At 36.8% G+C, this 72,089-nt stretch overlaps 1 long non-coding RNA gene across 2 annotated transcripts; it reads right to left on the bottom strand.

The window, feature by feature from the left end:
• Positions 1 to 52,778: 52,778 nt before the first annotated feature.
• Positions 52,779 to 71,819, bottom strand: LOC146445497 (uncharacterized). 2 transcript variants are annotated; one of them, XR_014852265.1, is made up of 4 exons: positions 71,711 to 71,819; positions 70,978 to 71,149; positions 59,086 to 59,202; positions 52,779 to 52,894 (listed from the first exon to the last, which is right to left on the bottom strand). It is a non-coding gene; the product is annotated as an uncharacterized LOC146445497 (long non-coding RNA). The 2 variants fall into 2 exon arrangements; XR_014852261.1 differs by lacking the exon at positions 52,779 to 52,894 and adding an exon at positions 55,541 to 55,666.
• Positions 71,820 to 72,089: the final 270 nt, after the last annotated feature.

The raw sequence follows: 72,089 nt of genomic DNA, 5'->3' as shown, positions 1-72,089 counted from the left end.
CAGATAATTTAGAAAAGTGCACAATGCCTGAGGATTACAGGCATAATGTAACCCAATATTTGTTCTGTGGCATCTCCATAGCACTCCAGATAGACTGTAATGACCTGGCTGAGGGCATGGCAGATAGTTCACATGTATATGGACCAATTTTTCACCCCAGAGTCTCATCTTTTCTTCATAAAAACAAGGACTGCCATTGCCCTGTAGTCACTATTGAACTTCTTTCCTAACATGCATTGAAAGAAAAAAAAAGAGAAAAAAAAAATCACCAAAATGTAGCCTAGTACAAAAATTATGAACTGTAAAAGAAACTGAAAAAATGCCACTAATAAGAAACCATATAATGTCTGAATTTCAGTGTCTGTAGCACTTACAAGCTTAAATGTCATTGACTTCTAGAAAGAGGGTTCAAGTGCTCAAGTCTCTTTTGAAAATGATGTGTGACCTCCTGTGTCACATGGGTGACACACAATGTATTTATTATTGCTCATTCTGAATCAAACTATGCACAATGATGTTGTATTGTCACTGCCACTAAAAATAGCTCAATTCTTATCCTTTCTCCCCTAGATCCCTCTTTTGTGGAATAGCACCTCTTTCCACATAAATACATTTCCATCAGAAACATCACAGAGCATTTAATCTCTACAGATGCTGGAAACATTACATTCAATCTGAGTTGTTTATGGATCTGTGGGAAATTAGCATTAAAAGGGGAGAGCAGAGTCAAAAAGAAAATTTACCCTAGTCAGGTTAAAATGCAGAATGTTTGCGAAGATTGATATTTTTCCAGCTCTATTTGATGTCTACGTCAAATTTTCTTCATGTGAAATATTTTCGATATCATTACAATAACTCTCTTGCCAAGACTTCCTTTAAAAATAAAACCCTATTTTAAAAAGCTTTACAGATGTTTAGTTGTTTTGTTTTCCTTTTCCTGTTGCTTCCCTGCGCTCACTCCTTAGACATTCTTTCATTTAGCTGAGCTGGAGTAATCAATTTTGCTTATAAATCTAAAGAATTAAATTAAAATTTTGCAATAAGGTTAATGCTGAGGAAGGAGAAAGAAAACTAAAACTCCTAAAATAAGTGCTTATAGCCCTGGTTTATCAGACACGTGAAAATTAGCTCCATGACAGTAAAAGTGTAATTTTCTTATGGTCAGGGAATCTGATTTCATCACATGGAAGAAACTCTAGTGAAAGCAAGAGAAATACATAAGTGTAAGTGAGATGTCACATCCATGGCCTCCACGTGCTAAAGTAAATTTAGATCTGAATCTTGTTTCTAAGAAGCACTGGCAATTTTAGCCTAGATTGGCTATTATTGTTAATATTTCACTGTTCATTTGTATTGGAGGATTCTGGGGTTTGGGATCATGGATCTTCAGCTTCCATATTCCAAGGTACAGCAATATTCAAAGCAATTGAATATTGACAAGATTTCACTAGGCTGGTGGCTGTTGTCTTTGCATAATTATTTTGGAATTTTAGTTGTTTCTGAAACTGCATTGTGACAACATGGTTAATTTTTTTTTTCAGGTTTGTGGCATACTTTCTACATTCATCTTAATGAAACTTTGGAAATGTTAATAGAGGCTAATGCATTTATAAATGTTCCCAAGTTGCCATTTAAGTGCTAACAATGAGATATTGACTGTGCTGGTTTATTCCTACCCATAGAGTACATATTCATCACAGCAAAATACTTGCACTATATCAAAGACATTATTTGACATAAAATTCTTGCTGTTAGCATGACTGTAGTGACTTGCAATGCAGCCTGCAGTGAGGTGTATTGTGTTCTGTTCTACTTGCCTCCTCTGAATTAGAAAAAAATTATTTCTTATGATATCACAGATGTAATTTATCAAGCCACTGTAACTATTATAGCTATTATATAATAGATATAATTTAATATTATAACTATTATGCTATAAAATAGCATATTGTGTATTTTTCACCCAATGAAAAAAAAAGTAATATCCCACACCCAGAAAAAAAGAAAAAACTCATTTTGTTTAGGGAGGGAAATACAGCATCATATTTCAAGTACTTATTTCAAAATAAGTAACTTTTAGCTTCATAATTTTGCATTTTTCTGATGTATTCTTTGTATTTTTATATTTTGCATTTGTTCAATTTCTGTAAAAGACAAGACTCACTAAATGAAAAGAACAAGGACATTCTTTTTGAAAAATAAAAATTTATAACTATTGTGAAATGCATCTGTATGTTTTGCAATTTAACATCACCTATTTTCAAATGGGTTTTTTTTTAATATTTAAAATATATCTTTATGGTGTTTTTTTTCCTTCTTGCTGTATTTGTCTAAGAAAACAGATGATAACATATTCCCTTTTCTCCTGCACATCAATTTAGTTTTTCTTTCTTTTCCTTTGATGGCCTAAAGCCATACACTATTGAAAAAATAATTTTTGAACTGTCATCAGCTCATTTCCCTTCTCTCCTGTTAAGAGATTTTAATCAATACATGCAATTCCTTGTGCAACAATAGCACTTGCAGTTATAAAGGGAATCTCATGCCGGATTACCTATTTTTGCTTTAGAATCTGACCAGGGAGGAGTAATTCCAGCCAAACAACGTCGGCTGTGGAATGCTTTATTAACGTTGTGTGGTGTCACTCTGCTCAGGAGAGTCACCAAGTCCAATCCACCATTCAGCTGAGCCTTGTGCAGCACAAAGAGAGGAGAAACACCCTTGCCCCACCTCGGCTCAGCCTCCAAAACCCACAGCAGCTCCCAAAAGGGGCAGAGCCCAAGGTGAGGAGCTTTTATCCACAGTTCCTCTCTAGCAACGGGGGTGAAGAGGGTTCTAAATGTTGGCCCTGCTCCATGAAAGCAGCTGCAGGTCAAACTGGCAATTTTCCCTGGCTTTGACCTGCCAAGACACCTGTTTCTCCCAAAAGCAAAGCACTCTTGGAAGAGGACAGAGCCCCAGAGATTTCCCCCAGCCCATTATTTCTCAGTAGCACTGAATCCAAAGCTCAGATCCCAGTCTGACCTTCTGACTGTGGAGATTAGAGAGTTGGAGGTCAATGCCAGAGTGCAGTGTTGGTTGGATTTGTAGAGGCTCTTTTAACATCCTACTGTCTTCAAAAGGAAGCAGTGACCCCGAAAATCAGATCCACTAGAATGTCACTACTTTAAGAAGAATGTAGATATGAGATAGAAAAACATCTTGGAATATACGTCAAGCCTTCTGATAAAGTCCACCCTGGAGCAGCTGTAAATGGACTGGATAAGATATATATATAAGATGTCCATTCAGATACAGTTCCTGAGAGTGTTCCACAATCAATCCTTTTTCAAAAGTAAGATTAATACCAGTTTTGAGTGCGGATTTATGAAAATATAGGTTGATCCTTCCCCTGAGGAATGTTTGCCTAAGAAAGCTGATTTAAAGACCATGTGGCAACACTTCAATCATTGTCTTATGCAAAGTACCTTGAGTTCAGAAAGCTAATTCCCCCATTGTTGGGGTTACTTTTTAAAACGCCTTGTTACTGTTATAAACACAAAAACTTGGATTCAATCCAATTTACACCTTCTGGGCCTTGAATTACAAAGCATAAACCACTAGCTTCCCTCAGAGGTCAATTTATAACTCTGGTTTTCAAGCAATGCAAAAGAGCACAGTACACTTCAAAAACATGAAATAAAAACAAAAAAAAAAAAGGGAAAAAAAGAACCACCAAAAAGCAACAAAATAGAACACAGAAAAAACCCCACAACAAACAAACAACCAACACAACCCTTTGATTGATATCAGCAGAAAAAAACTTTTTAATATTCTGCTATACAACATAACGTTGAGAGAATAGCAGTGTATTTTGGATTTTATTTTTCTCTTGCCTCTTTTCTAAGCTGCTTTATCTGTATGTTACAGTAGCAGACAGAGAGCTCTTACAAGTGTCATCCCATCACTCGCAGGGAAGCAAAACCCTGGAAAAAAGATTTCTGAAAGTTTTGTTGTCTCAGATGTAGGAAACACAAATCCATCAGCTATAATGTGATTTGAGCAGCACACAGTAGGATAATACTTGGTGTGCTTGTGGTAAGATCTGTGAATGACTGTAATACATTCCTGTGTCTGCTTGTAATGTATATATGAACATGTTATCTCAAAAACATAAGAAATGGAAGGGGAAAGCCATTCATGACAAGAACAACTCCTTCCTTTTTTTTTTCCCCCAGAAGGCTTTCAGCAATATCTCAAATCTGTTTAGATAAAGTAATTAATTAATGACATTTTTAAACTTCAAAGTAAAACTGAGAATTAAATCGGTTTCAAGAGAAGTGCAGTAATTATCATTACAACCACAAGGAGTGCTAAAATGAGCACTTACTATTCTGTGCACCTACACAACTTCTTTCTTTGTACAACACATTTTATTAAATCCTTGATTCAACCTTCTGATCTTTAGCATTATAAATCTTGCAACAAGATACAGAAGAAACTCAGGCAGAATTTAATTAGCCAAGATGTTTAAGTACAAAATTCAGCCACAGAGCTCAGAATTTGTGGCAGCTTCAAGCTGAAAGGGTAGAGCTCAGCAAAGACTGATTCTCTGTTTTCATCCCATAACACAGGTTTTGTTTTTTGAGATGATGAGGAAAGTAGGAACTGCTGAGCACCATATCTACCACCCCTCCCCCACCAATAATAAACCAGATTTTATGATATGCTGCCTTATCAAATGAGTTCTTTTTTCTTTTTCTTTTTTTCTTTCTTTTCAGAGGGGGTATAAACAAAAATATAAGGAAAGAAAAAAACCAGAGATCATGACAATAGAAACAGAGGCAGATATAAAACTAGAATCTTAGACACACACATACTAGACCCCATGGAGCTCTGTAATAGCAATTTTCTCATTTCTGATTGTTCCCCTTTCCCTTGGTATTCAATCTGAAAGTCCAATTTGCCAGAATAATGTATCTGGTGTGAGAGACAATTTCTACGACTGAAGTAACTGTTCCTTAGCAACCAGAAATGCTCTAGGAACAGGTTTCATTTCCCCCCATACCCACTGAGATGCAGAATAATTGTTGAGATAATTATATCACATTTGTGAGGATTTACATAGCTTCTATACAATTATTTACAGTAGCAGTCAATAAAATGAAAGGGTTAATTGAATAGAACCAAGACCCACACTTAATTTATAAATAGCCACTAGAAATCAGAATGAATCACAGTTGGCCAGGTTTACAGATTTCAATCCCAATAAACAGATTGCTGATTTTCATTTGTATCACTGAAACAGTGAGAGATATTCCTGACTGTTGCCTCCCCCCTGCTCCCCTGTGGTCACAGTGCTGTTGCACCTGGAGCTGCAGCCAGACCTGCAGGACATCACTCATGGGAAGGGAAGGGAAGAGGAAGGCAGGCAGGTCCACCCCTTTGCATATCATCCCAATTTCATCATTTAGGCAGCTTATGGAGCTGTAGCTTTATAAAGGAGACCTTGCACCACTGGTGCTGCAATGACAAACATGTAAAACCTCCTGAGCAAATTCACAGAATTTCCAAGACACATCAACAGCCGTTAGCAATTGCCACAGTGAAGCTGCCATTAACAGATGGGGGAAAAATACATTTCCTACTATCAAAACAATGAAGAGATGTATTGCATTGCTCCACGCTAGTGAAGAGTTTTTAAAATCCAGAAGTATCTACACAAAGCTGTTTTGTTGTCAAAGCTCATAGAGTGGGAAGTCCTTAGTCTGACAGGAATTGCTGATGCCAATGTTTGCCTTCTTTTTTTAGCCAGTGCAAATCTCCAGGCTTGAACCAACACAAAGAATACTCACCCTCATTCTGCAGGATATTTACTTTTTGAGTAGATATGACAGTCTGTCATTCCACTGTCTGTGGAAGAGAAAAAACCTCTGGTGGTGTCATTCCATCAGTATTATTTACTTAAAATTAGTTGACTTTCACATGTTGACCATTTTTTCCACCTTCTGCCTCCCGAGCACTTTTGTTATGATTGGATCCCGAAACAGTGCATTTCTGCATTACAGTTCCCCTAGTCTGTGTGCCAGAATGGCCCTAGGCTCTGGTCTCCCAGGTAGCTGTAATATCCTTTTGTAAACCTTCCATGAATGATTATGGTAAATCTTGCTTGCAGCGATTTCTGTTCCCTCTAGCATTTTTTCCACCCACCTGTCTGTGCTGGTTTTTTTTTTCTTTTCTCTTCTTTCTGATTTTCAATTCCCTATTTTACCCTATACCCTACAGCCTAACAGGCTGTCATAATACACTTCTTTTTCTCCTGCTGTCTCTGTCTCTATGTCAGTAAAGCAGTGTGATTTTCAAACCTCTCAAGATAAGTAATTTTCTTGCTAAAAATACCAATACTAAGCATCTACAAAATTCAAAATTGCATAAGTAAAATCATTTTAGAAACACCTCAGGTGTTGCTATTCATCTGAACTGCACTTACAAAATGTCACTATTGTTCTTTCTTTCTTTGAACTGCTACAACAAAGCTGGCATCTCAAATGCTGAAATAAAATTGATGCCCAAGTTAATACCAAGCTTTAAAGACATTGAGGCTTTAAGTACATTATAAGTCTAACAGTGTGAACTTATAATTGCTTATTCTAAATTGACAAAATCTAAATTATTTCACTCAGTATAAATAGACACAAGCCTAATACAATTTTGCCAGCTGAAAACTGCCATTCAACTTCAGTTTTAACAACTCTTTAACACCATGCCTGGTGTTGCTCCAAAGCACTTTTCATTGCAAAAGTGAAAATTATCATCCACTCTAAAAAATTATATGGGTTTTTTGGGTGGGTAGTGACTGGATTTTAGCTGGGAGTCCCAGATTACATTTTCTTTTCTGAAACCACACATTGGAAAACAAGAATGATTCTCAAACTAAAACTGAGAATTTAAGCAGTAAATAGTAGTAAATAAATTATCTATAAAGTACATACCTTAGAAATCCAAAATTATATTGACAGTGGATTTTTGACCTTTGAAATTAGGACAATCTGATTTACCCTCCATTTCAAAACCTAGCTCTGTAATACATGTATGAAATTGTAACTTAAGTAGCTGGAATTGTTGCTTTTTGGGCTTCTGTCTGAGGCTTATTTAAGTCAAATTGACTGCTGACTTCTCTTAATTTCCTCTGGTAAGAAGTACTGCATGCTCTTATTATAAGCAAGGGAATCATCATTGAAAACCTCATCTAAGCAAAACTCCACTTTAAACTAACCATATTTTTGCTTCCTAGAATAATTTTTTCCCTATGGAACTTGTTCTGCCAACTTGCCAATTCTTCCAAATACTGAATTGCTGAAGATTTTCTGTGGTCTTTTAAAATGTGAGTGATATGGTAAGCAGTTAACTAAGTTCACTTTACTGGAAATTTCACCTATGTTTAGATTCCAGAACTGGATTCTTTTTTCCTCCATCAGGAAAATACCCACTTGTCTTTCAAGAAAAGGCAATTTGAATTCTGGATTATCAGTAGAAAACTGTGGATTTCTCTTCCTTGGGCTTTCTATGGAAACAAGAAGAGCATCATTTTAACTCCTGTACAATTAGGTAATAAGGTTTGTAAAACCTATTCCTGAACTCCTTGCCCCCGTGCCATCTCTGTAATACATTTACTGTGCTAACCACTGGTTTAGTAGCAGACTGGTGAAATATTATCAGGCAAAATTTTTTCCATCAAGTTTTTACTCCAGAGGCTTGATCACGTGAATGGAAAGTAGTCTTCATTTCCTGAACATTATTGAGAAGTTGGTTTGTTTGCTTTGGTGTTTCTCCCTCTCCCTAAAAAAAATAGATTTAGTATGATTTCTGCTTCAGTGTTTATTACCAGAGCACAGAAAAAGTTCTATCACATGAAACTAATTGTTAAAATATGAGATAATAGTAGGTTCAGTGTAGCATGAAACATGCCATTCAGCACTGCTAACTCACAGGCATTAACCAGCCTATATAAAACTGACCTTAATAGAAGTGAGACATAAAATGCTAATTTTTTTCTCCTTTCAACTTTTTTTTTTTAAGCAGTACAAGATCCAGTCTTATGAGCATACAAGTTTATCCTCCCTGGGGAAAAAAATAAAAACAACCAACAAGACTAAAAATACAAAGTCAAACACCTGCAAAATTAGTGCATTAAAGTTCTCACAGTTCAGCTGGAACTGATAGGTCATAACAACAAGAATTTAAACACAAGTGCTTGATTGTTTTCCATTCTGCTGCAAGCAATGTGGTTTCTCCTAGCGTGTGCTTCTTGTGTTTCACTGGAATCACAACTAGAGCTGGAAGCACACAAAGGAAATAGGGAAAGATAGCAAGTCCCAGCTGTTTCATATTTCATGATCATCAATACCAGCTACACCAGGTAAATTACCAAAGTGCTACTGCAACTTACCTTGATGAGATGATATTTGGCTCTTGCAATATTCAAAATGCATTATTTCAAGAAATTAGCGTGAAATTGAAATCACAATATTCCTAAAGCTGTAGTAAAATTGGCTATTTGTACAGTTTATTTTTCTGATACTAATAAAAGCATTCTTGATCTTCTAAGGTAATTTATTCATGACTTTATGTAAACTCCAGTTTCCTTCTGTAAGTCCTTCGTGGTGGTAGTCTGAGCTCAAAAGGATCATTACATAGACCCAACTTGTAAAGCTTAAACTGAGATAATCCTGTGCAGTTTAGCCCCTTGTGCATCTCCAAGGAAAAAAAAAAAAACAAGCTGCAAAGTATCCACAGGTATGAAAAAATGAGCAGACGGATGTTACAGAAAGCTGTCATAAGATTACTGTCAAGAAAAGATGTATTTCTGAAAAGACAAAATTCTGAACAGATACCTCATCTTCCAGAACAGTAGGAGCAGAAATAAGAGGTTATGAAAGGGTTAGACCTAGTTACTTCAAAGAAGGTGAAAATTTCCAGTCTCTAGAGGTCAACCACTGCTTGTGAGTATCAGTGGTATGAAAAAGAACATGAATCCATGGTTCAATTTCTTTTTTTCTCCCTGATAAAATATACTGTATTTTTCTACCTGCTGGAAATGCCCTGAAGGATCTGTGCCCATGAAGAGCCCACGCAGGAGCAGGTTTATCCTGGAGGATTGCAGCCCACGAAGTCCAGTCCACTCTGGAGCAGGGGAAAACTCTGAGGAAGAAGGAGCAGTATTGCCATGATATAATGGATCAATCACAGCCTCCATTATCCACTCATAATGGGGGAAGAGAAAGGAAGAGGGATGAAGGAATGAAATAGACCCCAGAAACAAAGGGAAGTCAGAGTAGGTGTTGGCTTAATCTTCCTTTGTTTCACACTATCTAATTCTCTTTTCACTGGCAACAAATTAATTTTTCCCAAGTAGGGTCTGTTTTGCCCGTGACAACGATAAGGGGGTAAGTGACCTCCCTGCCTTTATCTTGACCTGAACATTTTCTTCTTATTTTCTTGCCCTGACTGCGTGCAAGTCAGAGCTTTGGACAACTGAGTTTCCTCCTCATTTCCACACTGCATGCTATTACCATAAGCAAAGTCTGGGACTTTGTGTGCTTCTCAAAAGGCATGCAGAAGATTGATGTCTAAATGAGAGCAGCAGTTCAACAGAATTATTGAATCATAAGCTAGATTTAATAAAATGACAATTTCTTTTAGCTGCAGTATTGGTTTCAAATGTTTCACTTATAAAGGCAGAAGGAAAGCCATCAATTTATGTGATGGAGACTTAATTTAACACTTCTTCCGTAAAGCTGCAGTTTATAAAGTTAGCGACATAAATCATTAGTGCTGGAAATCTGCTGAAATATCACACTGAAAATTGTCAGTACCTTAAAAAGTCTGTATCATGTACTCCTATCCATGATAATACCAAATTGGATGGGATATAAATTTCTCTTCCATGCAGTCAAACTTAAGCCTGAAAACATCAACCATATATTCTACAGGTGCAATCTGTTCCCAACAGTGTGCATTAAGGAAATAATTAAGGAAATGTCTCATAGCACTGAGATGCCAAAGCCAGGGGAGTGGGTTTTATACAATGAAGACTCAGGGAACTCAGTAGAGACAAAATCTAAAATCTTTGGGAATGCTTTCCAAGTTACCAAACTTGGCTACTCAGACTATTCCTAAACATTGGCACTTCATATGATTTAATGTCTACATTAATTGGTCTAAGTGCATTCTCCCCTGCCAAAGATAAGCCACTTCTCTTTTACACACAGCTTTGATTTTCCTCTGTTGCCACTCTGCCAACAGCCATCCATTTTCTATAAACATTGAGGCAGTCACCCGCAAGCTATGGCAATTTTTAGTTTTCACTCAATAATTTCCAGTGACATAAATATTCAGCTGGGGTTTCTTTCATTCAGCCCAGCATTTGTAATGAGGTTTTTATTATTCTTTCAGCCACTAATTAAAAGAAACAAAAGGAAACACTCACTTCTTATCCATGATAGAATATTTTTTAAAACAGAAAAGACATAATTTAACTTTAATTTCATCTAATTCAATTATACTGACTACTGATATGCTATCCTGGTGCTGGCTGACTCCTTTTAAGAACTCAGACAGATGTGTGATTCATGGCTTCCCTTTACAGAAGCTGTGTTGACTCAAGCAATATTACTCACCCTCACTGGCCTCTTCTCAAGGTCTGAGCCAGCACTGTAAAAGCTCTGACTCCTTTCTAACAAGCCCCTCCACACTGCCTCAGCCTGGCTAATTTCTTTCTCCCCAGCAGTATTTGTGTTCCATTCTAGAAATGGAGTTCTCTGCTGATTTTCTGGTCAGGCTGCTGCAATCAGAGTGCCCTAGGAACATCTCGAAGAGGTTTGTATTCCCATCCTCTCCAAGATGGAGCTCCCAGGCTCCCTGTTTGGTCCTGCAGCATTCATTCTGCAGACATTGCCTTCCCCTTTCCAATTCACCAAACAAGAGTTCAAGAATGTGTAATTATATTTGAAGCAATAACAGCAAAAATCTTTTACAGCAGAAATAAAGGTAAGATGATGCTTGTTGCTGTTTTAAAGACACCAAGGGTGAATGTGAGTGACACAAAATCTCATGTCCCAGGGCTGCAAGGACATTCAAGCAGGCTTAGAGCTCCAAAAATCCCACTTGGCATTCAGAAAATACTGATTATTTCTAATATATTTCAAATCATATTGGATGTTACTGGATTTCCCTGGTTTATAAATACCTGTCTGCTATATGAAACAAGGTGAGGTGCCCATGAAATCAAAGAAATTTAAATAGCAAGAAGAAAACCAGACTATCTTTCTTTTTATAAAATTCAAAACACTATAGGAAAATTAGTGGTGTAGACCCATTCAAGGAAAGCATTTGAGTTATTACAAAATTCTGTTCCTAAAATTGAGACCAGTTTTTTCACCTACAGCATTGTCTTGTATTCTGTCCTTGTTTTCTTTATAAACTAACTTTTATTATTTTAATGTCTTTAGTTAGCAAATGCCTCCTAAGACTTGTGCTCCGTTTGATTCTGAGGTACTCTGGTTGTCTTTTATTCATAAACATGCATAAGGCTATGTGCAATTAGCAGAACTATTAGCATTGAATCTATTTTATGCCTCTGTGAATAATCAGCAGAAAATAACATTGATTTTGTTTCATAAGTACATTTGCATATAATTATCTCTATATTCCTCTTAGAATGCTCATCAATAAATATTGCATATTCCACAATTATACCATTACACGCTTCTGAAAACTGTAGGCTTTGAATTTATGTCAGAACAGAAGATATTAATTGATTCACACCACGCCCTGGAAGCAATTTGGAAGTGATGCTCATCAGATTTCAAATGCACTACGGTTTCCAAATGTCATTAGTGGTAAGAAAGAACTCAAGCGTGAGAAATGCTCACAGAAAACTCTACATGAAACATGAAGCTCTAATTATATGTGCTGCATTTTCAACAAGCTCCTGCCTATCCAAACATCACATATTGCCCTAATATTTTCAAATTATTCTTGTAATTTTCTTAGTACTTGCACACCGGTTTTGTATCAGCCTAGCTGTATGTAAATGATGATGCTTCAAATCTGTTCTTAGGTCCTAAGCAAACTCAGTTTATTTTCTGATTTCAATTCCAGGTTAGTGTCTTTGCAAGAAGTGATATAAAGACCTAAATTTTGTATTTTGCTCAATGGCTGCTACAAGTTTATTGTGGTTACTAAAGATCTGTTGGAGAATATGATTGATAAAAAAATAAAATAAATTCCTATGCCTGTTGGTTTTTTTTTTTTTCATCTTTTTGATCAACGCTTTGCTCTATTCCAGGTAAGTTCACTAAAGTTTCCTTAGCAAAAAGAGCTGCAGATGGACTGGACTGTGATAGACCAAGAAGGACCTCCAGATATCCTTCAGTTATCCTTAGTCTAAAAGAAATATATAGATTTCTCAACTCCTGCTTTGGTTGAGACAAGATAATTAATTCCAGGTAGATATAACTGAAAAAATAGGTGTGGGGTTTGTTTGTTTGCTCGTTTTTTTGTTTTAATGCAGTGCAGAAGAAGGAAGGATCACTTTTTTTCCCTGTGCATGAATTCTTAAGCACAGGAACTCATATAAGCCAGGGTTTCATTTTCCTGATTTTCCCTAGGCTTAGAGCATTCATCAGAGTTCATTAACAGCTCTCAACCCTGGTATCAGTATTTTGGTGGATTAGAGTTTTTCTTTCTCCCTTATTAGCAGCAGTGTTGTTATTCCTCTTCACTTCCTCCCATCTTTATGCAGTTATTCACAGATCCCAAGGTCACAAGGTGGCATACAATATGTTGCAATTAAATTATTCTAAATTTGCTACTGTTATGTCACAGGAGTGGATTGCTCTTTATTCTTTATATTCCAAATGAGGTGCCACATAGCAGATTTCCAGCTGGACCCAAAACAGTAACATGATTTGACAATTTTTTTAGGGTCTTTCTGCTCAGCAACTGCATTCACATTGGAAAATGGGGCAATTTAAATAAAGGAGATAATCAAAGTCCTTTCCCTCATCATAGCCAAAACTCCAACTATGCTGATTAAATTAAGTCCATGGTTAAAAATAGGCCACTTTCATTGTATTGAAAGAGATGGCAGCCAGTCAACACATTTCTGGAGTCAACTGCACAGAATTTAGATTCAGCCTGCTGTGGAGCTGCAAAGTCCCAACACCATTATCTTGAGGTTCAAGATATCAAGAATTTCCAATACTAGTATTTTCCAATGATTGCTTGTAGGGAACAGCAACATTCTGAAGCTGACCTTTTTCAGAGCTGTGAAGGACAACATATCTGCTTAATAAATCCCAAAGGTGGGAACCATCATTTTATGAAGTCCATCTAGGATGAGATAAAGCCTGGGGTTATAACAAAGGCACCTTAATAGCTGTAGATGTGAATCCCACAGTCCACTTGCTATGGTCATAAAGATATAATTGAAAGATGTATCACTACCATAACCCTCCTTCGAATCATAAAGTGTTGTGAATTTATAATTGTTTAAAATGAGACAGTTTAAGTATGCATTAAAAAAAGCCTAACAACCATTTAGCTTCTTGGTTTTGTTGTGCACCATGGATCTGATGGTGACTCTGTGTAGGAATCAGAATAGCTTGTTGCATTTGAGGTCTTTAAAATACCAACTAATTTTTGAACAAGTTTTTAAATCATGTGGTCATACATGCCTTCAATAAATGTGCTGAGTTTAATATTTCTGCTCATTTTTGTGAATAAGATTCAGCAAAGAGCCTGTTGAAAACTTATTTTTGTATTATTTAGCACTGACATAAGAACACATCTGCAGTTTATGATTTATAGGAGTTATCAGGTGCTGGGTCATACTGACCTAAGAAAGACAAAATTGTGCTTCTTCCCACTGATGAAGTGACAGCAGAAATAACCTTCTGTGCTACAGGGTACTTTAAACTCTATTTGTTGACACTGGAGGAATTAGTCAGTCATGAATGAGTAACCCTGCTGCATCTGATGGGATTTTTATTATATTTTTGGCCACAGCATAGTGTTATTAGTATCAAATAAAAGAAACATTTAGGTGATAAGAGATGGCGTGATGCATCCCCAGAACATTCTGCAACGTCTGCTCTTGTCCTCTGAGCTCCCAAGTCAGTGTCTGGAAGAACAGCTGCCATCAGCATCCATTTCCCTCCCCTCATCTCTTTAAGGCAGTTATTTTATTTTCTTCCTTTTAACATCCTTGGAAACGTTACAGCAATTCTGCTAGTGAAGATGCTAAAGAGTGAAGTATGAATGATGAATCTCACCTTTTGTGTTGCTATCAGCACATTCCCTTATATTTCATCAATATATTCAGAGAATAAAAAACTACAAGGAGACTTTTGAATAGTAAATTAAATCTAAAGAAGGGTCATTGTGGAAAAAAACTACACCTGAAAAATGAGTTCTTAAATACAGGGAGGACAGGCAAGGTAGTGAGAAAGTCAGGAGACAAACAACCTCATTCTGCTTCTGCCTTTTCTTATAACCAAATTCCAAGCCAAACTGCAATGCCTGGAAACTTCAGGAAAAGCAGTGGCAATTTAATGCACAGCAGATCAGATGCAGAAGATAAATATAAGTCAGACACTATCTAAAAGAGAAGGGGGGAAACAGGCAGGGGGGAAAACCCAACTAGCTCATGTTTCAAAATCTTATGGAAATTTCCAAGTCAGTGTTTAAGATATTTTCTGTTAAGTGCTGGCCTTCCCCTCATACTTTATTTTCTTATAACACAAGCAGGAAGAGAGGATGGGGGGAAATTGAGATATCTGTTTGAACAAGTTATCTCTTGACTCTTTCACTCCTGTTTCTGCTACTTTCATGTGCATAAATTCTTGACTACATTGCACAGACAAAAGCGAATGCTGTAGAAGTGGCTTGCTGCATTCTTCATCTAATTTTTAAATTGTTTTAATTACTTTTCTCTTTTGTACAGTGAAAATTTCAGGAGCTAGCATGGGATCCATCAAAACAAGGAGAATTAGGTTTCGTTAATGTGTTCATGGGAAACTGAGTTAGCCACTTCATCTTTCCTCAGCAGGTAAAAACTGCTATATAAGTCACGATTCCTTACACCTCTGAGTAAGCAACAAGCTTAATGTGGTCTAAAATTGTTTGTTTCTCCCCTGAGTATGAAGAAAGCCTGACATGACAAGACCAGGTGTAGATGCTGAATTGTAATTATCTAAACTATCCTTCCAAAGAAAACAAATTTTTCTATGATCAGGTCCTTCACCCTGAAAATTATTTGTTGGGGTTTTTTTGTTTGGTTGGTTGGTTTTTGGGTTTTTTGTTTTGTTTGTGTTTTGGTGTGGTTTTTGGGGGGTTTTTTTGTTTGTTTTTTAATAGGTTTTACCTTGTATTAGATAGGCCTATATATTGCCTGTTCTTCTCTTGGTTTTGTTGGAGCTGCAATAATTCATGCACTTCATTAAACACAATCTTCATCCACAGGTACTCCTACAAGCTTTGGAAAAATTACTCTAGAAATACATGACTTTAGAGTGTGAGAAAAATTAGCAAGACCAGGTCATAGTTAAGGAATGGATTGTTTACACACTTCATTCAGCTGAACTTAATATTGCATCCATGTATTTTGCAGCTGTCAATATGAATAGCCATATTAATTAAGAATTAGAACAAGTAAAGATGTAAAAATTTTAAAAATTAATTGTTTACTTTCTACATTCACAGGGTTAAGAAAACACTGTACATTGGGAGGACCTTCCGACATTTAAACAAATACACTTAAGAGTCTTTCTAAATATGGGGAGATATTTTTTGACCTGGTGTTGCACCACTCTCTAATTACCTCCATTAAGAAAAGAATAATTAGAGCAGGAAAAAGCACAAAAAACGGAAGCCAGAATTTATCTACTAAATAATGAATGCAAGCTCTTAATTTATAGTTAACGAACTAAACTGTCCCAATCCACATATTAATATTTCATATAAATTTTGAAGAAATTAAGGAAACATCGAGCATGTATAAAATATTCAGCTAGATAATAATATCAAAGACGAGTATTTAATGCATAAATAAATCAATCTGGAAAACTGTGTATGAGGCATGGGAAACTATTTAAAAAATATATATTTTGAAAATGTAATGTGCTTAGTTGCTGCTCAGGGATTAATTTCATTTAAAAATTGGATTATAAAGGGATTTCCAAAGAGGATTTCAAGGTGAATGACAGAACAGAGTTGCATTTCTGGATGGAGATGCAGGAAACAAGAGAAAACCAGCACAAGGTCTGGTTACGTGCAAATAGCATGTGTTGAGACAAACTGGGTGAAAAATGAGCCCACAGTGATCAATTCCCACGGCAGAGCTCCCTGCCAAGGAGGTTGGAACAGTGGGTTTTCTGCTATTTGTGCTTCTGTTCTGGAGCTGAGGGTGTGGAAGGGACAGGAGGGGACATGACAAAGGGAAAGGCACTGCAGAAGGAGTCACAACCCATTAGCTACCCCGCCAGCTGTCCTGGTGGCCTCTGCATCAGCTCTAATCAAGAATCCAGATGGTGTGAATATCCAAAGCAAGAGCTACATTTTCAAAACTCTTGCGCTGCTCGTGCACAGCTTTGAGTATTGACCCAGAATTTGGAGCAAATGAAAGGATTATGCTGATTTTTCCACCCTTAATAACTGAACTCAAAGCCAAAGAGAAAAACAGCTTTGTTTATCCATCTGTCTCCTCAATAGCTTCTGCTTTTAATAGGTTGGATTTTCACTTTTGTTTCTGCTAATTAACTAAATCTTTCCAAATTGTTTGTTACCCTCCCCAAAAACATGGGCAACCTTTGCCCTACTGAAATGAACTAATACACTTTGAAGCTGGGAAATCCTATTAACCTGCCAGGTTATATGGAGGATACAATTTGGAGGTTTTTCTCTAAAATACCATGGAAGTTATGCTACACTTCTACACATCACTAACTATTCTGAAATGCAAAACCTGAATTTAGTGGCTTTAAAAAAAAAGAGTAAATGACAACAATATGCCAATATCAGCTGGGCTGCCAAATCATCTACACAAAGGATGAATGGCTGATATTAGAAAAGAAAATCACTTGTGATTCTGTTGGGGCATATGGAAGCAGAAAATTCTGAGCCTGGATTTTTGGGTGCCTTGTAAAGAAAAGATTGAACATAAAATAATCAGGCGGTAACCACAGTTACATTATTAAAGCAGAAATATCTGACATGTAAACGGCAATATCAACAAGGTAAAAGGAAGAGTAGTCATTACCACAGAGAAAACTCTGGTGAGCGGTGAAGAGACCTGATGTTCACTGCATGTGTTCATATTGTTCTGACTGCAGACCTATTTTTTCCTCTCCTCCTGCAAACAGAAGATAAATGCAAAACAAACCAAGAACCCAGTGAGCTTTTAGATGGCTTTTAAACCCCATTTTGTAGTTTCACCGGGTAATTGTTGTATCTCTCTGTCAAAGATCCATGCTAGATCCAGGTGGAGTCTCAGTTTTCCTATTGCTAGTTATATCTGGACAATATCATGGCTTGTAGGACATTTTCCTCACCTTCCCCCATCTGGCCTAGCATGATTATAAATTTAAGCAGGTAGAAATCTTCTTGTATTCTTACTAAAATGCACCAAACCCTCAATACTTACTTGGGTAGTATGTAGAGAGCTTTGGAAAGACAAAATCTTATGACAAAAAATGTCCCACAGGTTTTTTATTAAGAATAGTCAAAGGCATTGAAGAAGCATCTAAAACATGAAGGGCAAGGTTTATCATAATTTCACTGTCACTTTTTCTTAGGATAACTTGATTTCTTCAATGTCATAGAAAAAATCATGTGAGCACCATACAGAGAAAGGAACCCAAAAGGCTGTGATCCATGATATCCATCAGAAACAGCCCTTAATATTTTCCTTAATAATAGGAAAACGGTACCTACTCCATAAATCAGTTAATGTCACTTATCTTTGGGCATAATGTCTGACTTACATAAGTATTTGCATATGTGCATATGTACATATATATAAATATACACACACATATATATTTATTTTTTTTAACATAAGTTTAGCTTCCGAAAATCTGATCATGCCTCACATGAACACAAATTACTTTGCCATTTTTATGTGGACTAGGGTCTCCAGCCATACTAAAAATATATGAGATACATACGTCTTCTGTTTGGGAAAAACAAGTAAGTGCATCCTCAAGTTGTGCCTTTCTTTTGAGTCCCAGCTTCTTTCTCCTTCATTTTAATTGCTTTCACTTGACTTTTAACCCTTCACAGGACTAATAGTCTGCAGATCTGCATATTATACTATCAGTATTATATTTGTCATATTTCATTATGTTTTGCCCTTCCTGGCTGAGCCTCCAGCCCCAAAACGAGCTGATGCCACCCCACCTGCTGCAATTGTCTCTACCATGAGTTCTCAGCATCACAAAGAAACGCTTGGATCCAAACATAAACCAAGCTAGACAAACCAAACCTGTGTCATCCACTTCAAACTCTCTCTCTCCTGGCTTACTGGAGCTTTTAATTCCAGTGGAAGAACTGCATGGATGCTGCAGGTCCCCTGCTCCACTAATCATTCAACCTTCCCTTTTTCAGCCCTTTTCAATCCTGTCTTGACTCATGAGGAGCAGAAGTCATTTGGCTCTCCCAAGAGGCTCTTCTGCCTATTTTAAGGTCTGCATCAAAAGTGTTTCTGTTCATTGCCCAAAATAATTTAGCAATTGTCCTTATCAGCCCACATGCTCACTAATGCATCCCAGTTGACCTGCCTTGTAAGTTTGAAACATTTCATATTTAATCATTTAAGTACTAAGCTGAAAAAGTAGCTCCATTAGTAACTGTTAAGAGAAAAGGTCTTTTCAACAAAAGGTGGGTGGGAGGAATACACCCCACAAAATTTGTGACTGTTAATTCAAAAATCTGCATTTCAAACAAAAAATCTCTCATATCAAATGATAGTTACAGCTGAGGAGGTTGTGAATTGTGAGATACCTGTGATAATGACATTATGAAGTTAAATTGTCTTGCCCATTTTTGTGGGCTCAAAATGAGAATTTTGGTAAATTAATTCAGGCTTTAAAAAAAAATCTCTATTTTGTGTTGCATAGAGGATGCCACTCACACAACAGAGAAGTTTTCCTTATTATGGCTCAAGCGATCATAAATAAAAAGAATTCTGTAACAAATATAAATGTCATTATGTGTGAGCTTTTTCATCTTTATTTGTTCCCAAGCCCAAAGTAAGACAATGATTGATGGATATGTGGAAACAATATTCCCACTACCAGTCTCGCCCTTCAGCAATCCCTCTGTACTCTTGTGCTGCTTCAAACAATCTCAGACTCTGGTGAGATACGAATGAAGATGTTTATAGTTGCCTTAAACCAAATGCAATATTTTCATTTCAATCCGATACTGACTCTCAGTGCAATGGATGTATTGACAATAATTTATAGTCAATGCATCTCCCCAGCCTCACTTCAGCCACAGAACCAGTCATGTTGGACTAGGGAAACTTTTAATGTTTCATGTGATCTGTTTTTTTTTCTTTGTCTTAAACAGAGACTATGATGAGCTTGGAAAAACACAAAACAGGAAGCAAATCTTTTTTTTCAAAGAAAAACATTCTGGTGTGAATTAGAGCTTTTTAGACTCTCCATGTGGCCACTTTTACAAATTTCTCTTCACTCACTTCATCTAGAAACAATGCTATAACAGCAAAATTTAATAATAACAGCAAGGCTAGCTGTATCAATGAGATAACTTGTCCTTGTAAGATGGCATCAGGTTTTGATCACTGTAGTTGGAGGGCTGTTACACTGCAACATCTGTTAATAGAATCTGCTGCTAAAGAAAATGTCCTTTGCTGGAATTTTTTTAAATTCTTTTTTTATTAATGTTACCTGAATTGATATTTAAAAGCCAAATCTTTCATTTCTCATACTGCTCATGTCAAACTGTCAGGAAACAGAAGTTAAATTGTTAGCACAAATAAAATTATTTATTTTCAGCTGAGAAAGAATTAAATGCACTAACATTAAATTGTTACTAACTTTGAAATTACCTGCCTGGTATTTATGCAATGCAGCCAAAAAGTAAGAAGGGCTGCATGTAAGTGCTGATGACTTAAAGCTTATTTTTTCCCCATAATTCCCCATTTTTTCCCTGTAATGCATGGTAAAGGTCTTTCACAAATTGTAAGTTTTGCTGCCTGCAGCACAGGCAGCAGTTAATGGCCCTTCTGTGTTACAAACCATCCTGGATTATAAAATCTTCAAAGGGAGAAGAAAATAAACTAGACAAACAACAGGAAAAAAAATAAAAAAAAAATCAATCAATATTAGCAGGTCAACATTCATTTACATTTCTTGGAATGGCATCAAGCAATTGGAGAGATAATCAGAGTCTGCATGTAAGAAATTTTTTATTTATTTATTATTGTAAGAAATTTAAAGTTTAAAGGGCAAAAGACCGAAGGATTCAATATGTAATAAAGAAACAAAGAGTGCACATCAGTGTAAAACAAACATTCTGAAGTGTAATTCTTGGTTCTTCAAGCATTCTGCTTTTGTCGTTTGTTCTACTTTTTGTGGGCTTTTTCTCACTTATAAACTGTATAAGGAAAAGACACAGTGAAAAAAATACAAACAGAACTAAGAAAAATATCCTGAAGGGCAAAACGCACAAACAGATGGAAAGAGGCCAAGCAGATCTGCAACACTGAGTGCTTTATACATTTCACCTTGGTTGAGTTCATGGTTTCCAAGTGAATTGATCCAAAGTTGTCTTCCTTAATAGTATTAGAAGAAAAATGTAAAGCACACATAGTAAATAAAACTGCTGGTCTGATACGAGCGGGACAGTTGCAAACAAAGGATGCTATGCTGTAGGCATTACACTTCAGGTTTAGACTTTCTTACTAAATATAACACCCTGTCTATTTACAAGAGGTACAGCTTACATTTTCAAGGACAGCATGCTGGAAACCTGAAGGGTCTTCTTTCTTTTCTGTTCCTCTGCTGCCAGGCAATTAGTCGTAGGAGGAGAAATAGAGAATGAGATTCTCCTTGAGCCATACCAAGATTCACACTGGGAAGAAGCAATTTCTCAGTCCTGAGTTATGAACTGATCACAGGGCCTTGAAGCTGCCTGAGTGAGGGGGCAGCTCCTATTAACAGCTGACAAAATGTCATTTTTGTCTCTGAGTGGCCAGACATGCATTTTCCTTTGCAGCAGCCAGCCAAGAGATGAGCAACTCTGTCTCTGATCATGACTGCAGATGCTGACTGACACACATCACCCAAAAAGGTGTTCCCTGCACCTGGGAGAAGGTTTGGACACCTTGTCCCAGCAAACAAGGCTCCCAGGGACCCAGTCCCAGCATACCAAGGTGCAGGGCCGTAGCTAACCTCAGCAAAATTAATGACTTCTGGTCTGGTGCCAGGGATAGGTGTGTTTGCATGGGCTATCAAAATCATATTGGAAAGTGAGATTTCAATAGAGGAAAGTACTCAGTGAACAATATGAGTTTTATTAAAAGGAAAGGGCATAATTCCTCAGTTCATCACTTCTGGATTATATTAATGAATTTCCATGGAGTTATATTCAGTGAAAAACTCTTCAGATTTGAACCATGATAAACCTAGAGAAATGGAGTTTCTGCCCATTACGTGTGGGGGGAAAGTGTATAATAGGACATTTTCTGTGGTGAAAGGCAAGGTTTGAGTGGAAACAGAACAGGGAAGAAGGCCTTTCTTTTTTGCCTTTCCCACCTTCCATTTTTTGTATATTACAACCACCATCGTCCTCTTTACATACATATATTATGAGCACTCTGTGAAATTAATTTACTCATTAAGTGCCTGACACTAATATAATTTTAGTTAGTCTATGGATTAAGTTCCCTACTTGAATGGGTATTTTTTCCCAAAATGAAGGAAAGCAGAAACAGATGGAGAGTCTTTTAATATCTACATGTTATTATCACTGATAAGATTAACATTCATTGAAATTTTAGACTTTATGACGCAACTGTTTTAACAAGAAAATGTTAATGCAAGGCAGTTGATGGTTTCTTTTGAGGAACTGAAAAAAAGCACTGGCTTGCAAATCAGCTGTTAATATTTGGCTTTGTGACTGAATATAATATTGTCTAGTTACAACAACTTCACTTACTGTACCAGAACACTTTGGTCTTCATCTACAATGTGGAAAGAAACATTATGTATTTACCAACTTCAGTGGTTTCATTCTTAACACTAAATTCAATATTTATGAAATTGAGCCATAACACACAACCCTAGCACCAAGACAGGAACAGCAGGGGACAGAGAGGAAAAGCTGCACCAAACCCTCAGCAGGAACTTCTCCCAGCAGAGGCATTAATGTCCATATGTACTTGCAAGTAGCTTTGCAGACACATCGCTTTTGCTTTTCATTACAGCACAAGCCAAATAAAATTAAACTACTCTTGGAGCTGGTCAGGCCAGGAAATGAAAAATGTTTCCATTAGGTGCAAGGGAAGGCAGGATTGAGATAAAAGGTTTCATCCATTTTTGGCAGATGAAAGCGTGTGAGTGGAAGTACAACTTCTGTGTTGCCCTCATGGATGGAGACTTCTAAGGGCTGAACCCAGAGCTGTTATTGTGTGTTGCTCACAAGACATATGAACATTATGAGGTTAAGGATAAAGGAAACCCTCAGAAATGCTAGAAGTGCACTCAGGGAATTTCTCAAAAGAATGTAGTTCTTACTGTAAATCCTCTGCAGGAGTCTTTCTCTTGCCTCTTTTCCTCCCCTGAGCAGCCAGACGGGAGCAGTTGAGGAGCAGGGAATGCCAGGGTGTGGTACTGCTGGTTCTCCTGGGCATTGTTTCGGCTCCTAATTGCCCTAGAGTTAGCCAAACAATATTCAGGAACATTTTTTTCCCAGATGTGCAATGATATGGACATGTAATCCCACACATGGATACTAAGGAGACAGGATTTGGGAAGGGGAAGGAGCCTTCTGACCTCAACACACTTATACGATGATATTTCTCTATGGATGGATTTTTCATTCATCCTTCTGTAATCAAGTGTTGATGCAAACTAAAAGAACTCATGCAGGTCTTATCACTTCGGTCACCAATTCCAAAATCCTAAAAAAATACATTTTTTGAGGATTTATTATTCACTGTAGGCATGAAAATTTGAAGCAACTGGTTTCTCTGACACCATAGAGATAAGCAGAGGGATAGACATGACAGACAGAAAATTATATAAAAGATTAATTAGGGGGTTTTAATAGATTTTAATATTGCCCAGTTAAAATTATCCACTATTGTCAAAGTAATTCCAGTGATATTTTTGTACTGGTGTACTCTCAGTTTTACCAAGACTTGAGGAACAAAAAGTTTATTTTTATGCCCATTTTATACCTCTATTACTTAAAGTTAAGAAAAAAAAGTCAGAAATAGGTTGAGTGCTGCAAGAATAATCCAAGAATGAGTTTTTCTAATTTTCCATGGATCAGCAAAACCAGAACCTTTGAATATCCCAAGAAGGCAGTTTTAGTGAACACACTACATAATTTTGAAGAAGTTATTTCTTGTACTACTACTTGTGACTTTTTCCCCAAAAGTAATAACTTTTAAAGTGTTTTTGTAGTCCCTGATAACAGACAGATAATTAATAAAAATAATTAGTCTGAATATTATCATGCTATCATTTAACATAACTTTAGTACAAGCCTAACCACCTTTGATACTTCCCCATTTTTGGGTGGTTGCATTTTAAATCATTACCTTCTCTGAGTGCAATGTATATTTATTCATAAAGTCTCATAAAAAGCAAGGCCTCTACAAAAGACTTACCTGCTCTGAAGCAAGTAGAAATAGAGTTTATTCTGGAGGTTAGGAAAACCATGGATCTAAATATTTGTTTCCTTTCAGCCTAAGAAGAACCACATCCTGAGCTGGAAGGGACCCAGCAGGGTCAACAAAACATTTGGATGTGTTTGCATTTGTGACAAATAATAAAGATTTTTATATGAGATATAGGTGCAAATTCAAACTTTTTTCATTAGCTTTCCTATGCAACCTCTGGTAAACCACTTTAAGGCTCTCTCTTCAGCCTGGACCATGAATCTGCAAAACATTCTGCCTGCAGCAAGTCAAAAATTTGTTTTAAAATCAAAACAAAGTAAAACAAAACATGCAAAAGGAATAACTGTATGAAGAATTCCCCCAAATCGCCCTCCTTTGTAAACAACCAATCAAAACAAAAATAAAGAGAAAAATAAGCAGAAGCATTCCACTAGACCTTATCTTTAATATTCTTTTTATTTTCCCATGCAAAGAAACAAAAATGAGAAAAAGCAGAAATATCAAGCAGGACATTCAAAGATGAGGGAAACAAAAGCTTATCATATTAAGATAAAAAAAAAGCTTATATTATGAAAAAAGGCCTGAAAAATAAAATAATATATTAAAATAGAATAAAATAAGGTATTTGGGTTTAAGAATGAGAAATAAATAAGAAATGTTACCAGAAGTACTCATACAAGTATATGGTGCCAAGGTAAGCACAAAGAGGTTACCTACCTTTTCTGCTAATACCCAGAGGATATTTCCCACCTTTTCCAGAAGGAAAGTAAATTAAGTGAAACCAAACGGAAGAATTTAAAACTGATAGCAATTGCCCTTTCGTACAATGCTTAATTAGCTGTCATTCATTACACCCACATCCATCTTTTGCCACAAAAATAATTAGTAAGTCCAAACCACAGCACAGAAAGAGTCTGAAGCATTACTATCTCTTTTGTGAATTAACATGTCTCCTTTACTTGAGAATAAAAATATTTACATGACTGAAGGGAATTCCCACAGGGAAGAACCATCATTGTCCACTCTGAGATTTTGCTATTACCCTTGAAACCCATGATGCTGCTCTCTGCCCATGAAAATATGGACCTGAACAGTGTGAATTGGCAGAAAAATGCCTCCATCCCAAATGCAGCCTTGGGAAAAAGAATCTTCCCTCCCAAACCCAGCGGAGACAATAGCACAGAGTTTGTTCAGAGTTGAACAGGAGTTTGGATTTTCTTAATGGCCATGAATGTTCAGTCTGGAGCTACATGAGTTTCACAGGTAGGATGTTGTGGGGATGAGTCAGTAGAGTTACTTAATTGTTTTAAAGGCCACAGCTAGGACTGTCTGGAAGTGCAACACTGAAATAAGAACTATTTGAACAGCAATATTTGTGAAGCTAAAGGTCAACCTGATAACTTTTTCTTTTTTTAAATTAAGCTGTCTAGAGATCTAAAATAATACTTTTAGTTACATTAAAACCATTACCTAATGGCACGACATGGAGGAAGCAGGGTGTGCTGGTGATTTAAAAATTGTTACTTAAATCCACAGAAAAGTTCAAAGACATAAAACGCCTGCATGGCTCCATGTGCCTTGGGTTCTGGGAAAGTTGATCCCTGTGCACATTCTGATGAAGTTGTCTTGTGCACTGCAGTCTAGCACTTCCTTTTGATGCCTGTTAAATACTGAAGTGGTTTTTGGAATACTTTAGAAATTTTAAAATCCTCTGCAGCAGTGAGGGAAAAAAGATGTTTTACCACTGTGAGGAGAAAATTCTTTTTCTTTAGTAATTGAAAACAGAATTTGAGGTGCTGAGGAGGAGAAAAAAAATCTTTTTATTTAATATTTTTTCCTATCTATTTTCAAACAACTTACAAATACGGGAAGGCTTTTTTTTTTTTTTTTTTTTTTTTAAGATTTTATACCCTGAAATACAGTTATTAGTTATTCTATGAGATAACAGCATGGATCTAACTTTGTGGCTGTCTTTTGACTAGGAAGACATGTCAAATTTTTATCTACAAAAGCACTTTATAGTATAATTATGAACTGAGTCAAAGCTTGTGGCTGTAAATGGGTTTCCTCACCGTGCACACACATATGCATAGGACAAGCAAATACAGAGTATCACTTGCTGGGCAGAACACAGAATTAAAAAGAAAAAAAAAGGAGTGCTATATTTCAAATTCCTGAACTGCTACTGGCATCAGACAGAAATCAGATCAATCCTATTTTCAGTGATACAGAAAACTACAATCTCAAAATCCGATAGGCACATTCTCCCCAAATTCTTCCCCCTAATTTCACTGTCCTTCCTTCATTTTCTCTTGATCTGACCTATTCTTGGATCCAAAATATAATCTCCACCCCATTTTCCAGCTGTGATATTATATTTTATTGTTCTCTACTTCCTTTGGGGCTCTTTCTTTCCTAATTATCACACTAAGTAGATCTGGCTTTCTTGCTCACAGCTTGATCACTTTTTTCATGTGTGATACCATCTGCCTAATAGGCTTTCTTATCTGGCTTGGGGGGGAGGAGGGGCTGCCATTGTGGATTCTGCTGTGTATCCCCAGAGATTTTAATCCATGTTTTCTTATCATTAAAAAAGAGAAAAAAAAGCCCTTCTCTTTTACAGCTGATTTCAGCAACAAGTTTTTTAGCAGAATATGCTTTTTCTGCAACACATTCATGCAAAGCTGATAGCTAATTATAATATTTCCTGTTTAAATGTTTACATCCAAGTAGAGACAGTCATCACATGCATGCCCTGAAAGAAGCATATTTCCTTTATTTTGTCTGCTGGCAGAGGAAAATTCTCACCTAGCACAGATCAGAATCAATCTGATTGATTTTACAGATATTAATAATGCAATCCTGATTATGAGAGCAGACATAATAATTTTAGTATGATTGCTTCTGTTAGACAAATCAGTAATAGAAATGCTCCAAGAAATTAAATACTCAGCTGCCAGTGGGGAGCATGGGTGCCTAGGGCTGAATTGAGATGAGCTTGAACAATTCCATATCCCTTCTGGAAGAAGAATCCTGCTCTTTGTGTGCAACCATGCCTGTGGCATAAGTGCCAGAACATCACCATCTAATTTATTTACTGTGTGATTCATTGATTAATCATTTCTTTGCATTCCATGGCACAGAACACTACGCAGGAACACCTCCTTCCCATCAGGATTGGGTTTGTGGATCAGGAGAGCTGTGTGAAAAGTAAAGGCAATAATAGCAGAACAAATTTGTTCTGCAAATTTTACTTTTGCAAGGGATTGTCTTACTGTTTGACATTCTGGAGGGAGTTATAATTGATACTTGGAGGTAAAACAATATAATTCAGCCTGTGACAGAAAACAGGAAAATATTGAAGCAGCATTCTCATTTGCTGAGGCTAAAGTTAAAAACTGACATTTGGAAAATGTTGTCATACTTTTGCTCACATTTTATGAAATCCTGGCTATCTCAGGTTTCATGGCAAAGTCCCTCTTGTTTCTAGAGGATGAAAATTTATTAGTATTAGGCCACTATTTGAAATGTTGAAGCCTTTGCATAAATGGCGTCATGCTTATATACAAACTGTGTTAAGAACAAGGCTGTGACCACCTGGCTTCAAACTGAGGAGTCCTCACTACTTCCACTTGAGAGTTCTGTTTAGTGTTACACCATAAACCCAACCAGAAAAAACACCAGATTTACAGGTGACTTGATGAAATGTCAGTGACTTCACTGAGTTTACTTCACCAAGAAGTTAGGCCTGAATTTTGGGGACATATCAAGACACATCCTCAAGGAAATAGCACTTAGGATAATGTCAATTTATGACAATAATGGACAAGCAGCACAGGATTCATGGAAGCCTTCCCATGGTGTCTGATAGATGGGATAACACTGCACAATTATTCTGCCATCTGCACAGTTCCAGCCCAGCTAACACACAGGGAACTTGGATATAGCCACAAATACATTAATTGCACTGGTAAACCTTTTTCACAGGTCAATACTGTTCCTCCACACTAACCTGGATGCAAGGCACCAGAAGCCAGTAAATCTCAGTTATTCATTAATTCTGTCATCAGAAGTTCCATACAAAGCTCCTTTTTCATTACTGTTGCTTTATTTGATATTTGTGTGGATATTGAATAGACTCTCACAAGTATTCTGCTGCACTCAACTGAATTGGTTGACTTTCCACCCGTGTTTCTTAAGAGACTACAGTCTGACACAATTCAATATCTATTATCTGTGGGTTAGCCTGAGTACTTGGGAAAGACATTCCTCCCTTTAGCTTTCATCCTTCAGGAGCCTGATAATGTTGGAACTGCACTGGGAGTTGGACATCTGGTAGGATATACAACAGGTGATCAAGGACTGCACACTCAATTTGTATAAATTTATGGTCAGGTCCACTTGAATTTATCAACCATCATGCAAAAAATATTCCACTCTGTGAGGAAAAAAAAAAAAAAAAACAAAAAAAGCAGCACTTTGCTATCTCATCAAGAAGACTGGCCCACACTTTTACCTGTAAAGTAGGTGGGGATAAAATAAAATTATAATGAAAGCATAAGGAAGAAAATAAGAACACAAGTTCTTATTTTATTAACTTAATTATTAAAAATAATAACTAAGGCAAAAATATGGACAATGGAGAAAAAAAATGAAAGAGCCAGATTGCCAGCATCTATAAAGACAGTATGGCTAAAATAACACTGAATTTTTAACAAAAAAGTAACTGCAGAGCAGTTACATCAGCCTCTAAGATTTTGAAAGCATATCAGCTGAAAAGCTAGAATTAGTATCCTCAGAGTCTATGATTCAGGATATTTTTTTAAATCCTTTCCCAACCCAGAGAAAGATGGTCAACTTTATGATTCAGACTTAGAGAAGTAGAGTATTTTAGACAGCATTATTAAACCCATATCATCCTGTAACCTTTAAACATTCAAAAATTTCTAATTATCTTAATGCTGATGAATAGGAAAGAAAATAATCAAAGACATTATAACTTTATGATATCTCTTTAGAACATATTCAAAAGTAAAATATTCTTGATGTTTAGCACTTTATTTTGGCAGAAGAAATGAGGTATGACTTTTTTTTTGTGATTTTAATATTTATTCATGTAAGTTAATGAGCTGTCCAACGTAATTGTAGTTCTGGCATTATTTGTGAGCAGGGTGATGGGTGGACTGAATGATCTTAGAGGTCTTTTCCAACCTTAATGGTTCTGTGATAACATCACAGTCCCCCTTCCAGGGGGAAGTATTGCATTACAAGTTAGGCATTAGAAAGGATTTACCAGTAAGCACAGAAGTGCTGTCATCCAAGAACTTTCCTGAGGGAAAAAATGTTATTATTTAAAGTAAAAAGGATGAAAATAAAATGTGTTTATTCTACTCTTTGACCTTATTTAAGCAGATTGTTAAAAAAAAAAAGCTATAAAAATGCTGTTTAAATTCCATTCATTTTATGGACTAAATGGAGCAGTTAACGCCATTTAGTTTCTTCAAACATTCTATATATGACAGGTATTTTGATCTGCTGAAGGGACCCACCTGCCAGAATCTCCATCACAAAGAAATGGCAGATATTCAGTGTTACCATAGAAATGAGGCAGCACAGCAGAAAAAGACATATAATCCTGTGTGTATCTCCAGTGAAGGCACACTGACTATGCATGGGAAACCAGCATGTTGGGATCACTTCCTGAAATGATGATGGGATTGCCTGGAAAATTGCTGCTCTGCTATCTGCAGTGTTTGCAGTGAGTGACTCCCAGGCAGAGTGCAAACAGGAAACAAAAGAAAACCTTCCCCAGGACTCCCTGCAGAGGATGGACATGGATAAGGTGGGGAAAAAGTGTAGGCAAATGAGGAAAACAACAAGAGTGGAAGAAGAAGAAAAAAAAAACCTAAAGAATGAGAAACTGAAGAAATTGTGAGTGAAGTAGAAGCAAGGGTGAGAATCTTCACAGAAAATGCAGAGAAAACAGACTCAAATGGGAAAGAGAAAAACAAGAAGCAGTGCAGGAAAGTGGACAGAAAGAGGAAAAGCAGAGATGAGGCTGACAAGGAGAAACTCCCAAGGAGAAAATGATGGCAAGTGAAGTAGTGAGAAGGAAAACAGAGGAGGAAATGCCAAAATTTCAGAGGAATTGGAGCACCAGTGACATTGAAGAAGCTACATAGCCCATAATTTGAAAGTATAAAACCCAGATTTGTTTTATTTTTAAAATTTTAATTTAAAAAAGCAATACTGCATCTCACAGTATCATTTTTTCCAAAGTCCACTAATATTAATAACACAGTAAGGGAAGCTTGCAAAATCGAATCACACTTGTTATTTCTGGGAAATGATCATCCATTTTTTATGTAGTATTTGCCCATGTCTCTCAGTTTTATTAAGTTTGCTCATGGATTTTTCATCACTTGGAAGGAAAAAAACTCACAAGCAAAACCGAAGCCTGAGATTAAAACCCTGAACCCACATTCAATAGTAGGTATCTGGCCAGCTTTTCAGACATTTGAAGGACCCTAATAGGAACTGATAGCAGGAACAGCATTTTTTAAATTTTGATGGCTTATTTAAATCCTCAGATAAAGCACATGGGCTTTCTAGGGGCATTTGTTTCCTTTTTTTCCAAAGTTCAAGTCTAAATCTTAGATGGCTCTTAGTGGGGATCAAAGAACACTGACAAGTTTCACATGCATAAACAAACACACTAGCTTGGGTTTTTTTTTTTGTTAATAAAGTTGAACATCTTTGTAACTTTTATCTCAAACAATGTCATGTATTCTTACACTTTGGAAAATGATGTAACAATGAGAATATATTTTAGTCTTTCTTTTAGAAGTTTCCTATAGTTTTCTGGGAGAGAGAAAAGGTAACAGTTATTTTACTTTTTCACTTGACAAGGCTCAGTTCTTTTGCCAGACTAGAAATTTTATCTGTCCTTTTCAGAACTTTTGTACCTCTCTAAGGTGTTTCATTATCAAATAGAATATGATAAGATGACTTTGCTAAAGAATGAAAACAATCTGAAACAGTAGATAGCATAAATTTACAAACACAGTAGTAAAACCAAAATCAGTAGTCAATTTACTTGATTTTACTCAATCCAGCCCATTCACTTAGAAAACTAAAAAATTTGTGAGATTAAATGGCCATGGCTGCCCAAATTAAAAAAAAAAAAGTAAAAAGGTCCTCTTTCTTCTGTTATTTCTGCAAAAAGATATTTCTTTTCCCAGCAATGATTTATTCTTGTTTTTCCACAACAGAGTGTGAAAATTAAGTCCGGAATTCCCAACAATGAAAAATTCAGGATTAAAGCAGAGGCACCTGAAGGCCTGACAAATGATAAATTAGGAAGGGAACCAATCTGCTAACTTTTCCCACGCTCCACTCAGGGACAAACCTCTGCAGGCACTCGTGGTGTTGTCAGAGTTTCATTAAGGCACAGAATCCTTCCCAGGCTTCTCCAGGTGCCACTTTGATGGATGTTCACTCTGAGATCTGTTCTGGCACTGCAGTGGCTGCAGCACCTACCGTACAGCTGGCAGGTGGTTCTTAACTTAAACATTCAATCTACAAAAACCACAGAAATCCAGCCCAGGAATGCAGAGTAAACAAAGGCATAAAGCTGTGCAAGAAAAACAACACCTGGAGAAGTCTGGAGAATTAAGATTGCTGTAGGGGGAAATTAATTTCGCTGTTCTGCTTCCACTACACATGCAAGACTTCCAAAAACAGAGTTTGTACGATGACTTTTTGCAATTTTTGCACAGTTTTCAGTGAACTGGATTTGTTTGCACTCCAGACTTAATACTCAAAAGCATGAATTTAGTATTGTTTCATTTTTCTCTTGTACTATTCACAGTAAAAAAAAAAATTAATAAAAATATTTTAAAATATTAGACCTAAGTGACAAGTAATTTTCCTTGGGTATGAAAATAAATTGCCAGAAGAAAAATATGCCTAAAAATATATAAATCTTTTTGTAATGTTAATTATCTTACTAGTAACATAATCTCCAACAAATTCCCAAGGAGAATATAGTGATAATGAAGGTCTGACCTTCTGCTTGTATAAGCAAATATTCAATAGCAATATTCCTTTTCTCCCATACCTATCACTTTAATGTTTATAATTGAAAATACATTTGCCCTTTTAAAGAATGTGGTTACATTATTAAAGGTTGAATGAAAAGCCTTACAGAAAGACAGTGCATCAGTAATATAGTTTTCATTGCAATTACCTGTGAATAAAATTCATTGCAAAACATAAATTAATTTGTAACTACTGTAATCACCAGTATCCAAATGAAACCACAAATATACTGGGCAGAATTAACAAGTTTGGAAGACATAGCAGTTGTGTTAGTAGCCTTGTCATTCAATTAACTTGTCTGCAGAAAAAAATTATGGGGATATCTAAAAAGCCCTTTGTGATCTGAATTTTTACTACTAACATAGCATAAGAATAGGATTTACTCAAACTTTACATTTGAACAACAGGTTGTACTGAAAAATGATAATTCCACTTAAAATACACTTTAAACTTTTAAACATCCACTAAATACCTTGAAAATCTGCTTACAGAACCTGGCTGTTTTCCATGCAAAGAAAACACATTTTTAAGTGTCACATTAAGTGTGTTTGAGGTATTGATCTGTTTACATGGAAGTGGTTGAAATCTACACACTTAAACATAAACATGCATTTCACCTTTTGTGATGGCAAACACAGATAATTTTGCTGAAAGATGAAACACTGATTTCCAAAGTATTTAGCTGAAATACACTGATGCAAGTTCAAGCTCTAGAAAAGGGGAAACAGGCTAAAAGAGACCTGGTTTAAGTGAGTACCTCAAACATTTCCTTTTGCAGTCCTATGGCAGAACTAATATTGCAAGCAGTTAAATGCCCAGCATCTGTATTTTCCTGTCTCATTCCTCTGAAAATTTGAAAGCTGCTTTTAATTTTCCCTCATAAATTCATATATGCTGAGGCTATCCCTCTTTGGCCTTTGACAAGCGTTATCTGTTAGCTGAGAGGATTTTCTCCCTGCTCTGTGCTTGTCTTGCTTACATTTAAACACTGCTTTTATTTTGCTAGGTTCTTTCTTCGTCCCTCTAAGCAAGGCTCCCACTTCCTCAATCTCTCTGTTACACTTTCACTTAATCTTCCTGAGCACAGGCAACAAGAACTGCACATGGTGCTGCAAGTGATATCTCTTCTGTCTCCTGCATAAAAGAGCAAAAAGGCTGTGTTTATGCTGGAAATAGCTCACTCAGTACAACTTCCATTACATTAATACTGTCAGGGGAAACAACCTCCCCTTGCTGCCAGGAGCTTCAATCCAGAGCCTGGGATTTCTGATTTCTGAAGGTATCTCAATGCTGGGCAAAACAATACCAATGACCTCAGAAAGTTTTGGGGACAAACCCATGAATCCTGTGCTGCTTTCTTCCTCTTTGCTATTTTTCTGTCCTCTGAAACTGTAGAGAGAAGCATCCACCTCAATTTTGTAAGTACAGGGGTTTTTTTCTACCACTCAGTACTCCACTGATGGTGAAGCTTCCCGGAACTTGGAAAATGTCTGTGTGTTACTTCTATGCTTGTTCATGCCATGTGTCTTACACCATGTCAATTCCTATGATTACATGAGATTTCCCCTGTATTGTGCTCTCAAGAGATTCAAATTTAAATTAGTTCTCCAAAAGTTTGCCTTGTTCTCTTATTTCTTATTTATTTCTGTGCTCTGATGCCACTCCACATCATCCTGCTGTAGTACAAAACCAACAAATCTGATGGGACGTTAGAATGTATTTTACTTTCTTCTAATCTGGACTAATATTTTGCAACATCTCTTCATCTTTAAATCTTCCTGTTTTAATATGAGAAAAGTTGATGCTACCTGCAAAAACTCTATTCTTAGAGAATTACATTGGGGAACTCTTGTTCCTTCAAACGACTCCGTTGGGTGCAGACACTTAAAGAATTCTAACCTGAACACATTGCACCATGAAAATCATATGAGATAGTATAAAATGCCATGAGCTAAGAATCCATATTTTCCTCAATTTTTATACATCCATGTATAGCTCTGTAAACATATGTATAAATATGTGGAATACATATACCTTCAATTTTCATTCAGAAGCCTTTAGACTTGCTCTTTCTTCACAGTGATATGAGCTGAGGGAAACTTTTCTGTTTGGCACTCTGAATTTATTTTACAATGTTTATTTATATCTTGAGAGTCAAAAATGGTTATGCTACTAACTGCCTATGGATTCATAGTTGTCTCACAACAGTTAATTAAAAGTAAAACCTAAAGCTTACAGAGCTCTTCAGAATCCATTATAATCATTCACTAGAAAATATTCTATGGGAGAAATCATATTTTCTCCCAAGGCATCAGTATTCAACACTTGTAATTGAGCTTCTGTAAGACAAAAAGATGCTTCATGGTGTGGTGGTGGCAGCAGGAAATCTCATTAATCATAACAAAGCAGGTGTTTTATAACCATGGATTCCAAAAATCCTTACCTCCAAGTATGCCATGCACTGGCTGGAAATTGTGTTGGAGTTGATAGATGTCTTTGTGGCACCGAATGGAAGGGGACAGGGAATGCCCCATTCCTCCAGCCTCACTTGTCCCCTGCTTGCTGGAACAACTCTGAAATGAGAAAAGTGGCAGGGGAATTCTCTAATAGATAAAACTTTCCACTTCCTGAGCAAATGCTCTTAACATTATGAAATCTGATAAAGACTGCTTTGCATGTATAAAATATCTGTGTGCATAAACACAACCACCACAGTTTGTTAACTGTGGTCTCCCTTTAAAGGGAAATGTGGTCCATGGTTCTAGCTCTGGACATCACGTGGAGAAGACTGGGATCAGTTTTGGCTCAGGTGTCCTTGAGAGAAGGTAAACCTAAACCACACAATTTTGAAAAACAGTTGTGTTTTGTTTTCTCAGTTTATAGGGAGAGGGCTAGGCCCTGTGTGTAAACTCACAGCTTTGATCATGACCAGTGACCCTGGGCAAGGATTTACACTCCCTAGGATCTGTTTCCAGCTGTGAGCAGCAGAGGTTACTGAAGGTGCCACCTGACTGGGATGCCCAAGCCCTGCAGATAAACCAGCCCACCATGAACCTGCCTGGACTAAACCTTTTAGCTGTTTAATCCTCAGTTCAGATACCTTTAAGGTCATGTACCTCACACAGAGGTGCTGCAGCACTCAGCCAGCAGATGCCTGAAGCTTTCAGTGCTTAGCACTGGGGTGCAGCTGCTGGGGGATATTTTACCTTTAGCAAGTTTTCACACACAAAAATGATCCATGCTTCATGAAACAACCTCTTCCTCATGAAAGCAAAAAAGCTGCAGGGCAAAAAATGTTCTGCTTCTTTGAGAACTTACAAAGAGCGATTTTCTGCAGGTGGTAATTTTTGGCTGAGCTGTAGCCACTGCAGGAGCAGCAGAAATATTTCCCTAGCCAAAGCTCAGGCTTTCTACTGTATGAATCAATCTCTATTTTGCCTTCTTTATACATTATTGTAAATATACATTTAAATATGCTTTATCCATATCTCTATCATTCCCCAGCATTATAGTCTTTAGAGAGTCTCATTAGATGGCAAGAAAAAGGTGCTAAACACATCCCATCATACTTTAGAGGAGACTTAAATTTCCTGTGTAATTTACCCGAGAGAAGGATGGATAACAGCAGTGGTAGGAAAATTATGGCTGCTTATTTTTCCTAATGATTAGTCACCACAAAAAATTGCTTCTAAACTGAATCAGATCTGGCCTTTTCCTCCTCTGTTCCCATTTCAGGATATGTGTAACCAGAATAATTCCGATAGGTAAAACATCTGTGTCATTTTTCCATGCATCTCCTACTGTTTATTTTCCAGTATTTATATATTTGCAGTAAAATAATAAAATTAAATATCCTAAAACCTGCTTTGAAAGACCATTCTCACAGCAGCCTGAATAAATGATCTGAATCACATGCAGCATTTTATAATTCAGTAAGAGATGAAAAACAATAAAACTGAGAAGAAAGCCAGGCATCCTAGGAACATTTTGTTCTATTACAGTCCATCATGGTGGAATTTTGCACATTGATGTTATTCAGTTTTAAAGGAGTGACTTTTTATCTAGGCAGTAAGGTTCAGTCAATTTATGCCAGCAGATTTTTCTGCCTGCTTAAACAGGGACAAAAGTTTGAATTTAAGCTGTGACTCAAGTACGTCAAACATAACATACTGCAGATTGAGGCTGCTGCAGGGAATTAGATGATCTAAATTGTGATAAAATGGGATCAATTTATCCAGTTATAGAGAAGAAAAGTAACTTTCTGAAACAAAAATGAGAAGAAAGGGAGAGAGAGAAGAAATCACCCTGAGAATTACTTCCTTTCTGGAATGATCACTGGAATCTTGGAAAAAGACAAGCAGATCTATCCAAAGGATAGTCCATGATGGTTTTGAGTTCCACAGGCATTTTTTCTTCATGTTCTACAGTACTAAATATGGAAATCAAACAAACAAACAAAAAGAAAGAGAAAAATAATTAAACAAAAATACTGTACAGCTGTAAATATCCTGGGAAAAATGTTTAGAAAGCCATGATAAATCGCTCTGAAATGCTAGCTTTACTTCTCTCTTTAGGATAAAAACGATTCTATCTTGGAGGACATTTAAAAAGACAAGAGTTAATAATACCAGATTTGAAAGAGAATGGAAACATGATCTTCCCTACATTTCCCTAAATGTGATCCCTTCACCAAGACTGATTCTCAGCATCTGTAAACCACAATTTGCTCAAAACATGTTGCAAGTAAGAGCATAAGGAACTCTAAATATGGGAGTGATAAAGAAGTGAATGCAACTGAGACATTAGATTAATTTTGGAACATTATTCTTCCAACCAAGAAAGTCAGGAAATTAGTGACAGAAAACTGGATGTATTGCTTTGTTTTGTTATTAGGTTTTGCCTTAAGTTTTATCTGAGACCAAACACTCCTTTAAAGAGATATTTACTTAATTACAGATTTAGCTCTGGACAATATTATATAAAATATTTACTGGGAAAATATGTGTGTTTTGGAAATGGAAATAGAAAGCTAAACAGACTTATTCTATGTTTACATTGTTGCAGCTGATGATGAATGCACATATTAAGCGTACAAAAAAGATTAAAGGAAAAGGGGAATTTCTTTTACATATAATACATAAATAAACTTGTAAATGCAGAAAAAGTATTATAGCCAAATATGCAAATATAGAGAAATTTCTGGTTGTAAGGCTTAGAGCTATTCTTGCATGTCTAATTTCACCACTTTATTAAAGTTTGCTCACAAACTTTTAAGAGTTTGAGGGCAAATCCACAGGAGTGTTCTTGGTGAAAACAAGACAGACTTCTAGGTCCTTCCACATACATCTGTATGCACCCAGATTATACAGAAATTTGTACATAAATAGAGACACATATTTGTATGGCACTCAATGGGCTGTTAAAAACAGTTCTGCTTTAAGTGTTATCTTAAGCTTAAGGTCCAAGCCTCACTTTGCAAGGAACTGCTGTAATCCATAAAATCACATTCCTGGTGTTTCCCCTGTATTATTTCTTGTGAAACTATAGCATGTATGGGAGCAAGGTGGAAGATGTCATCACTGAAACATCTGATAATTCTATAAATCTGTTCATAAATAAGTTAGTAATGATAAATAAAATAAAAATAAATCACACAGGATAAAACAAAATAGCAACACTAGTAATGGTAGTCATAACCTCTTTAAAAACCTCATCTGGAATAGATTTCTTAAAAGTATGTTTTGGAGCTAGAAGACAAAAATCTATTGATTATGTAATGGAAAAGCATAATCTAAGAATTAGAAGCAAGCAAATCCTTGTTTACAGAAAAAAAATATCATGACTTCTTGTAATTACCTAATGAAGAATGTTAAAAAATGTTCTGTAAACATGAAACAATAAAGCATAAATGTTCAACAGATAAAAGAAGCAACCATTAACAGAATGCTGGGATAGGAACCCCAGGAAGCTACAGTAGGTGTCTGAAGCAGTTGATGATTTTCAAAAGAACAAAGAGAATGTGAGAGGCTGTTAATAAGTCTTTCAAGAGAGCTGGACTTGAGCCACACAGCGCTTGGTCTGCAAATACTATGTTTAAAAATCAATCCTTTGCTTCACAGGAAGCCAATGTACTTTTGTCAAAATTAGAGCAACATGAACATCTGTCCTGGAGCCAGTTAACCATCTCACTGCTTCCACTTCTCTGGTTTTCCCTTTCCTCCCATGAGCTGAGGAGAGTGAAATTCTAAACGTGCCCAGAAGCCCGAAGGTTAATACATTTTCAGCAGTATGACTGAATCAACACACTTTGGAATTAGTGAGAAAATTCAGGCAGACATCAGTGCACAATAGAACTTGAGGATACAGGGTCTCAAAGCAGAAAGTGAAGCCCAAATAAAGTCACAAACATTGAAAACTGTTGAGGATAAATAAGGCAAGGGCAAAATGGGATGTCATTTCACATCTTCAAGGTTACCTTTCAAAATAATTCAAATATGCTTTTAGGAAGCTCTAACTAAAATATGTTGATTATACTATTTGACTTGCAAACTCTGCCTTCAGTTAGATTTTTTTTCCCAGACACAGGTTTTGAGAGAAAATTTTGTGTTATTTTTTCTCTAGTCACAGAATTAATATTGTAGGGCGGGAAAAAAACATGCCAGGGGGATTTTTTACTTACAGTATATTTCTGTACAGAGCTATCATTATCCAAAGGATTACACACCCACTTCTACAACCATTGTTCAATGGATGGCTCCTCTCTTTCTGAAAGAACTCACGTATGGATGCAGGGGACTTGATCAAGTCCAGCTCTGCCTTCTGATTTTTCCCCTGGAGACCACCTGCCCAGGTACTTTCATTTGACTGTAATTCCCTCCAACAGCACTGCTCCTCACTTCCCTGGGGCAGGATTTTGCCTCAGCTATTTACAGAACCATTCTGATGCCATGTAAAAAACCTCATTACAGTGTCACTTAACAGAGAGCGAGTGATGTGAGTGAAATATTCCTACAGCAAAGCTGTCACACTTGGGACTGGAATAGACTGGAAAGCTGCTCCCTGCCTCAACCTCACCCTGTTAACAGGTCTGAAAATCCTGCAGCAAGCTGCAGATTAAATACCTCAGCCTCGGTGGAGCAGACCCATCATGAATATTGTGTAACGCTGAGCATCCAAGCGGAAGAGATGAGATGTTTCATCTCGAAAACATATCAAATTCTTATGCAGCACTGCCTGGCACAAAATAAAGCTCGCAACAGGCACTGCCACGTTGCCCAAGCCTTTGTAAACCACAGCACTCACACACCTGGAATTTCACCTGTTAGGAAACTCAATGCAGTGTTATATGGCAGGTTTCAACCTGGGTTAAGAAAAATAAACACAATGTAAGAATAAAATCTTTGAATGAGGAAAAAAAAAACTAAGCAAAACAGACAAAACTATCAAACAAGCAAACACAAAACAAAACAGGAAAAAAAGCCCTAAGAAATAAGGATTATAGCTACTGATTTACTTGGCTGCTCCTTGAAGTTAAGAACAGCCAGATAAAAGAAATTCATGGATATGCAAGCTCAAGATTAATCTAACAATCATCTTTAATTTCATTTCCTGTTTGCTGCTGTTAAGTATTTGGGTTCTTGTTCCCTTGCAAGAACACAAAGAGAATAATGAAACTGAGTGTGGTCTTTGGTAGTTTGCATTACACTTTTTTCTTACTGGAGGGACGGAATTGCAATTAGAACACAGAGAACCATCAAACCCCATTTCTGCCCTTACACACCTGGTAAATAAACTTTTACACGACACTGATCACAGGTCTTTCTCACATGGAAAACAGTTTCTGCTTTCTTTCCTATACACCAACTCTTTGAGCAACAAAGAAGGCCAAAGAAAGAAGGTGAAAATAGAGATCCCTTGACTGCTTTAACATAACTGTGTTGTCTTATGGCAAGACACAGTATTTTCATTTCTTCCCTGGGAGGTGGCTCATTAATCATTTTAGAGTACTCTTCATGAGCCAAAATTTGTCCTTATAACACACCTTGTGGGAGAGCCTCAGAACTCTAAATCTTGGTGCATTAGGGGTCAACAATAAATGATATTAATTTTTCCTCAACATACAACTAAAGGGCACTTTAATAAGTAAAGAAGGCAATAAACAAGGCAGAAAGGAATGTGATTATGACAACTTGTCATGGAATATTAAATAATGTCGCATTGATATAATTAAGGATCAGAGATAGGGATACATCAAAATAACTTATGCTAATTATTTCATTTGAGAGTTAAGAAATATTGCATATGTAGCTAGACCCATATTTGTGTCCTTATTTACATATTTATAGCATTTTAACTATAGTAGGACAATGGCTATTTCCATTTTGCTCCTTACAGAGCCTCCCTGCAGTGCTAATCAAATCCTGACATCTGACTCTAACACTAAGAGTTTTAAGATAATTAAGCACTTTAACCTAATGAACTTGCATTTTAATCCACTGTATTTGTTTAGAAAAAGCCCAAGAGAGCAGTAATGAGATATGGAGTTATAGACACATTTAGAGTGGGTAAAGATTAGGCTCAGCTCAGGAGCAAGACAGATCTGAAACTTCATCCTCAATCATAACACAGCAATGTGATGACAGACTTCATCACATGAGATTAGATTTGTCTTCTAATCAAATGCATTAGTTGTTTCAATAATATGTTTGCATACAGCTCCCCAAACTAAAAACTCCACTGTGACTGATTTCAGCTGATGCCTGCAGCAGGCCAAACACTGAATGGAAGTGGCATTTTGTGGCTGTGGCTGTGCCAGAGAAAGGGTAAGCCATTTCTAATTGAAACAGGAAAGGGAAGCTTGCAAGTGCCATGGCTGTGTCTGTGGCCATCAGTCCCAAAGCCTGTTTCAGCAGCACAGCATTCCTTTACACAAAACAATCCTGCCACAGCCAGAGGCAAGCTCCTGGCATGCCCAAATCCATGGTGGTGGGGAGCTGTCAGGTAAGGAGTTCCACAGGGAAATGCATTATCTGCCTATTCAAACAAGCCTCAGCGAGGGAAAGGGATACAAGCTGGCTGGGTTTCCTCAGCTTCATACAGATTTACCTCTCCAGAAGGCAAAACAGATACAGGAAAGAGATGCTTTGCCATCCATGCCTAGCTTTTTTTTTCCTTTTCTTCTGCTCCTACAGAAAAAGAAAGTAAGAATTTATATATCCTTTTTTACCACTGAAGCAAGCCAAGACTGTTGAATAGGAAAGCAAGAAATTACCTGCTTTCCAAACAACTGCTGCTCTGCATATGATTCAGAGAGGAGTTAAACCTAAACCTTAAACCATGCAATAAACACCCAAAATCATCAGGGATGGGGCTCTGCTTGCATAAAATCCAATAGGCTGATGATACAATCTGATTTTCATTTCCCTCAGTACATTCTCCTATGAGAATTTCGGAGGAAAAGTTTATCACACTAGAAATGGCTTCAGCAAAATAATAGACAGCGAAATCTATTTCATTCTGTTTGATGGATCACAGCAAAAAATGTAATGAATCCTTAAGGTGGTTCATTGTAGTACTAACAAGTTTCTTTAAAGTTTTGAGATGAGACTCATAAGATCTTTTTGCTCTTCATTTTTCAAAGTTCTTTGTTTTTCTCAAAGATTAACATACACTTCATAATTTCCATAAATTTGTGCTCAATACTTTATATGAGAACAGTTTGATTTGTTTCTGTATCTCCCACAGCTCAGCCTGGGCACAAGTCTGCTGTCAAACATTCCTTATTTAGGTTTGGAAAATAATGAGCGGAAAGATCTACAAAATTATTCAAAAATTAACCAAAACAGGGGCAAACCAGAAAATTAATTATTTGTGCGTATAACTCAAAAAGCCAGTATTTACTGGTGTTTTTTAATTGTTAATGTGATCACTGAGGTTTTGGTAGAAGAACTGTATCCTACTGAGATCACTCCGTAGAGTCAAAGGCTTCTGATAAGAGCACTTGTGTGGATTATCCATTTATACTCCAGCTCAAACAGGTTATCTGGTAGAAATATAATCAAAGAGCCCTCCAGCCTGAGTTTCTTGCAGATTTAGCTAAGCTGATTATTTCCTCTACTTTAAAGTCCTGTTTTTTCTCGTGTAATCCTGGCACTCTGGTCTCTCCCTGGGTTGCCACCCACCATCACCACTGTCACTATTTTGCCAGGCTACCCCAAGTCTGCAATCTGAAAAACTGCATTTGAAAAACTGGTGTCAAGGATCACACACCAATACCTGTAAAATGTGCATTCATTTTAGAAAGAAAGGAAATTGCAGTTTCTCTATTATATAATCATCTTGTGTTTGTAATAAAAAACATCAGGAAAAATATGCTGTTTCTTCCTGACGTTTTTTAATACAAACACAAGATGATTTCAAGCTAAACATGAAAAATTACATCCAATTTAACTTATGAATACAAATATATATTCTAGATGAAGTGGCTGTGCTGCCAGCATCTGGTATTTATGTATATACACGTGTGTACATACATACATTTTTTATTTAGGAGTTTTAAAATTGGAAAAATTTAAAATACATTTCCTTATGTCATCTCTAGTCAAAATATACAGATGAACATTGTTTTTCATAAAATTTTTAACTCTTTTTTTGCAACAGACCATTTTACTGATGAAACTATCCTACTGCATGTAGAATTTTTCATTAAACATTAAATTAAGACAAGTCAGTGGTATACATTATCAGAATAATTCATGACATACTGTAGAAAAGGTAACATCTAAAATGCAGAAGAAAATATTTAATGAACTTCTTATAGATTAATGATGTGGCAAACAGTTGTTTGTTTCTATTTGATGAAGCCATCAGAGGTCCAGCTCCACCTATTAGTCACAATCCAGTGGCAACAGAGCTCCAGAAAAGCCAAATGCAACACATCCTCGTGACATTCTGCACTAAAGAACTGATGAAATATTAATCACTCAGGCTCCACATGCAAAATGCAACAAAAAAAGGAAAGTCAGAATAAGAAAAAATAGCACAGCAGGGGTGCTGTATATTAACATCAACAAGCCACTTTGAAAGGCTGAAGCAAAATGCAGCAACCCCAGCCCCACATGTTCGTAATTTTAAAACTCTTGTCATAGTTGACTAATAGCATGGCCACAGCAGGATACACCAAAATTAAAGGTAAAAGCTCTCCTAAGGGGTGAAGAGAAGACGTAATAGTGCCAAAACTGTCGCTGGAAAAGGCATTTAGATTTTTGCTTTTTTTTTTTTTTTTTGAGAGAGAGCACAAAGCAGAAGAGCTATATTCATTACAAAGATTCATTTGGCACAATTATCTTTTCCTTTGTGACTTCTGAAAGCCTTTGACTGTCATCTGCTGTTGCAGAAATTTTCTGTGGTCTAGACATTTGGTCACTCATGCAAATGTTGACTCTTACCAGAGCTACAGAAATCTACAATTACTCACTAAAAAAAGCACCAAAAACCAAAAAACCAAACAAAAAACAAACAGAAAAACAAGCAGAAAAACCAACTTAAAAAAAAACCCAACCAAACAAAAAAACCCAAAAAAAGGAACACAGTGGTTGTGAAAACGCTTGTGCACAAGAGAAATTGGGCAAGTCTTCAAGTTTCCTAATGCTCCAAAAACTTTCTCTAATACCAAAAAAAATGAGGGATAGAATAATCATTGCACGTTGGATCTCCTCCCCAAATGTGCTTCTAGTACGAAATATTTCACAACAAGTAGGCACCAATCCCACTTTGATTTCATTGATTATGTAATACAGCTAAATTAAACTATCTTGGATTTTCTGGAGCCTTGAATATCAGGAAAAACCGTCATTTTTTTCCAAAAACCAGCCTTGCTGACTCATCAGTAAGCATTGCCCCATTGAGGCCATTATCTTATTCTTGCAACTGCTACACTTTAGTCCCCAGGCCTGTTTGTCATGTTGTCTGAGCTACCTAATTGGATTAAATACATGTTATTGTTCTCAAATTGTACTTAGATCCTAAAATACCTTATGTATTTAGAAGATTTCAGCTATTCAGCATCATCAGGATTTCCAGTAAGCAATATTGCCCATTATCCTTGAATCTGCTCTCTTAAAAACCTACAGTAGATTTTTCTGTCTGTGATCATCAGCAGGTGAATTAAATGAGCCAGTGTGTGTTTTCCAGCTGCAAAGTTAGGCATTAGAATATTTGTACATTCCTCCCTGGCTTAAATACTGATCTCAGTTTTACAAAACACCATTAAGTGAGAATTTCAAAACCACACATCATTATACTGTGGTGATCAGTTCTCATCCTTGCATCTTTACACAAAGAACCAATAAGTAGAAAGAATTTCAGTCTGGGATTATTGCTGGTGCTCATTGCTGCTTGGAAGGTTTTATTTTGAAATTCCAGCTACAGTATCAAGCTGGAGCACAGATTGTTAATTGAACTTGTGGATTCTAACGATTGTTACCAGGCTGCACATCAAACCTACTCGTTGCTAATAAAATTTAAAACATTTACAGGTTATCATTAATGTGAGGGAGGCAAAAAGCAAACGTGTAGCAACTTTGTCTCTTTAAATTTTGCACTGGATTAATCAAAATCCAGAAGAAAAAAAAAGGAGAAAGAAATAAGAAGGTTAAATCATGGAAGTTGATATTTTTTCTATTGTGTGACTTCATATTGGCTGGTAGAGTGTAATACAGGAAAGGTAGGAGAAAAGGGGCATTACAGCTGGACAAGTAATATTTGAGGAGCATCTTGGAGTCTGCACTTAAACTGCACACAACAGTGAAATTCCCCTTTCCCTCTGATGCCAGCCTCAATCTGTTTTGCAATAGCTAACTATGAAGGCTTGCTGCATCTCTACTAGATTGATTTCTGTGCCAAATACATGAATGAAATGGGAGCTTCCAAAGGAGGGAGAGGATATCAGTTAGGGATCAGCAAAAAATCATTACAACTCCCTTTTCCTCTAAATTGAAACTCCTCTACAAATGGCACACCAAAGGCCCCTGCCATCTGACCTCCAGCCTGCCAATACCCAAAGAGAAATTCATAAGGCTTCTTGTAGCCCAGCAGATGCAATGTTTTGCACTTCCTAATGAAAAAAACCAGGTTTTCTATTTTATTCCCTGACAGCACAGAGCCAGAGGACACACAAGGGCTGCTCCAGATGTGCCTGAGGTGTGGTGGCAGCCACCCCACTGCCAGGCTGTTGTGATATCTGCCACTGGCAGGACACTGGGGACTTGCTGAAAACCCTTTGCCCTGTCCTGCTGAACCTTTGGGGCCAGAAGGGTAGTTCAGGAGCAGTCACAGCAGCAGAAGAAAAGGGCAATTTGCCCCCATATTGCCAAATATTTGCACAAAAATTTAAACTTCGTTATCAAAGTGGTTTTCTGCATCAATCAGATAATTTGGCTGCAGGCTTTGCTACCATTGGAACTAGGCTGAACGTAACTGTTTGCATTTTTTTAATCAATCTCTTACTATTTCAATTACACTTGCAATGAATTCTTATCTCTGGATATAAAATGTTTTCCTCTGTCACAGTAAGGTTCTCAGTTTAACATTATTTCCCACTTTTCAGCTTTATGTGGTAGGATGACTCACCATCCTTTATTACTGCTCTAACATCCCTTTTACTTTTACAAATTTCAGTTCTGTTTCCCGCTTAGAAAACTGAGAAAACACTTCTCAATCAGCTCATACAAGACAATCATACTGGTGGTGCTTGTGAAAATGGCAGCATCTGGAGATAACTTTTAAAAATAATTCTAAAAAGAACCATTTATACATGCTTTTATAGTGATGTGACTTTTTTCAAGTTCTTCTTTGGTTCTGATTTTACCTTTTCAAAAGGAAAAGGTGAGCCCATACTGCAAATCCCATGTCATAAGGAAAAGCATAAGGATTTAAGAGACATTTACTGAGATATTCACTGCAATTACACCTATTTTGTACACAAAGAAAAAGATACAAAATATGCTTATCCTAAAAACTAAAGCCTGCGGGAAAGAACTTTTTCAATTTATCTGTGGTGCTTAATATTGTCACCAGTAAAACAATTAAAAAATAATTTAAAAAAATCACAAATCAAATAACCCAGTTTTAGAATTGAACCAGATTTTGACCCGTTACTTAAGCAGTAAAAATTATCAGGCAAAATCATAATCCATTTATAATTTATCACAGCTTAGGTGTGAAGGGGATTTTGTGATGCTTTATTCCTACAGATTACGCAAACCTCTCCACAGTGAGTCTGAGTCCTCTGAAATGGAGCAAGTTCAGTGTAATTACAGATTGGCAGTTTTTCCTTGGCAAGGGTTCTTGTTTTACCCAGATGTGTTAAAAAATTGCAACAACAACTTAAAAATTAAAAAAAATCCCATGTTTATAATCAAATATATCTATACACTTGTCTTTTTTCTTAAAATACACTAAATTAAGCCATTGTGCTCTTCATATTAGAATCACATACATACCCAAGCACATCTGCAAAGAAATAATCCTTTCTGTAAATAACTCTGTGAACAGAAAATAGTACATAAATTCTTACAGGTGCTTCTTTATACAGATTTACATCTACATTTAAGTGCAAGTTTCTTACAGATCCTGTACACACAATACTGTATTTCTACCATCTGGAATTGGACATTTCAGTACATGAAGTACATTTTATTACGTAAACTGACCCAAGGTTATCTAAGCAGTCTTTTACCAGTTTATTAACCACCATGTGTTCACATGATTGGTTTCTAGGTACCAATATTCTGATAAAGACTGAATAATTAACACAACATCTAAAGATCCCTCAGCTTACAGGGTGTGGAGCCCTCTCCATGAGGAATATGGGAAATTTCACAGTTTAGATTGATCAAGGTTATACAGCTAGGCAATAGGGTAATTAACCAGTAAGATAGACAAGAGATACATTACTGTAAGATAAAAGATGCCTCACAGGTACTGGTAATTTCTGAAGCCTGGAATAAACAAAAGAATATATCGTCACTGCTACATGTCATAAATGCAGGTTTATGTTAAGAAAAACAGTAATATTGCACAGGATTTTTTACTTAAAGCAACTACTTAGTGTTTTTCATTAAAAGAGTCTTGAAAACGTAACAAGTAATAGTTTTATTAACACCACCAAAATAATCAAATTAAGACTATGCAAAGCATTTTCTTCACTTAAATGTATAAAAGCTATCAAATATTTTGTTTTTCTTTAATATCTATTGGTTAACATTTACACATTTTGTCTGGAGTAGGTCACTGGGCATCAGAGCAACCAAGACACCACTTTTTAGACAGGAAATGTCACAGTGGGGAGTCATAAGTAATATTTTTTAAGTCAACAGGGCTTTGTTTTCATCTGAGTTCTTCATAAATCAAGAATGCAATATTTTCTCAGATGCAGTTACCACCTACTACTGGACATTTCAGTAGATAAAGTACACTTAATTATGTAAACTGAGCAAAACAATATTCCATAGTACATGGCATCATGCTCAGCATATAAAGCTGGGCAGCTGAAAAACTACCTGCTCATGGGATCTGGTGAATGAATTCTTTGTTTTGCTTTCCTTATGCATAGCCTTTGCTTTCCCTATTAAATTGTCTCTGTCTTTAGCACAGCTCTGGGTTTCTGCACTTTTATCCTCTTGATTTTTCTCCCCAAAAACCAACCAGAGAGCATGGCTGGGTGGTGCTTTGCTGTTGCCTGGGGTTAAACCACAAGCAGAGGGTGTGATGGCAAAACAATTTATTGGTGACATCAAGGTTGCATGAGTAGGAAACAGCTTAATTTGTCTCTTGGAACTCCTGTCTACAGAACAAAGAGAGCGTTAGCTTGTTCTTTTCTTTTGCCTTTTTTCCTTTCTTTTTTTTTTTTTTTTTTTATGGTGATTTGCATTTTCTGCAGAATCAAAGCAGCTTTTCTTTCTCATGTCACAATACAAAAAGGCTGATCATCTTGGGACAATGTACGTGAGAGACAGAATCTACGGTTCACAAAGTGTTGTTTTAATAATTCATTCTTAGGTCATCAAAGGGAAGCCAGGCTTTAGAAGTTCCTTTGTTTGTCACTATAAAACAGGTATCACTGCACAGAGAAACAGCAATCACTGGGTGGCCTCTCCTGAGTACTGAACCCAGGACTTTCTCTTCTTTTCTTGTTTCTATCAGGAGCTTACCTGCAATCCACCAAGTCAAGAATGGTAACAGGGAGGTGGTGGAGTCACACCCTGGAAGTATTTGAGAAATGACTCCGAGTAGCACTTGGTGCTGTGCTTCAGTGGAGATGTTAGTGGTTGGTCAAACGTTGGACTTGGTGACCTTGGAGGTCTTTTCCAACCACAATGATCCTTGGATTCTGTGCCAGAACCTGCTGAACAGCAGCACATCTGCACACAGACACCAGGGGCTGGTGTGCTCCCAGTGCCAGATCACAGCTCAGAGCTTGCAGCCACAGCCATGAACCTCTGGAAGAGTCTCTGCCACCAAATGTGAGCCAAGACTTCTCTCTCCTTCCAGACAAGGCAGCAGGGCAGCTTGGGGCTCCTCAGGGCCTCTTGGCCCAACAGCAGCTCCTCAAGAGAAGTGGGAAAAGGGCAGACAACCTCCCACAGGGATGCTGGGCCAGCTGGTGTTGCTGGCACTGGAGTCTGGGGAAACCCCAGAGACCTTCTGGTCAGAAGGATTAATGAGAGATTGTGGCCCACAGTTGTCCTCAGAACTGCTGCTGACCTGCCACAAATGCCACAAAAGCTGCTGCTCTTGGGGAAGCAAAGGAGGAATGTACCAAAACAAGAGAGACTTTTGATGTTGGTTTCAAGGGCTGAAAGACCATTGTTGACTCTATTTGGGACCTACTTAGCAGAAGGCAAAAGGAGAAAGAAAAAGCAGAAACAGCTGCAGCTTTTATTGCAGGAGCTCAGTCCTGCTGCATGTGGTAAATAAGGAATTTTAAAAGACTAATAAGGAGAGGGGCTGGTGACATAAAATAGAACAGTCAACTGGCACAGCTTCCTCCATTGAGCCATGGCTCTATCTTGATAATAAAAAGAAACTATAAAATAAAATAAGCATTGTAGTCTAGAACATGTGAGATCACATCCTAAAACATTTATAGAGAAACGTTTAATTTTTAAAAATATAGGTCCTAGGTTACTGGAAAAAATGGCAACATTCAAAATGAGCAGATAAAAGTATAAAATCGGCTGTTTCAGTGAATGGCTCTCTAGAAAATACTGTATAGTGGTGACTAAGAAGTAGTTTTCCACACCAGTACTTTACAGCTCATCAGAGAGCCTTATTATCAGTTGTAAAAAAAAAAAAGAAACATTTAATTTTTTTTAATGTAACAATACATTCACATAAACTTAACAGTCAAATTTTTATTCCCTATAAAAGTCATACTTTTTCTTATGAATATCTTAGATTCCTAGGACCACTTAAAAGGCAATCAGAAATAAAAATGCTATAGATGCAAGGAAATGAATCTAAGTGACAGTGTATGTGAAAAGGTAAAACAACAATAAACCAACAAAAAAACTCAACCTAAAACTGTGACACCAAATTACATTGGTGAGTGCAAAATGTAGAGAAAAACAGCAGACAAGAAATTAATTTGGGATGCAGGTTAAAGCATACTGAGTTCTATAGGAAGACTTCCTTTGACTTAAGTGGTAATTTATCCATATCCTAATAATGAAAATAGTGGGAATCACATCCTGGACATATCATTCCAAACTATTTCACTTAATCAAAGTTGAGTAAAAGCATCATCATGATGAGTACAAGGCATCATCAAAAAGCAACCACTAATTTGTTCAAGATAGACAAAACGTTTTTGAAACTCAGTAATTCTTTAGCCATTAAAAACATATATACTGAAAGGTATTTAATAATAAAGAGACCAATTAAGCTGCCTGACCTCTTATAGAAAACAGATTGTTTCCAATATCTGCAAGTACAGTCTATTCCATGGGGGTTTTTTGCCAGCTGTGAGAGGAAAAAAATCAAACTTGGATCAAGTAAAGCCATTTAAGTAATTTACTATTACTGTTTTTACATATTTGTTCCCAATTTTCTGGGAAACCTATGCACACAGTTGGAAGGGATTTTTTGCCTGTTAAAGGAATCGTAAGCTACAGAAACACAACTTTAAATTTTACAGTGCACACAGGTTGAACCTGAAATTGTCTGTTATTTTAAAAACCTGTATTAGTGGAGAAAATGCTGGCCATATAAGTTTGACTTACTTGCAAGTCACTGACACTTGATGAATTTTCATGCTGAACAGAGGGACCAAAACCAGGCATGAATACTCATGAGGAAGTAAAATCTCCAACCAAAACCAAGGATCCCAGATTTGCTGCTCTTCAAGGAATTCTACTTTGGCCTGTCCAGCTTCACTAACAGAAGTAGAAAAGTCCCATTCAGTTGTAACAAAATACTTAACTGCAAAAGACAGAAGGCTGTCAGCAATTTTTAGGTTGGAAATTTATTTATTTACACACCTAAAAGATTCCTTTTCTAAATTCACAGTTAAAATTCAGATCTAAAGGCTTCTCATCAGTCACACCAAACATAAGCTCCTGAAGAGCCTGCAAGCTGGGAATAAATGCTTTGAAAGTCAATGTGTTGCATCCAGGTTTCTAAGGACAGTGTGATACAAGACTTCAGCTCCAAGGTAGATATGACACTTCAAAGAGTGAGATTAGGTTTATGCCCAGCACATGGGATTTCCACTTTAGGTAAAAATCAATTGTTCTTAAGCAAACATCCTTATGTACAGCATAATTTAAATAATTACATTTATTGGGGTTTTTTTGTAATGAAGAGTGCCCTAAAATTAATGGTTCTTTTTCCCATTGAAATATAAAAATGAATAGAGAATTAAACTGTGACTGTTAATGTGACTATGTTGGCTGGAATGATTAAACTCCGTTTTGCAGAGCATGGCTCACTGATTGTAAAGTGTCCTAACACCTAAGAAACTATAGTTTTCTTGACCTAAAATACTTATTCTGGCCTTAAAATTGTAGTAGGTTGCAAACTTTTATACTCTTCAAATTGTTTTAGTGTCTTTAAAAAAAAATGCAAATAGTTTTTGAAAAAATACATAGAACTCAATCTTCTATAAACAGGTAAAACAAATTCATCATAACAATTCTCAATTAGCAATAATGAGATATATAAAAATAGGCTTTCCAAGTTATGTATCATGGCTTTAAGAAAAAGGGGTATTTTTTTGTGGCAGCTCAGTCCCACACAGATGCTTACACCAGCAGAACTCAAAAAAAAATAGAAAAATCATTCTACTAAATAACATGTACTTCTTAATGGTAACGAAATTTATTTTTCCCTGTAACAACAACAGCGAGAAGAAGCCGTTACAGAAAAGCAGACAAGGAAATGAAATCCAAAAGTTATGTTAAACATAATTAACGTTGTGACATAAACTGACAAAAGCCAGGAAATTGAAACCTAAGGCTGACACTCTATCTATAATGCTCTCTGGTTTTCCATGACATGACTTAAAACCAGAGTTATAGCCTTAACTTTAAATTTCCTGTCTGTTGTCAGTTTTGTCAAAACCTTCATGTTCCTTAAACATGGGTTTTGTGCATTTAATTGTATATTAACTTTTTATTGAAATGAGAATCAAGAGTAAAATCAGAACCTTTTCAAAACAGTTTTGGGAAAAACCCTGTGTGAGTTTGAAGTTGTCCATGTCTTGCCTTTGACCTTCACTACATGTTTTTTTCAAATGCAAGCTAGCTTTAAATCTGAATTTCTTGCTAAACTGTGAAAGCAAACATTTTCTGTTTTCAAACACAGGTATTTCATTTATGAACTCTACGTGATCAAAATAAATCCCTAGGAGAAAAGAGCAAAATCTATTTTTGTTGGAGAAATGATTGTTCTTTAGCATAATTGTTATTTATTGTATCTGCAGATCTACATCATAATTTTAATTTTTGGTGTAGGGCAAACTGTCTCTGTGGAGTTTGACATGACTGTAAATGCTCTTCGTGGGCCTCAGTTTCTTTGTATAAATAAGACCATAACTTTCAAGCAAAAATTATTACTGTTGTTACATTTCACAGCCACAGAAGTAGAAGAAATGTGGTTCTAAACAACATCAGCAGTTTCAAGCGCTACAAAAACCCAAGAATGTGTTTATAATATATTCTATTTCCTTCAGAGAAAAAGAAAAAGCAAGACCAAATTAATTCCTAACATATATCTTAACTTCCTATTTTGTTCCAAAGGCTTATGGTTTTCCCATCTTTTTGTGGATATTAGGTTAACACACAGAAATGATAATTTAAAAGATAAAGAACGTAACTTTTTCAAGCTACACTACAGACTGCATTTACAACTCTTTTGTACAGGTATATACATTTTCTAATAAAATCTTTTAAAGATTTTAAGTATACTGAGGCAACCTAATCTTTGTTTACTGGCAAAATATTTACTTTCCATTTTAAAAGTAGTATAAAGTAACAAAGTAATAATATTGTCTTTGTAAGAGAAGGAAATCAGCTGAAGGGATCTTATTCATTTTAATTCAGTCAGTGAATAGATAGGAAAGAGCATATTAGAAATCTCTGTCTGCAAGCCAGTGACATTGCATATGAGGAAGCAGGATTATTTCATATATGATTAAAGGGACACATTTATTCAGTGAATTCATTGGAATTACACCAAGAATCTTCCTTTGGGAATAATTTTACCTGGTGGTGCAGATCATTCTCTGGTATGAATCCCTCAGGCTACTTTGACTTGATTTATGACCCCTAGGAATGAGGCTCATTGTTCCAAAAGAGCAAAATTTCTGTTCCTCAAGAAGAACTGCCAAAAAAAGCAAAGGAATCTTAATTGTAGCCCTTGATAAATTCATATTTTCCCTAAATTTATATAGCCAGTCCTTTTTAAATAAACATTTTCTGAAGGCCTAAAGAATGTTATACTTATTTCAAGCAGTATCCTACTACATAAGAGATGGTGCAATAAATTAATATATTACCTGAGGAAAAAAAAAAATCTCTTTGACCTTAAGTCAAATTCATTCCTGTGAAATCTCTGCACATCCAAAGGACTCGTCCACACCATGAGGTGTGTCTGAGGAGCAGGCAGGTTTAACAAGTTGGTCCAGGCTTCACCTACCCTGAGCAAACCCTGAGCCAAGGATGAGTCTCTCTGTAAATCACCCCATTACCCAAATGAGCATACATGCCATTTGTCCTGGGCTTGGCTCCTGGCTGCTGAATTCCAGGACAATTTACACTCTCTGAAGAGGATCATGAGCAGAGTAAACGAGGAAATAAATTAGGAAAACAAGGTGAGCTGTCTCTCAGCTCATTTGTGCTCACAGCACAAACTCCATGGTGCCACACACCATGGCCATGGGCAAGGATTGTCCTGGCCAATGCAAACACCAAACTGCCTCTCCTGGGGCATCCATGGAGAAACAGAAACTTTAGCAGCTCTCCTCATGCACAGGAATCATCCAAACAACTTATCTGGCTTACTGAAGGTGGCAGCTCATCTCTTTTGTCTCAAAGGCAGGTCAGGGTGCCAGGCTCAGATGCAGATGATACAAATCCCTCCTCAGGTAAACCAAAACAAATCCTCTCCCTCTGCCCCCACCAAACGTAAGGAATTTAAAATCCAACTTGCAGAATTTTGGACTGTTTTTCTCTTCTTGGTTTTATCTTTCGAAGTCCTGTTTTTAATACATAGCAAAAGAAGACTCCAACCCCTTACCTGTTGCTCCATGGCATTTCAAGTACTATCATTGTGGAAACTGATATGGGCACAGATTAAGCAAATGTCTCATTTCAAATAGAAACTGCAGTGTATGAGGACATGCTTCCTCCTGTCTGAAACATTTACCTTTGATTTTGCATTAAGGTGATTACTGATTTATATGTAAAACCTATGCTTTTTCTCCTTACAGGCTGCTGTTGGATAACCTGCTCTTTCACCATTTTTGCAAATCTTGCATGTGCAGTAAAGACTTTTTGGCAATAGTTTAGAGGCTTCCTCCCCCACAGCTTCTTATGAACTCCATCTGGCCAGAATGAAAGAATCTAAGTTGAACAGTACATCAAATCCCCAAGTGACATGCTCCTAAATCCATTGTTTCCCGTAATGTTTCAGAGAATTATGTTTGAGTAAGGAAATTCAGGGCTTAGTAATATCTTGATAATTAACGCAGCAGATGTTGTATAAGTGTAGGCTGCAATAGCATTTCTGTCTGAAAAGAAAATAAGTATATTAAGCAAGAAGAGAAACATTTCAGTGGCACTATTTTAGACATTTTTTTTAAATAGTTTAGTCTTATAAATAGCCGATTTCATGTCTGAAATCAAAATATGCAGCAGTCCTCACAATCTGCTCTTTGGGTTTTTTTGTTTGGCTTTTTTTTTCCACTGTCTTATTCCATTCAAGTTCAAAATGAATCTGTATTTTCTGTGATTTATTGGGTAACATTGTAAGAAAGGCAAGACAGTAACCTCGGGCAAACCATATGCAGTGAACAGGTTCCAGAGACATTTTATTGCTTTCTACCAGTGGTAGGTTAGCACTGGCAGGCTTCCTCCTGAATAGGTTACAACTGCTATCAGATACATCTGTTCAGCATTTTACTGCAAAGGGAATGTAATGCCAGAACAACACCAAGCTTGGATTGCCCCTTTCCTGAGATTACTGCTCTCAAAAAGTTCACATGAACTCTTTGTCTCTGTGATTTTAACATCTGACAAACAAAATCTGAAACAATATTGCAATTTCATGCATTATTCGTAAGCTTCTGCAGAAAATATAATTAGTATAACCACTATCATCTGCTAGTGGGGAAAAGGGAATCCAAGAATAATTTATGCTGGTTTATTTGTGGTTTTTTTTGTTGTTCTTATTTTAATGAGGAAAGCCTACTTTACTATGTCCTCACCTTGCCTGTTAGATCTTTCTTGTCAATTTTTTATCCTTTTCTAATGGAGAAATCCTTTGGGTTTTATATCACAAATTTAGTTCAGCTATTTTGAATCACGTTTTCACAGGGATTTTATTTTGCAACTGACAGTCCTAATAGAGACTTTCTACTCTGTTTCCACAATGCAAGGCTGTGCAGCCTTACAATACACACCCCAGAGAGGCCAGTAAGGAACCTTGAGGAATTCCACTCCTCACCAGCCTCAGCCTGGACACAAACACATTGACCACACTCTCTGGCTGCATCCACCCTGACAATGTGCAAAATTCTCAGAAGATGAGATAAGAAACAGCTGAAGAATGATCAAAGCAACAATCTTTGCTTCATATTTCTGCCTTAATCCTGTGTCCAAACAGAAGTGAACTGGTGACTGAAGTAGATGAAAAATTACTTGTAGGTAAGGTTGAGTAATTTTTCAAGGCACAGTACACTTGTTTCAGCAGTGTTTTCAATGTTAAATTTAACTCTGTAGGACAAGTAGCTCCACTCATTTTTATAGAGACGAGAGAAGATTTTTATGTTCCTGTCTCCACCAGAGATTAAACATGGCACTTACTTTTTTTTTTTTTTTATTTCTTCTTATTCCTCCACACCACGTTTTCCTGGAAGGGTGGGAAATACATGACCTGGCATGAAATATCAAATTTATCTATTATTAGAAGTATTTCTTATTAAGACCACTTTTAATAGTCAAGACTGTGAGGTTTGAAGAAGACAGTTTCTATTTGGCTTTCAGAGATAGAAGAAGAAAGATCACAGCTATAGTTCATGTAGGCAAAACATCTTTTTTTCCTAGGAAAATGTCCAGCTAATTCCACTCTAATGGAAATATTTTTTTGTGATCCTAAGATTGAACAGTTCCAAAATATCTCCAATTAAGCATGAACTCTTCTCAAAAATACTTTGCTAGCCCAGATGTGTGTGTGTGATGATGTGTACCACTGTAACAGCTTCAGAGTTTCCATCATGCTTACAGATGAAGCCTGAAGTCTACAACCCCTCAAACTCTCAAAAGCCAGGGACAAGCTATTTTAGTTATATCCTGAAACAGAAAAAGGAATTGAACAAAGCTTTCTCTTCTCCAATTTCCCCTATATAATATAAACAGGAAGCAAAACCAGTTTCATCTGAATCCTACACTTAATTTATAAATCTCCACTTTCTTCTTCTTACTACACAAAGTTTCTCAAGATTATACCCAGAACTAATGCACAGAGAAGACTCACTTTTAAATACATTCTTTTTTGTTCTTTTCAGAAATAGTAACGTTTTTGTGCTAAATATTTTTTTAATTTCCATGAGTCCCTTGAGAAGCAGAATAGAAAAATGCTACATGGTGTAATGTTCCAATAATTGCAGTCAATCAATTAAACAAAGGACAGGGTCCAGAAAGTTCCTAAGATTATGGTGACAGAAGCATCCAATGGTTTTCTTTATGGAAATAAATATGCCTGAAATCAGTATGTATAATCCTAGTATTATGATGTAGATGAAATGATCATTTACTTTATGTCAATCGTTATGTTTTTAAAATGTATTTTGCTTGACAATTAAAATTGTTAAAACTGGTTTAGTTGTCAAAGGATTTGGCAGTACCACTGCAGCTGATCCATGTGAAATAAGAGGTTAGGACACAATTCTCAGAGAAGATTTCTAATGAATTACCATGTGTTGAATGATCTCTGAGCAAACTCGGAGTTACTTGAATTTCTTCACCACCAAGACTATATTTAACCTCTGATTCCATTAGGCAAGCCAGTCAAAGCTGAAACTTTGACTTTTTTTTTCTATCCGGTATCTAAATATCACTCTCTGAATCACAGAAGTCAATACCTGTTTTATCACTGCCCCTGAAAAGCTCAAGTTCAGTCTACTGCTATTGCAGCTGAAGACATTTCCAGGAAAGATTGTTTTTTGCTTTCCTGTGAGAAAATATCCATGAATTCTCCAACACCATAATTACTGGCAAAATGATACAAAACAATTAACAGCTCCACCTTCTTTCTAAATCAGTACAACTTGAAGCTGATGTTGAGGTAAGCACATTACGCAGACATTGAAATCATAAAGAAGTTAGCTGTTTTTAAGCATTTACTTTCAAGGGTTTTCTGAATGCTTGATTTGTTCATGTCTTGGCCTCAGAATTTCACTAGGAAAGGACCTACATATATTTCCCAGTCAGTTTTGCACTGCTGAACACAGCTCCTAATCAGTGGACTCACCTATATCCTAGTCCAGAGCAACTCACACTCACCATACTGGGATGAAAACCAGACCATGCTCCACTCTGAGCTGCACAATTGTTCCTAAGGGAAGGGACAGTGACACTGTCCTGCAGCCACACATCAGATGGGAGCAGTAAAACAGAGAGGTTACCCTCTCAATCCAAACCACTGAAACCCAGAACAATGCTGTAAGTAGGGACTGAAGCCTAAAAGAAACTAACTCAAAAACTTCACAGTGCAAGAAAAGATGGTGCTAGGATGGCTGAAATTACATTAGTAACTCATGTATTACTGTGCATTGATTCATACTGAAAAATACTTGTGTGTTCTAGCCTGGTAGCAAATTCTGAAAACTGTACCTTTTTTTGCTTGTTTTGTGGGAAATTCAGAAGAGGTTATATCTTGTGCATCATGAGCTGAAATGCTTTCCACAGCAGCAAAAGGCTATCTGGCAATAGCACAAACTAAATTTTAGGTTTAAATGCCGGATCTGTTGAAAGTTCATCTTGTGTGTTGAGGAAGGAAGTAATAAATTCTATATACGACCAGGCATGGACCTAGTATCCTATAGGGCAGTCTGATTTATTGCACATAGTTTTGATTTTCTTCTTTTCATAAACAGTGATTATCTTAATGTTAAGCAGAACCTTTTGTGAGTGAAACATATCAACTGATGGGAGACTAATCTCAGCCACTGGACAAGCTGTTAATAGATGCTCAAATCTGAGTGCAGCTACATTTACTTTCCCTTGCTAAGTATAAACCTGTTTGGTATTCACTGCAGCTGGTGTTACTAGAATGATGCTAATGATAGTTTATCTGCTTCCCACTCCTGCATAGCTCAATTCCTATATTTAAATCAGCGATGCCAAAGAGAAAATTATACAATATATCCCTGATCTAAAGCTAATCTTCAGTTCTGGCATTGCCCACCTGAATGTGGGAAAATATTCCACCCTTTGGCAGATGTAATTGCTGTCATAAACTCTCATATAGCTGCATTCATTATTTTTTCAGTCATTGACTTACATTCCACAACAAAAAATTCTTCTGGTTGTGCAAATAAGGGGCTGGTTTTGTTGCTTTTCATTCCCCTCCTCTTCAATGGTAAAGCCAGCTTGTTGTCATATATAGTACATTACGTAGAGTAATTTGATTTTCATAATTAATTTCAACAACTCTGACCATTCTTATGAACTCCAGGTCCAATAAATACTTGTTGAAAATTGCCTTTTGCTTCCTCTGGCTGAGTTTTCCTACTTTCAGTCTTCTCTGACTTCTAAAAACCCAGAAGATTCTTCCCCACCTTAATTCCCTGTCACTGACAGGGATCTTCCCGCAACAGAGTCCCTCTCCAGCATCCCAACCAGCTATAAACCATCGAATGAAAAATTAATAAAAAATTTTGGTTGGCATCAAAAAGGATTTCCATGTTAATTTTACTGAGATGCAGAATGCTTTCAACAATGTAGTTAAAACTAACTACCTTCAATCAGTATTGAAGGAGCTGTTTACTGGTATGTGAATAGCTACTAAATCTAGCAGATGAAAGACATGGTTTTTTTTTTTTTTTTTGCTATACATCTACACCCATGAATGAGCACAGTTTAACTTTGGAAAATTACTCCAGATCCTAGGAAGGTTCAAGTGGAATAGTGGTTCATGCCCACACTGGTTTGGTTTTGTCAAAGCTAATGCCATCATTACAGGTTAAAGACACAGAGGGCATCAACAGAGACCTAATTTTTTAGGCTTCAGATTCTTTACAATGTAAAAAGCATCCTAGAATTTTAGGGCAACTTGCAATTTCTCAGCCTTACCTGTGGAGTGCCACTGCAGGTCCAGGACGCCAAGGAGCTGAACCACCCAAAGTGCACAAAAGTGTTTGATGGAGGGCTGGGCTTTGTAATCAGAAACTTCCTCTGTTTCAGCTTGTGCTAAAATTAAAAAAATAAAGAAAAATCAAAAAAGTTTGTGCCATTTACAATTGTCATTTTTGTGTAATCCTCCTGCATTCTATTTCAATTTCGGTGTTGATTACATCCCCAACACACAAGAAAGCTACGGAGTTACAACACACAATTTATTTTTAAAAAGACAAGTATATGGAATAAGTATTTACAGTATAGCAGTTTAGCAAATTGTTGCTTATTCAACTTGCTGAAATGAATCATATTTGGCAATGCAGTGAAAAAAAATTGATTCACCACCATGATTGATTACTGTAAAAAAAAGGCAGACAAATAAATATTTTCATCCATACCAGTAAATTTTTGTGACAATTTTGCAAGGCTGTATTATGCAGTAATATTAAAACAATTTGTAGTAAATCAACTTGCTACTCTTCCCATTAAATTAAAGCTGATTGAAGCCAAATATTTTCTTGACTCACATGTAATGACATACTGGACGACAAGGATTTAATAATTTTTTTATATATACACCACCATGTATCTTCACTATTTATTCACAGTTCCACTATTGCCAAAGGAATTTGCCTTCAAGAGTAAAATGAATTCTGTTTTTCTGTTAAAAAACAGAATTAGATGTGGATAATAAGCCATAAAGAGGAAAGGAAATGAAAAATCTTGGGTTTTGTTACCTATCTCAAGTCAACTTGAGCAAAATATTTTTTCTAATACTAATTGCTAACTGTTCTGGATGTCTTTCAAACTTCCATCTTTCTTCTCAGCTATGGTGTAGCACCACGTTTAATTCAAAATTATTTCGTTTCATCAAACCACAGAGAAAGATTAATTTGTGTCTACTTTAAATTTCACTTCTGTAAGTTCTGGTATTTGTTTTTGGAAAAACTTTTTGTTTTAAATATCCAATCTTGTATAGCCTGAATTAAATAATTTAAGTTGGATATGAGAAAGCTCGTGGTAAGCATCAATATTACAAACAAAATAGAAAAAAAATACTAATTTATACAAGGATGTAGAGTATCAAACAGTTTATCATGAAAATGTATCCTTTGAATGACATTTGGAGTCTGGGATTCCAGCCAAAAGGAAAAGGCTTTTAGGTTATGTTGTTTCAAGATCAAAAGATCAAAAGTTTTTTATAATTTATCAAGTAAGAGCCAACAGATTTACAGTATGTTATTTCTTGTCCTTTCAACCTTCAAGAAAATATTAAGCTAGAACACAACAGGAACAGTTGGGAAAAAAGTAAAATATAATAAATATATATAAGAGATACCAAAATACTTTATAATATTTATTTTACTGAATATATAGTAGATCATTAGAAAATAGGTAACACACAGTGGTGCCTCGATTATTTATTAAATTTCTATTCAGAGAGGCACCTTTATGAGTGCTAATGCAGCTAAATATATGGGGATAATTTTATGCTTTACAACTTTTTTTCATCTTGAAAATGGCAACATGAAAAATAAAATACAAAATGCAGATGCATAAAACTCAAGTGTACTTTTGAGGCTTGAATGAACTGGACTTATGTATCCTTTTTACTTTCATATGTTATTAATTCACATGGTCATGGCTCAATGCAAATTAAACACAAATGGAATTTAAGATCCTTTTGCTGTCATATGTTTCCAAGATAGCTCAGAAATCCATGCTAGCAGAGGTGAAAGAGGACTTTAGGATTTTTTGGGGTCTGTTTGTTTGTTCCTTAGTAAAAGAGGAGTACTCTGTTCAAGGTTTATATTCCTCCACCCAACATTTATATATGTGCACCTATGCTAAGTTTAACCTTCTCCCTTGCAGGTTAGGCTTTCCTGACAGTGGAGAAATCATCAGCTATCAAGACCAAACTTCTTTCTAGGCAAAACAGCAAAATCAAGAGAAACCTTGGCCTTAAAACAACAACAAAAAGATAGTAATGGAGCTGTACCAATTTTAGCAATTACAAGAGCTTTCAAAACAATAACTAGGCTAGAAAAGAAGAAGTGATACCTGTAAAGCTAGTAATTTTTTCCGTATCAGCACATGTGCTACAGCATTTGTAAATACCTTCTTGTGCTAGTTACCATCACTTCACTCCCAAAAAGCTCCAGCTGAATTTGTCAGCCAAGAAAGATGCTGATTTCTTATGGACTTGATGACAAGGCTCAAGGCTAAAGCTGAGAATCAGCTATAGAAAGCAAATTTTTCACCTGTGGTGGAGCAGCACAGATTTTTCTTGTGTGCTAAGGTTTTAAGCTCTCAGGTTTGAAGTGTAAATGATGGTCCACAGGAGTGATCAAGGAGATTATGAGTCCTTCACAGCCCACTCTGTTTCTACTTTCTCTCTTTCCTGCCCAAACTCCTTTAGGATCTCAGAAGCAGGATGATGGCACCTTCTGCATTTAGAATGATCATCAAGCACTAATGAGCTGTAATAATACACATTTTGCATACTTTAAGTGGATTTATTCTTTAACCATGCCTGTGTATTTTAAAATAAGATGCTGATATGAGAAACAAGTTCACAGTGAAGATAATTATGAGAGGTTTTTTTTCACTTTAATCCTATACTGGCAGGTTTGAAAAATATTTCTCCCTGTGGTATTGTCTTTACCTAGACAGCAGGCTCTAATTCTTCATGTGTCATTGTCATTTATGTTAATGAAATCCCTACCAGCACTTTTCTGCCTTAAATATATGTGTGCAGAAGAAAACACCAGCACACCTGGAATTTTAATTTAGTGATACAGATTAACAAATTTGTGCCAAATGATGATACCAAACCAGCCTACTAAAAGCACAGGATTTACATACCCTAACCCTAGAATGTCAGAAAACAAATCTCAGATATTAGAGTGCAGTCCTTCAAGTCCTAGCTCAGTAGTTTTAAAATGGCATGGTCATTTAATCATGCCTTTCTCTGGCAAAATCATGGTTTGCAAAATTCACCTCTGTCTTAAAAGAGATGATGGAGCCATCAGAACTTTGGCCCCTGTTCTTACAATGCTGTTGGAGCAAGAGCAGTCTTTGCAAAAAAAAAAACAAAACAAAAAAAAAAAAAAACCAAACCCAAAACAATATGGCTTTGGCTGCACATTTAGATTGGGCATCTGAGAGTGAAAGGAAATCAGCTGCAGTGCTGAAGAGCAACTGAGGAGTACTCAAATACTTGGAATCTGCTCAAAGCCCCTCTGCATTCTTTTATTATGTGCATGGGAGACCCCATGTCATTCTACAATAGAGTGGGATAAATAGCTGGTATTTAAACATATCTCCTGCCACATAATAGAATATATATATACACACACACCAGCTGATCTATTTAGCCAAGGAGCAGAAACATGAAGAAAAAAAAACTTCACTAAAAAGGATCACATCCTTCTCATGTTTCATTAAAACTTTGTTATCTGACACTTCTGTGCTTTACTGGAAAAAAAAAACCCAATAAAACAGAACTACCAAAGCCCTTTTAGACCTTGTTAAGACTCTTTAAACATCATTCTAAAGGGTAAAAGGCAAACAGTGCTATTGACTTGTGAATGAGGTGCTCTGTGTCTTTGTTGCATCATCCATAGTCGTTTGGTTACAGTTCCTTTGGCATCTGCATTTAGTATAAACTCAGAATAAGCGATAGATACACTCACTGTACCTAAAAATAGCTACAGCCTGAATCAGAGACTCATTCTGTGCTCACTCTTTTCATGTACAAGTGGATGAATCAAACCTAGTAGTAAAACAGACTGCTGGCAGAGAGACTGCAAAGTCTATTCTACCTGTAAATGTAGAAAATACCTACTCGTGTTAACTAAAAATGAAATTGCCTTTTGAAAGACGAGTTAAGTTCCATAATGCTAAAAATAAATCACGGTTCTTCTGCAGGTGACTGGTCTTTTTTACAGTCATTTTCTAACATTGGCATGTGTATTTTGAATACTGTAGAAGATTGAAAAAAAATTAAAAATAGGACCAGTAAGAATTCTTTGGAACTTCCTTTCCATCTAACACACACACACACACACACACACCCACAAACAAAAAAAAATAAACTGCTTCATGTTTGGCCTGGGGAGCCTATGAAAGTAGTAAGGAGTCTAGTAGGTCTTCTCACTTTCTCTTTTATTAAGGTAATGTTCTACTTTTTACTGTGATGTTTTGTTCCATTATTTTTTTCCCAAGGTTCAATTTATTCAAAATATTAAAACTGCCTTTGTGTGTCTGAACTTTTCAGAAGGGCCAGAAATGGATGATGCCTTCTCTGCCATATCTGGGATATGTTTATCTAAAGCCCTATCAAATAGGTTGTAATAGTCAGGTGTCCAAAATTCTAACAGAAATGTATATGTGAAGCAGCTTCAGAGTGTTGGAGGTTTGCTAGAGAACTAATTTAATTAGAAATTTCTCCTATTAGGGCAAATTTTTTAGAGAAAAAGCAACTAGGAAGGACCTTTGACCAGGTTAGAACCAGACTCCATTTGCCAGGTACTCACCTTTATGAGAAAAGTGAGAAGAACATCCAAAAAGGAGCTCTGAAACACCTGATCTAGCCAAAGAATATTAGATAGGGAGCAGGAAGACACATGCCATGGATTACAGAAGAAGCACTTATAGACTAAGTCTCAAAATATAGGTCCCACCTTAGAAAGTGAAGGTTTGTACAAAAAGCACATGAAAGCTTCTTTTATTTGTACAGATTCTGGACTTAATCCTGCCGAGCTGGCAGCTTAAGGCATGACATGCTCCCTCCCAAAACAGCTGCTAATTTTCTTCATTTTCCCCATTCCTGGTGAACAAGGTAGGTTTCTTTCACAAAAAAACCCCAACACTGTGGAGGCTGATAAGGATTGTCTGTCAAGTCAGCTAGGATTTGCTCAATTAGGTGAATGAAGGTAAATCCTTCACATCCCACCCTAATTTCTGAATATTGGATGAGCTGTAATTTCTTTTTCCCAGTTAGCATTACACTTCACTGGCTTCAACACCTAGGCAAGTGTTATCCTATGTTTTTTTGTTTGACTGGTTTTGTTTTGTACAGCTGCTAAAGCCTTGCCTAAAATCTTTGTCTAAGGTGATAAAGAGTGAAAGGACGAGTCTTAAAATATACTCAAATAAGATCAGAGGAGATGCTTACTTTGAAACATGAATATATCAAGTAATAACCATTTACTGAGATTCTTATGGTATTTTTAATCTCCAGAGTCTAATAAAATTAAACCCTGCATTTCTGTTGGCACAAGATCCAGCAGTAAAAATAACACTGTACATTGAAGTGTCCTTCCTCCTTTTTACAGATTATACAGGGGGGAGGAAGGGAACCCAAGTTCTTTAAAGGGAATTACAGAGTTTTAAAACCCAACTCAAACAAACCAGATCTCCAGAGCAGCAACTTCCCCTGGCTGTTTGTCAAAAACCTGAACAGCTACACAAGGTCAAAATGGTGGTAGGAGGGGATTTACTTTTTTGTGTATATAGGACTGAATGTTTAAGTTCAAGGTCCAGACTTTTTCATCTACATCTGCAGTACCTCTGGCAAAGAAAACAACCTGTTCTTTTTCAGAGTTTATATGACCATGTAGGTACATTTCAATGAACTAGTGTTTACAAGCAGGCAGTAAAATACTAAGAAAACAATGTTAATAACTGTCCAGATATCAGATCCTGTACTAAATCCTTAGTTATTACAGCTTGCTGTGGAAACACAGCAGTTTAAGTGTTGAACATTAAACAGTTCGTGGCACATTATAAATTTCAGATGCATTTATATTATACAGTACTGTGCAAATCATAATCTGAAAGTCAGCTTCATTTGTGCACTGGGCGCTTTAATAGAAGAAAAACATTTCAAGCATGTGTGTCTTCTGATTTTATAGGGATTTTAAGGGATAATTTAACTTGAATGAAAAGCAGCTTCTAATGAAATTTGAGCAATAGCATGAAGCAAGGATCACAAGCAATAACTGAGCTGGCTAATCACTTAGTAAACCTCTAACTTTCTCCAATTAATGAACAATTTAATTTTTTTTTTCAACATTTCATTCTCTCTCAAGAAAACAGAGAGAAGATCCACCAAAAATCTCATTGCCACTGGAAGAGCAGGGAGGACTAAGCACTGTCATGGCTGGATTTTAAAGGAGTTTAAAAAAGAAAGATTCCAGGAATTGTTCACCCTGTTACAGAGATGGACAGCATAAAAAAGTACTTTTCTCTAGCAAGTCTAGAGCATTCCATCTTTTCCTCTGACAAAATCTAACATCTTTCAAGTTCTGGAGCAGAAAAAAACCCAAAGAAATTATAACAACAATAAAGAAAATAAGAATAAAGAAAGGGCGGGGGGGAGAAGAAAATGCAGGGAGTAAAACGGAGCAGGAAAATAAGACAACCCCAGAAGAACAGGGGGAAAAGGAAAAACACCAAACAAAGCCCACCAGAATTGTTTTCTCCTTGGGGTATCAAAACATCAGAAACCACTGATAAGGGAAATAGAGATGTTGCTCCAAGAGAAGTCAGAAAACAAATCCATCTCCACACAAATACATTTAACCTTTTTTTTTTTTGTAGTAAGACAGCCACAAAACAAACTGCTGACTGAAGTGGTCAGGCAACAACCTGATTATTAACTTATTCACTTAATTTAAACATATTTCGCAAAACACTGATTTAACTTCTCCCAGAGCATAAAGGAAATTAACTAGGCTGGAATTGTAACAGCCATAGGGATTTGAGGGGACAAAAAGATAACTCTACAACTAAGGGGTGAGACCAACCAGAGATAAGCTGTGTTTGGAGACTCCAGCAATTGAAATATGATTTCTAGAATGGTTTCTAGATTTCTCCCTTCTCCACCCCCTCAACCCAGCTGGGTCAGTTGTACTTTGCAAGGCTTACAACATCAAAGGAGCACTGACTAAGGATGTGCTTTCCCTGAACATCCTCAGGTACAGGACATGGGCAAAAGAGTATCCTGAATAAAATACAGGCTGGCCAACTTTAGAAGTGAGTTGCTTTGCTTATTTTGAAGTAGTATCCAGGGCTCTTTACAAGAAAAAGTAGTACAGCACTCAGAGAATTCAGCCTGACTGTTAGATCTGAAAAGGACCACAGAAATATTTCTGTTATCATGTACAAGGCTTCTGACATTTTGGGATTAACAGATAAATTCTAGCAAACTGTGCTGTAGAAATTAGCACCCTCATACTCTTTAACACAGTTTACCAGTATTATGAGAGTGTCAGAGGAAATTCTCAACCACCGAGTATTTGAGGTAAGACAACACCTCAAATCTCTCTGAAATATAAAGCCTTAACCTAACAAAGGTTGATTCCTGTGAGTGGAGAAGAATGCAACACCTTCAGATGATTTCCCATCTAGCAACACTTGAGAGGCATCCCAAGGGCTCACTGACCCCTGCTTGAACTCACCCAACCAGGCTGGCAAAGAGGAAAAGCACTGAGAAAATGAGAAGGCAAAGGATTTAAACTGGTTTGAAAAACCAATCATTCTCTGGATAACAGTTAAGAAATTACCTGAGAAATCAGCACTCAGATAAAGCTAACTCCTACAGTTTACAAAAACCCCCCAACAAATTCCTAAGTTCCAAGGCAGGGTGTGGACAGGTCCAAGTTAAATAGCAAATGTGGATATTTTGTTGTACACATGACCCACTGACAGTGTATTGTGATCCCACCATTAAACAATTGTTTGAGACACCTCTCTGCTCACCATTTTATCCACCAACCATGAACTTCAAAAGCAGCAGTAGGATTTTAAACTCATCCAGGAATTTGATGTGACTGCAGGAATAACTACAGGAATTACAAGTAGAATTACAGTCTGTCAGGATCAGTGACAACCCAGACCTTTTTCACACTGACGTATGATCAAAATAGAAACAAAGATAAGAGTAGCCCTGTAGCCAGAAATGCAATACAACAAATACTGTGTAGATGGTATTTTTACTTATGAAGGACCACTTTTAATAACACTACAGGTCCTATTCTTAAATTAGCCCAGCCTACATGAAGCTTGCTTATTTAGCTTATACAATTTAATCAAGAAAAAATTATGTGTTACAACAGCCTACACTACTCATGGCAGAATTATTTTTCAACACTTCTGACCTGCTTTTGTCATCCTACTAAGACATCTTCTCAAACAATTCTGCTTTAGCCTGAGGATCAGGGCTGGTGATGGTCTTCATATTGAAGGTATCATCATTTTGTGTACTTAGGGAAATACACATATTTCCATTATGCACTTGGCACATAACTCCTTGAAAAGCATCTACAAAGAGTAAAATGATTCCTGTGTTCTCAAGCAGATTTATCATTCCAGCAATGGTGGATAACACAAGTGGTTAAGGAGTCCAATTTTGTTAAGATTCAGCCTTCTAATCTGATTTGGTTTGTTTCCTTGATGGGCAACTCAGAGAAAGTCAAGAACCTCAAAAGCTTTGTAGTAAATTCTGTGGTCACAGGCTTTCTGTGGTGTTTTCTGGGATTCTCTGGGGAAAAAAAAAAAACAACAAAAACAACCAACAATGAAAACCCACAAGACAAAAACCCAGAATTCCTAACAGCCAAACTAAGATTTTGCATTCAGCAATAAATTTGATGAAATCCCAAACACTATCATACCTATTGACCAATGAGAGATCCTACTCTCATTTCCCTTACAGTATCAATTTAGCAGTCATTTATTTTAGATTGCTGTCATACAGGTAGAAGACAGCTGAAAGCAGTCACACCCTTGCAATATAGTTGTTTCTGACTAAATCATACTTTCACTTGCCTGTAATAGTAGATCAACACCCATTTATAACACCAAAGGGGAAGTGTCTAAACTGAACATTAGATACAACCGATTCTCATGTCATGCTATTAAAAATTTACAGGCTCCATTCTTGGAGAAATTCCTCTGCAGGTTCCCTGTGTTTTGGAGTATTTCTGAAAGCAACATGCTGAGACAGGTCAAGGAAACAAGGATCAAGTTAGAGGTTAAAAGTTAAACACTCTCCAAAGGCTTGGTGTTTAAAATGGTTAAGCCAGACAGCAAAAAGGCTCCTCAAAAGACGACAGAAAAAGGAGAACAGACTGTGGGAAATGCTTTTGTCTCTGTTCCTGTCCAAGGGCAATCTATTCCCAGAACTCTCCATGCCCAGCACAGAATCTCAAAATCTCTTTTTCTAGGGAGTGCCTGCTTGAATGCCCATGAAACTTAGTGAAGATGTTGCCATTCACATGCATGGTTTATGCACTCATTTAACATCATCTAGGCCCCTTTTTTATACTTCTATTTTTATAGCCATAAATGTTGATACACGTACATATATTTGGAAACATGCCAATGCTTATAAGGACTATATAGCAAAGTCCTCATAACAAGGACTTATAATATATATAATACCAGCTTATAATACCAGCTCTGTGATACAGCTCATCCTTTGCATGCAAAGATGCCATTGGCACTTTTTTGGTGGGGACAGATGTCTGGAAGTTGCATCTCCTCACTGCAGGAAGCAAGGCAGCACCAGACAGAACAACCTGCTGGCTGACTTGCTCTTCTGGATCTACAAAACCCATTTCATAGGAGGAAAAGACAGCTTTGAACAAGGAAGAAACCTCTTTTAGTTCTTTTTTAGTGACAGTTGTCTTACTAGGAAAATGAGGCAGCACCCATAACAGAGCTATAAATATCTCCATAATTAACACATAGAGGGTAGGTTGCAGTCATTTTTCAGTTCTATCTTTTTTTTTTTTAATCCAGTGAGAGTTTCATGTAAAACACAGCAGCAATCAAAAGACAAGGACACAGATATTCCTCTTTTCTGTTTGAATTTCCCTCTTACTGGGACAGGACACAAAGGCCTTAGGCATTTGGCCTAAAGCTTGGGTCATCTCATGGAAAGTAAAGAAAAGGAAGTTAAATCCTTTGAGAATGAAGAGAGCACTGAACCTGTCTTCTCCTGTATAAAAGACAGATGACTGCAGTGTAATTCTTCTATGACTTTGTTTTGTGAAGAACCCAGTCACAAAGACAGACATTTATTATGCCTTGAGCAGGTCTGTCAGGTAGGTCCTGTTGACAGCCTTCAGAACTGATCAGTTTGCTTTCTGAATAATGCCCAAGGCTTAGATCCCCCACCTGCTGAAGCTGAGCAGAAAGACCAATGGCACTGAGGAAACTCCTATGTGTTATGGAGAAAGGAAGTAGAAAAGTTTGATACAGGTTGGCACAGAAAGTCCTGTTGCACTTTAGCCATTCATTGTGCAGGATGTTGATTCAGTTAAAAATGAACGAGTGACTCATTTTTAAATTATAGCAGTTCACTGTAGATGTTGGCTCTTGGCACTATGGTGATGGCTATGCAGCTTTTATAAAATAAAGAATCTAGCCTATGGATGTTGTAGGCTTAGGCTTGGACCTCAGCCATATTACTAAAGTCTCACCTGTGTCAGATTACTGTATTTTTCCAGGAAATTAAAAGAAATAGAGATTCAGCCATAAATCAAACCTCACCCTTGGCAGTGGACATATGGAATAAGTTCACAGTTCAAATTCTTAAAACTTAAACTCCTAATCTCCCTTCTCTAAAAGTTTCATCAGATGTTAACTGCTCTGTAAATAAATCTCTGGTGTTTAGTACCTGGATCATATTTTTTTGCTATCACTTGGGACTGAAGACACTGCTGATGTAGATGTCCCTGGCTCACCCCATATAAAAACAATACCCAGGGTTCTGGCAGGTCTTTTGTAGCAACTTACAGTGGTCATTACAATATAAGAGTGAACAACTGACTAAACACAGAAGCCACTTGCTGACAGATGATAGGAATAATTTCTCAAGCAAATCTTCAAATGGTATGTCTTGGAATATAAACTGTCGAGCCTGAATTCGTTGACTGACAGTTTTTAGTATTTGAGTAGGTAAAGAGCTGTGAAAATTCTTCACTTCATAAGCATTTTGAAAGTGGTTTCTGACATATAAACTTTTGGCAGCAATTTTCAAGGGGGTCATCGAAAATGACTGATATAGCAGTTAGTGTGATGCAGGCATAGCACATTTAACAGTCACTGAGCTTCGAATATGACACAGTGTGATACTAATTGCAGCACGGCAAGCAAGGCATAAAGGAGTTGCTCAGAGTGCTTGACATATACTTTATGACTTTGAAAAAAAGAAAAGAGGCTTCGACTGGTAAAATCAGGACATGGCACAATACCTCCACTTCATTTTACAGATGGGAAAATGCCATTTACTAGCATGACCAAAACCATTAAAAAAGAAAAATATGATAAATCCCAACTTATTTTCGCTTTTCTTTAGATCCCAAGTCACATTTATTCTATTCTCAAATGTCACAGAATTATTACAGCATATTGTAGTTTAGGTTTTCCGACACATTATGAAATATGGAAGCTGAAGCAGTAAGATTTGGATTCTGGGACCAGCTCCCATGCCAAAAACTCAGTGGTGTGAAGAATTGCTTCTGGTGTATGTTGTTTTATTATAGCAATGTACATGATTTATACTAGGAGAGACCTTGGCTCTATGGTTTTAATTCAGTTGCACTGACAGATTTTCACTTGAACTGCTCAATGCACAAGAACTTAGGGAGATGGTTTTGTGAAGAGTTTTGCAGCTACAAAAAAAGCTAATTGGACTCCCCCATGAAATTCTTCCTGGAAATATTCTTTCTAAAGGAAACCTGGTAAATACCTTCCTATCAGCATTTCTGTACTTTTAAAAACGTATACTGCATTTTCTGAAAAAGAATTTTAAAAAAGGAATCAAATACTTACCCAGAGCAGGTTTTCAGGTTTGGCTTTTTCCTGTGTTGCTCCTAAATAAATTACCACTTAGGACTCTACTCTGATTTTGCATTTTCTTCAGCTTTTAAAAAGCAGTATCTCAAATCCTAGATTTATGAGTCCTTTTGAGGCCTGATGTTGGTTTAGACTCAGGCTAGCAGACCTGGGGGAAGTTATGGCAGAAGACAAAGTAACAGACTTTGTATCTCTCTGGGATTTCTCTTATATTTCCTCTTTATTCTTCATATTTACATCTACATATAGGGGTTTGAAGCTTAATAATACTGTGAACATTAATCTTTTCTGTTTATCCTTTGATTTTTTTTTTTTAAATACCTTTTCTTTCTGTGCTAAAATTCTTCATTCCCAAGTTTGGAGAGGTGTCCCTGCTGCATCCCAGTGCCCTGCCAGGGAGAGAGCCAGTTTGGCACCAGTAACTCCACACACACACCAAAAACTACAAAATAAAATAGAGGCAGGAGGCAATTAAACAGAGTAAATGGAAGACTAGATCCTGGGCCAGAGAGTGAAGGATCAGGACCCTAAAATCGTAGCCCTAAAAATGTGTGAGCACCTGCATCCAAGTCCAGACTTAGCCAAGTCCTTGGTGGTCAAAGTGAGCCTCCAGCCCATTTGTTTTTCCAGCAGAAATTAGGAAACTCTGCACTGCCTTTGCTCTGCATAGGTGATACCTAAGTGCTCTCTGGCTGACAAGGGATCTCACCTTGAGCAAGCAGGTTTTGTGTCCCAGCTGAGAGCTTCCCACAGGGTGTAGGGGGTGCTGAGGGGGTGGACCTGGGGCCAGAGCCATTCTGCTGAGCCCAGAGAGATGCTTCAGCCTTGCAGCCCTGGAAAAAATGAACTCGGAGATGATTTCACCTGTTAGACAAAGCAATGATATTAAAACGTGCCTTATAAAGCACAGATATTTCATTCTTTAATATGTTTAGATCCATGGCCAAAGTCTTGGCACGTGTAAACCTGATTAGACTGGAATACAGCATAACAAGCCATTTTTTAATGATGTTTCTGATTACAAACAGAGCCTGTTTGTGCAACAAGGAGCACCCAACCATGTGTCAGGACACTGTGCAAATAAAATA

The sequence above is a fragment of the Lichenostomus cassidix genome, chromosome 1 (genome assembly GCF_008360975.1).
Source record: "Lichenostomus cassidix isolate B80296 chromosome 1, HeHo_3.0, whole genome shotgun sequence".
Taxonomy (NCBI): domain Eukaryota; kingdom Metazoa; phylum Chordata; class Aves; order Passeriformes; family Meliphagidae; genus Lichenostomus; species Lichenostomus cassidix.
The sequence above is the reverse complement of the archived record's forward strand: the minus strand, read 5'-3'. Positions and strand labels throughout refer to the sequence as shown.